The sequence below is a fragment of the Sorghum bicolor genome, chromosome 6 (assembly GCF_000003195.3).
Source record: "Sorghum bicolor cultivar BTx623 chromosome 6, Sorghum_bicolor_NCBIv3, whole genome shotgun sequence".
Classification (NCBI taxonomy): Eukaryota; Viridiplantae; Streptophyta; class Magnoliopsida; order Poales; family Poaceae; genus Sorghum; species Sorghum bicolor.
In genome coordinates this window covers 47,953,509-48,020,629 of record NC_012875.2, presented here as the reverse complement: position 1 = coordinate 48,020,629, position 67,121 = coordinate 47,953,509, and the positions used below count along the sequence as shown (strand labels likewise).

At 42.5% G+C, this 67,121-nt stretch overlaps 11 protein-coding genes and 1 long non-coding RNA gene across 39 annotated transcripts in view; 4 read left to right on the top strand and 8 right to left on the bottom strand.

Annotated features, from left to right (window-relative positions):
- Nucleotides 1–398, top strand: part of LOC8073559 — a 5,385-nt gene extending 4,987 nt beyond the window's left edge. For all 7 annotated transcript variants that reach the window (XM_002447945.2, XM_021463268.1, XM_021463266.1 and 4 more), the window contains one exon: nucleotides 1–398. This exon is cut by the window's left edge and continues 2 nt beyond it. In XM_002447945.2, the coding sequence (XP_002447990.1) occupies nucleotides 1–107 (107 nt within the window). In that variant the 3' untranslated portion in view covers nucleotides 108–398.
- On the bottom strand, nucleotides 512–1,989 carry LOC8057499. Its single transcript, XM_002446594.2, has 3 exons — nucleotides 1,518–1,989; nucleotides 1,378–1,427; nucleotides 512–1,226 (listed from the first exon to the last, which is right to left on the bottom strand). Exons 1-3 carry the CDS (start codon nucleotides 1,621–1,623, stop codon nucleotides 909–911), a joined length of 474 nt encoding a protein of 157 aa, XP_002446639.2. The 5' UTR covers nucleotides 1,624–1,989; the 3' UTR covers nucleotides 512–908.
- LOC110436639 lies at nucleotides 5,855–8,034 on the bottom strand. 2 transcript variants are annotated; one of them, XR_002454452.1, is made up of 5 exons: nucleotides 7,580–8,034; nucleotides 6,695–6,797; nucleotides 6,517–6,573; nucleotides 6,361–6,446; nucleotides 5,855–6,124 (listed from the first exon to the last, which is right to left on the bottom strand). It is a non-coding gene; the product is annotated as an uncharacterized LOC110436639 (long non-coding RNA). The 2 variants fall into 2 exon arrangements; XR_002454451.1 differs by having other exon boundaries at nucleotides 6,695–8,034.
- Nucleotides 10,103–18,612, top strand: LOC8073558. Of its 3 annotated transcripts, XM_002447944.2 has the most exons (21): nucleotides 10,103–10,344; nucleotides 10,427–10,499; nucleotides 10,611–10,733; nucleotides 10,842–11,011; nucleotides 11,363–11,521; nucleotides 11,869–12,015; nucleotides 12,207–12,267; nucleotides 12,844–13,148; nucleotides 13,765–13,893; nucleotides 13,989–14,102; nucleotides 14,183–14,269; nucleotides 14,767–14,889; nucleotides 15,016–15,109; nucleotides 15,194–15,328; nucleotides 15,430–15,564; nucleotides 15,738–15,886; nucleotides 15,968–16,099; nucleotides 16,674–17,003; nucleotides 17,376–17,516; nucleotides 17,595–17,765; nucleotides 18,407–18,612. In XM_002447944.2, exons 1-19 carry the CDS (start codon nucleotides 10,258–10,260, stop codon nucleotides 17,508–17,510), a joined length of 2,688 nt encoding a protein of 895 aa, XP_002447989.1. In that variant the 5' UTR covers nucleotides 10,103–10,257; the 3' UTR covers nucleotides 17,511–17,516; nucleotides 17,595–17,765; nucleotides 18,407–18,612. The 3 variants fall into 3 exon arrangements, with proteins under 3 accessions (XP_002447989.1, XP_021319438.1, XP_021319439.1); XM_021463763.1 differs by having other exon boundaries at nucleotides 17,376–17,765; XM_021463764.1 differs by lacking the exons at nucleotides 17,376–17,516; nucleotides 17,595–17,765; nucleotides 18,407–18,612 and adding an exon at nucleotides 17,109–17,323.
- On the bottom strand, nucleotides 19,505–23,235 carry LOC8073557 (agmatine deiminase). Its single transcript, XM_002446593.2, has 10 exons — nucleotides 23,006–23,235; nucleotides 21,792–21,905; nucleotides 21,585–21,680; nucleotides 21,424–21,502; nucleotides 21,057–21,100; nucleotides 20,881–20,959; nucleotides 20,657–20,791; nucleotides 20,306–20,541; nucleotides 20,037–20,192; nucleotides 19,505–19,900 (listed from the first exon to the last, which is right to left on the bottom strand). The coding sequence occupies exons 1-10, from the start codon at nucleotides 23,099–23,101 to the stop codon at nucleotides 19,808–19,810; spliced, it is 1,128 nt and encodes a 375-aa protein (XP_002446638.1). The 5' UTR covers nucleotides 23,102–23,235; the 3' UTR covers nucleotides 19,505–19,807.
- On the top strand, nucleotides 27,452–37,903 carry LOC110436353 (probable inactive ATP-dependent zinc metalloprotease FTSHI 3, chloroplastic). 4 transcript variants are annotated; one of them, XR_002454240.1, is made up of 6 exons: nucleotides 27,452–28,561; nucleotides 29,571–29,894; nucleotides 29,987–30,287; nucleotides 30,634–30,848; nucleotides 30,970–31,018; nucleotides 37,230–37,903. XR_002454240.1 is itself a non-coding variant. In XM_021463247.1 (5 exons), the coding sequence occupies exons 1-4, from the start codon at nucleotides 27,644–27,646 to the stop codon at nucleotides 30,828–30,830; spliced, it is 1,740 nt and encodes a 579-aa protein (XP_021318922.1). In that variant the 5' UTR covers nucleotides 27,452–27,643; the 3' UTR covers nucleotides 30,831–30,848; nucleotides 37,282–37,903. The 4 variants fall into 4 exon arrangements, 3 of the variants coding, with proteins under 3 accessions (XP_021318922.1, XP_021318921.1, XP_021318923.1); XM_021463247.1 differs by lacking the exon at nucleotides 30,970–31,018 and having other exon boundaries at nucleotides 37,282–37,903; XM_021463246.1 differs by lacking the exon at nucleotides 30,970–31,018.
- LOC110436488 lies at nucleotides 33,253–35,965 on the bottom strand. The gene is made up of 2 exons (XM_021463605.1): nucleotides 34,503–35,965; nucleotides 33,253–33,604 (listed from the first exon to the last, which is right to left on the bottom strand). Exons 1-2 carry the CDS (start codon nucleotides 35,963–35,965, stop codon nucleotides 33,253–33,255), a joined length of 1,815 nt encoding a protein of 604 aa, XP_021319280.1.
- Nucleotides 41,702–42,559, bottom strand: LOC8057498. Its single transcript, XM_021463833.1, has one exon. It carries the CDS (start codon nucleotides 42,354–42,356, stop codon nucleotides 42,123–42,125), a length of 234 nt encoding a protein of 77 aa, XP_021319508.1. The 5' UTR covers nucleotides 42,357–42,559; the 3' UTR covers nucleotides 41,702–42,122.
- LOC8073555 lies at nucleotides 48,914–54,848 on the bottom strand. 16 transcript variants are annotated; one of them, XM_021463013.1, is made up of 11 exons: nucleotides 54,250–54,848; nucleotides 53,924–54,004; nucleotides 53,505–53,644; nucleotides 52,033–52,729; nucleotides 51,478–51,669; nucleotides 50,776–51,342; nucleotides 50,599–50,665; nucleotides 50,326–50,511; nucleotides 50,056–50,180; nucleotides 49,266–49,349; nucleotides 48,914–49,161 (listed from the first exon to the last, which is right to left on the bottom strand). In XM_021463013.1, exons 1-4 carry the CDS (start codon nucleotides 54,568–54,570, stop codon nucleotides 52,471–52,473), a joined length of 801 nt encoding a protein of 266 aa, XP_021318688.1. In that variant the 5' UTR covers nucleotides 54,571–54,848; the 3' UTR covers nucleotides 48,914–49,161; nucleotides 49,266–49,349; nucleotides 50,056–50,180; nucleotides 50,326–50,511; nucleotides 50,599–50,665; nucleotides 50,776–51,342; nucleotides 51,478–51,669; nucleotides 52,033–52,470. The 16 variants fall into 16 exon arrangements, with proteins under 16 accessions (XP_021318688.1, XP_021318686.1, XP_021318693.1 ...); XM_021463011.1 differs by having other exon boundaries at nucleotides 50,326–50,665; nucleotides 50,776–50,829; nucleotides 50,961–51,342; XM_021463018.1 differs by having other exon boundaries at nucleotides 50,326–50,391; nucleotides 50,576–50,665; nucleotides 50,961–51,342.
- LOC8073556 (probable receptor-like protein kinase At5g18500) lies at nucleotides 50,402–51,727 on the top strand. The gene is made up of 5 exons (XM_002447943.1): nucleotides 50,402–50,474; nucleotides 50,630–50,848; nucleotides 50,947–51,062; nucleotides 51,142–51,405; nucleotides 51,491–51,727. Exons 1-5 carry the CDS (start codon nucleotides 50,402–50,404, stop codon nucleotides 51,725–51,727), a joined length of 909 nt encoding a protein of 302 aa, XP_002447988.1.
- Nucleotides 56,003–62,104, bottom strand: LOC8073554 (probable RNA-dependent RNA polymerase 2). Its single transcript, XM_002446590.2, has 4 exons — nucleotides 61,472–62,104; nucleotides 57,982–59,876; nucleotides 57,609–57,759; nucleotides 56,003–57,159 (listed from the first exon to the last, which is right to left on the bottom strand). Exons 1-4 carry the CDS (start codon nucleotides 62,018–62,020, stop codon nucleotides 56,368–56,370), a joined length of 3,387 nt encoding a protein of 1,128 aa, XP_002446635.1. The 5' UTR covers nucleotides 62,021–62,104; the 3' UTR covers nucleotides 56,003–56,367.
- LOC8057497 (MLP-like protein 423) lies at nucleotides 65,931–66,914 on the bottom strand. The gene is made up of 2 exons (XM_002446589.2): nucleotides 66,612–66,914; nucleotides 65,931–66,487 (listed from the first exon to the last, which is right to left on the bottom strand). The coding sequence occupies exons 1-2, from the start codon at nucleotides 66,790–66,792 to the stop codon at nucleotides 66,195–66,197; spliced, it is 474 nt and encodes a 157-aa protein (XP_002446634.1). The 5' UTR covers nucleotides 66,793–66,914; the 3' UTR covers nucleotides 65,931–66,194.

Sequence of the window (67,121 nt, the reverse complement as noted above, 5' to 3'; positions counted from 1 at the left end):
TACAGAACGAGTGGAACAGCAGCCCCGTGAAGATGGCAAAGGCCGACCGCAGGCGTCTGAAGGAAGACCGAGGCTGGGGTTACAGAATCCTCTGCTGTAAATTCTGAATGCGCCTGGCCCTGCATCCTTTTTTGCCTGTTGAGCTGAGCCCTTCGTGTCTGTCACGCTTGAGCCCGTGGAGGTCCATGTTAAATTCATTCAAATGTTTCTCTTCTCTCCTTTTCTTTTCTGCCCCCCCCAATGCCCTGCTGTTCTTATTTATCTCTAGCAGGTTAATGGCTTGTCGGATTCGGTAGTGGCTTGTAATTTACAAAACACTATGATGAGTGAGGAATTAAGGTATAGCTTTGGTATAGGATTTGTGGATACTTTTTGAAGTAATATTCCAGATGAACATCCATGGAGGGTGAAATGTCGGCCTTTTGAGCCGTGATACTCTGCCGCGAGTAGCCGAGAATCACTGAAGTAAATTATGTTAGCTAGTGAAGCGACAGAACAACTTGACAGTAAATTGGTGAAAAATACATGTAAATCACGGAATCTGTTACAAGCATATGAGCACATCTGCGACCTGATACTGGTGCGGATGTACATACTACTACATGGCATCTATCCTCAAGCATGAACACCATCGACAAAATTGCCCAGCTGCACATGAATGATTCATGCTGTTGCAGATTGGGCTAAACAGGTTGTCCAGCTTGAAGGCTAGATTAAGGCTGGCCACAAGACATTATTCCATATGGGCAAGGGGCAATTAAGTGTATATAAACCCTCCTAATCTGCTAGGACTATAACAACTAAAAGCCTGAAGAAGGAAGCAGCTATATGTACCGAACTAGTCACGCCATGCCCGAGACTGAGAGCATGCTTGGGAAGCTAGCTATTACGTACTGTACTAGCTATCTCTAGGGCTTCTTATTCACCTGCAGCGGCGTGGCGCCGTTGTTGATCGGCCGGCGGCGGCTCGCCCTCGACGCGTAGTCCCTCCTGAGCATGTCGTACATCTCGGTGACCGCGTCGCCGTGCCTGGCCGCCGCGCGCATCTTCACCGTCCGCGGCCGTGAGCCTGCTGAAGTCGCCGCCGCCGCCGCCGCCGTCGTCGTCGCTCCCACGGTGGCTTTGGTTCCCTCCTTGTTGTTCGGCGCACCGAGCTTCCGCCCTGAGATTACCTTGTTGGCAGCTAAATCATCGTCATCGGTGACCGCCAACGCCTTGCCGAGGTTCTGCGTACAGTCATCCAAATTAATCCTCTAGTAACTTGAGCAAAATATGCACATCTACTAGAATCCGTCAGTAGATTACTACTAGATTTAACTTGCTCTGTGATCAGAACAACCAACTATATATGAGAGTAGATTGGGCGTTTTCACTAACCTTATTTCCTCTGTTGTTCAGTCCATTGTTGTCTGGGTTTAGCACGACAACTGCAAGAACAGTGAAGATGGGCACGGATCAAGGCAAAATCTCAAGTGCATAGACTGTGTGACTGCACAACAAGATGGACCAGGACTCACCATGGCGAGCACAGGCGGCGGGGAGGTGAATAGTGAGCAAGGAGACGATGAGCAAGATGACTACAACAAGACCCATTGCACTAGTTCTTCTGATGAAGCTCACCATGGTGTGGAGTTTTTCTTGCAAACTATGCACGCATCAGTTCGATTGGTCGATCGCTCGTGTGGTTGTTTGTGTGTGTGTGATACTGATATATGCCCTCAGTTGCAATTGCAAGCTAGGAAGAAGAATTTGCTACCGAAGAGAAGAGAGGAGAGGAAGCGCGGCGTGGGGGTTGTTGGGCTTTTTATAGAGACAAAGGTGGTACAATGCTTGTAGGAGTTTTAGTGTAGGTAGTACATTCAGCTAGGGATGGATGGGCATGGATGGATATGCAGTCAAAGCAAGCTGCAGAGGAGAGCTAGGAATATCTGTTTCAACCGTACTCCTGCGTTAGTTTTCTTTAACAAACCCTAGGAATAGTTTATGGATTGGTCCTGATTGCGCCTGACCAAGGTGTCAACCTAACCCAAGCATCCAAGAGTCTTTGAATTAAGTCTGAACACGATTTGTCCTCTGCATGTATTTCATCGATTCAAATGTGTTAGCAAAAAAACAGAGAGAGAGAGAGAGAGAGAGAGAGAGAGAGAGAGAGAGAGAGAGAGAGAGAGAGAGAGAGAGAGAGAGAGATAAGTTGATAATAGTATGAGTGTATGACATTACAAGAACAAGTACTAATAACTTAGGAGTATTGATTTCCTCTAATGTCAAAACAAACATTTTTGTTCAAAAATAAATGTCAAAACAAACATATGCTGAGATACTATTCTCCAGCTATATAGGGTGCATGGTTTGAGACAGGGTTTACATCCATATACTCTCTCTGTCCTAAAATGATAAAAATACTTTAATCATGAAAAAGTCAGGCAAAATAGATTTTGACTGTTCATTTCTCTTACTATATATTGTCATTTGCAAAAGAATCAATTAATATTATAGCCACTTTGAATATGTTCTAAACTTGTATATAAATTGAACAACTGTTAGTTAATGTTTGTATAAGTTGAGTTTTTCTATTTAAAATATGATTATCATTCCATGATGGAGGGAATATAATTTAGTGGCTATAGCCTCATTTAGCTCCACTAATAACTGTTGGGGGAGGCCCTTCTTTAAATGCTATAACATCTAGGGATTTAGAACAACATATACTGATGTTCGATGCGTTGAGGTGTGCATAAGCTTGAAAGCCTTACTGTGAGACAAGTATGTGTGTTGAGGTCGAAAGCCCTACTGAGGCCAGTGGTGGAGCTAGAACAAATTTAAGAAGGGTGCGCTTATCTTGTGAGTGCAAGACTTTATAATTTATGGGTGCAAATATAGTAAAAAATTAACATTTGTCATTATTTTTTATTTTTTCCATGGGTGTAGTAGTACATATAGCTCCGCCCATGACTAAGGCAAGTACATGTATAGAGTGTAAGTGTGTAACACATACGTTACCACCTTTTTGAGCTAGGTTTGGTAGGAGTACGTATATCATTTTTTTAGCCTACGTAAAAAGTCGATTAGCTTAATTGGTTGGATAAGAGATGTGATCATCCTTCATGCACCCAGCGCTCAGGATAATCCTCCCAAACTTGCATTTAGATTTCCCTCAAAGAAACTTGAATTTAGATGTAGTGTTTCAGACTTCAAAACGTAATGTGTGCCAAAGAAGAAGGCAGAGAGGGCTAGCTCAGTTGTTTACAGGTTTCCACGCATGCGGCCGGCGAGGGCGAATCCAGTTGCATGCGCCGGCCGGCCGGATTCTTCTCGGTTTTTTTGGGTCCACGTGTACATACGCCGCCACTCTGGCATGCGAGCTAGCTAGCTCTTCGAGACTCAAATGTCGGCAGTCGGCACTGGTCGGTACACACTGTCCGTGTAACAAGTTCATGCATCAAAAGCTGCGAGTGTTAGACGACTTGCTTGACGTGTGGACACCATCCGATCCGATCCCCAGCTCCACATTTGAATCCACGAATCCGTGGCCGCGGTTGAGCCCTTGAGAGTTAGTAGTACTACGTCATTATTTGGTGTAGTTAGGCGTGGCACGTAATTACTTAGTTAACAATTAGGGGTGTTTGGAATTGTTTAGCAAATTTTGCTTCATAAACTCTACTATGGAGCAGTCCAAAAAAAATAGAGTTTATAGTACAACTCTTTAGATGTTTTCCTAACTCTACTATTTTTTCTCGGTGCGTGAAGCTGAAACTTTTTGATAAAGAGTAGAGCTAACAAATGTGAAGTATAACAATAGGGGGTGTTTGGACTGCTTTCGTAAATTCTATTCCACAAAATCCACTGTGGAGTAACTCCATAAAAGCGAAGTTTGTAGAGTACTATGGGGGTGTTTGGGACTGCTCCACAATCTCCACCATGGAAGTTTGTGGAGTAACTCTTTAGGTGCTCTCACAACTCCACCATTTTTTCTCGAACTAAGTGCGTGGAGCTGAAATCGTTTGGCTAAAAAAACATGAAGCGGAGCTGAAAAACATAGAGCAAAGCAGTCCCAACATGCGCTAGATCTCTTTAGCAAACAAATGCGTGGAGGTGAAACGGTTTAATAAAGCAGTCTCAAACACTCGGACAGCTCTTACCTTTTAGATTATTTTTTTTTACCAGCTGTAGGGTTGCCGAGTTGGTGAGCTGGCGGCAGCCTCACCCTCAGCCTCTCAGGTTTGGGCAGAGCACGAGATGCAGCACGAGGGCGTTCTGCCCAACAAGCCCGACCTTGTGGCAGCGCAGTGGTGGGTGGCTTTCGGGGCCCGAGCTCGCTGCCTGCTGGTGGTGCTGACCGCACGACGGAGAGAGCAGCCGCGCAGGGCTAGCAAAGGCAGCAAGGCGCTGTGTGCACCGTCGCCGGGCGCCCACGTGCCGCTCGCCTTGCGACGCCGATCCCCTTCCTCGTCGTCATAAAATTACGCTCCGAGCCTCGGCAGTAAACGGATTCCCGTGGTGGTACGCCTTGTTTAGTTCTTCAAAAATTTTGCAAAATTTTCCAGATTCTCTGTCACATTGAATTTTTAGACGTATGCATAGAGTATTAAATATAGATAAAAATAAAAACTAATTACACAGTTTAGTCGGAATTGACGAGACGAATCTTTTGAACATAGTTAGTCCATGATTGAACAATATTTGTCAAATACAAACGAAATTGCTACCGTGCTCATTTTGCCAAAAATTTTGGAACTAAACAAGGCCTAGCAGTATAGCACAACTGCGGAGCTGCCACGCTGCTCCCTCCGTTAGACAAATAAACACACTTTTTTGACTTCTATAATTTATGTTTGACCGTTTGTCTTATTTAAAAAATTTAATAAATATTATTTATTTTTTATAACTTATTTTTATTGTTAGATATATTTTTATAATAATTTATTTATTTTATTATGTATACAAAAAATTTAAATAAAACGAATAAGTGTACCAGTCAAAAAAATACATTTATTTGTGAAACAGAGAGAGTAACATCTCTACTGGTTGTTTTAAGTCATTACTCCCTCCATTCATTTATCTCCTTCGTCTAAATAAAAACTTTTTATTTAAAAATCTTCTTTATATTAACTTGGAATTTGTCTACATTTATTGTCTCTTTGCTATTTATTGGCTACCACTTACTTGTATTTATTGTCTCTTTACTATTGATTGGTTGTTCCTTGCCTCTAATTCCTCATACTCATAAGTACGTACTCAGCCCAAAATGATTACATCCAAATATTACTATTAATCGTTAATGCGGACCAGCAGTGATGTATTAGTCAAACCTGAGAATTATTATTTAGATACAGGGGAATTATTCAAACCCACAACAAAATGTTTGATTGTAATATAGTACACGAGAAGAATACATAACAACTATAAATGTTTGTGTTAATAAAAAACTACTAAAAAGAGCACTGAATATTAGAGAGAAAGGTGATAAAATCAATTAGAAGGTCTCTAACCTTCGCCTGCTCAGTCTAGTTCGTAGACACTACAAGAATCCTGTGATTTTTTGACTTTCTATTTATGTCATTACATATGAAAATAATGTCACAACATAAGAGTTGTGACAATTAGTTGACAAAAAACTATATGTCAAAAAATCACTGTCATAAATGGATCATGTGACATTTGTATATTCTCTGTCATAAGGTATGACATTGGTTATTTGTCATAATATCTGAGACCATGAACCTTTATGAGTGACCCGTTCAGTCTATACGCATCAGTGATGAGCCTTTATGAGTGACCTGTTCAGTCTATACACGTCACTAATGACTCCTTAGCAGTGACGCATACAGGGAAGACGCGTCTCTGATAACAGATATAAAAAAGATAAAACTTAGATCACTGATTTTATATACAACAAAATAGCAAACAAATCCACACTTTTTCAAAGATCCACTCATTTAATACAAGATTCACAATCTCAATTCCATCCAAATAGGTCAATAGGGTTGCGAAAAAAGACTACACTGTGCTAGGGCTATAGAGAAATCTAAGTTTAGAATTTTGCAGACTACTGCCATGCCGCTGTGAAGGTGCCAATGTCCTTGCCGGAGTCCTAGTAGCCCAACATCTCGTAGTAATTTTGGATCTGCAACAATTACAAACTATCAGTAGTTTCCATGCAGATCAATTTTGCTCGATATAACATATTCGCAAATCACTACAGTGTAAAGTTCATAATATGTGTCATCAAGCAGGTCCTAGCCATTAACTCTTCAAAGTTCTATAATAGACATCAATTGAAGTTCTGGCAACCTCTTTCACTATGGCTTGCGAATTGTTCCTAGAGACAACTACAAATAGTAAGTTAAAAATTCCAGCTACCTGGCACAACATCATCTAACTGGACCATTTCTTTCTCTTCCAGCAGCCCAGTCTTTCACAGCACTATATGTAAAATTGTAGTCTACCTGAGATATAGCACGATCTGCATCAGATTAACATTTAAAAAATGACAATACTAGATCACATATTCCATACCTCAAATTTCTCAGCTCTGAAAACACGAGGTCAAGGTGATCTCAAGTTCCTGTGCCACTGATAGCAAAAAATGGTAGAGGAGAACAAAAAAATGAGCTGAGCAACTTGCCTGACTGTTGGGCAGCAAAAGAAAAGGCAAACCAAGAGAAAAGGCACATGCCGCTACTTGCTACACTACCTGTATAAGGGGCGAGAACTTGGCAATGGCACTTCCATCTAGTAGAAGACCATTCTCTTGGCGGTTGTCCTTGCCACCGCCACCACCGATATGTTTTAGGGAACTGCAAGCAGAAGAAATAGTCTTTACCTCTATGGTTAACCAGAGTTAAGTTAGATAAGAAGTCTAGACTTATGCCTTGTTGTACAGTATATGTTTCATGCATGCTTGAAATACACAACATATATATAGAAAATGTAATAGATAAGCAAGTAGGAAATATTGGGACATATGTCACTACAGTGAGTGCTCCCCTCTTACACTGTACAATGTTAGTTTAGCAATAATTTAAAAGGAGAAAGCAGTATCTTGAAATAGATATAGGTATAGAGCAACAAAGTCAAATGCGCTCTTCCTTCAGTATCCTCTCACACATGACACCAAGCATTACATCTAATCTATCTAAGTATAGCATCAGACATTTCCAATGGAAACACAATGAGGATAGACCATACCAAACCATCACAGAAAAAGGCATATTTATTTAGTGACTGGTTTCATAGAGAAAAGGTTCCAGGGAATTTGAAATGCACTGATTCATATCCTCACCACACATGATACATTTATTTAGCAGTTATACATAAGAAAAATTGCAGAAAGAAAAAAAAGGTGGAGAACCTGGGACATTGGTAGAAAAACAAGGCCCTAATTGAGATCTCTAATATCGCCATTTCGCCAGATATAGACAAAAAAGAAATTACAGTTGCAACTACAATCATGGATGTAGAACAGTTAAATATTAGCAGAGAATTTTTTCCTTTTGCCCCTGTTTTGATCTTGGCAAACCTCTCTTTGGTATCCTTTAACTCTAAATTAGTACAAATATGGACAAAGGGGAGCACTCACCGTGAGAGAGGATGCATGGCTTGGCAAGCCTGTCGAGCTTACCGAAGACGAAGAAGGCACGTCATCACCACAAGCGTCTGACACCATGCTGGATCTCTCCGCCTGTACAGGAAGCCGATCCGAGGAGTTGGGGCAAAGAGCGGGGGACACCTTGATGTCGCCCAGATCCACGAAGGCTCCCCAAGCAAGCCATGGCACCCACGATGGGGACACAACTCACTCCCCCCACAGCCTGCACTGCCAGATCCATGACTGGCAGGGAGGTACTCATGCGCAGAAATCTAGGGTAGAAGAACGGAAGTGGCGGAGGAGGAGGAGGAGGGCGGTGGCGGCAACAGCAACGACAATGGTGGAGAAGGGCGACGGCGATGGCGGATGGGTCCGAGAAGAGACGCGAGGGAGAGGAAGGGGTGTCGGGGGCGTGAGGCGAGCAGCGTTGTGCAACTGCTGGTGTGTAGGCGAAGGGGATGAAGGGATAGGGTTTTGGGTTTTGTATGTACGACGGGTGGGCCACGAAAATTGCTTTGCGGCTGAGGCCTTGTTTAGTTCGCAAAATTTTGTGTTTTTGGCTACTGTAGCATTTTCGTTTTTATTTGACAAACATTGTCCAATCACGGAGTAACTAGGCTCAAAAGATTCATCTCACAAATTTCAGTTAAACTGTGTAATTAGTTTTTATTTTCATCTTTATTTAATGCTCCATGCATACGACCAAAGATTCGATGTGACGGAGAATCTTGAAAATTTTTGCGAACTAAACAAGGCCTGAGTGGGCTGGGCCTACCGCACTAAAATGAAATCGGGCTCTAACGACCTATTGTTTGACTAGGCCTTGTTTAGTTTCCAAAAAATTTCAAGATTTTCTCTTACATCGAATTTTGCGGCATATGCATAGAGCATTAAATATAGATGAAAACAAAAACTAATTATACAGTTTATCTGTAAAATCGCGAGATGAATCTTTTGAGCTTAGTTAGTCTATGATTGGATAATATTTGCCAAATAAAATTAAAAGTGCTACAGTACCCAAAACCCCAAAATTTTGGGAACTCAACAAGGCGTAATATATGTTTTTAGCGACCGATGATCTGAGGAAACAACTAAATATATGTGCCGACCTATCCGCAGTTGCTTCAAATAAAAATAGCGATCATGATCAGTTACAACTTTATACCAAACAATAGTTGGACGTTAATATTACGTTTTACCGACCATTGTCCGACGCTAATGGTTGGCTGTGGTATAGTGTTAGCATAGTGGATGACATGGTATAGAATTAGAATAGTTTTATGACATTTATTATGACATCCAACTTTTTTATGTCACTAGGTCAAAATGCCTATTATAAAATGTCATAATATGGATGATATAATGACATCACGGTTTATTGTCATACTAAATATGTCAAAAAATCATACATTTCTTGTAGTGAGACTAGAACAAGAATCACGATAATAATATGAACAAAGAAAATAAAAGAAGATAACAAGACTAATCCTAAATAATGTAGAGTTGGTTGAGGATTGTTTGAAGAAAGAAAATAAGCAAAACATTGTTTTAAGTTATTTAGCTAATTAGAAGATGTATACTGCGCAAATGAACTAGGCATTTAGTAACAAACACATAGCATCATTTTTTTCCATGTAATGCTATGGGAGCTCAGAGGATGCAAGACTCACACCTTAAGTGTTCGTGGTGTGGAGGCGCGCCATAGATTAAGGATAGCTGTGAGCACGACTGCTCGAAGAGATTCTTGAGATGAGCAATGTATATTCCCCTCTCATTGTGTGACATCTTTCTCTCCAAATCCTAGATCTCTAGTTCCAAACGTCTAACCACCCTCTCTCCAATTTGACTTTGTACGCCATTATAGAGGGCATTATATAGTGTCTCTGTTTCTCTTCTTTCTATTGTAGTGTCGTCCCACCCCTTGTATGATTGTTTGTGGAGCATGAAGTGTGCGGCATCATTAACAAATTGTAGTGGACTCAAGTGCTCAACCTCAAACTTCCTAAAGTTCCTAGAGATACAAACCCTAACCTATTTTTTATTCACATATTCAATTTATTGATTTACCTTGAATTAGTTGAATTAATGTAGCAAAAAAGATGCAACCAGTCAGAATTAGGAACTTCCTATAAAATGGATGAATGAAGACAACATATTCAAGACTTTCATGACCATTAGGAAAAGCGTAGGCCCAAGAAGTAGGATTATAATATAATCTTATTTGTTGTATAAGCTTTTGTGCATATTGTAAACCATTATTAGTGTGACGTTTGACAATTTTGTATTGTGATTCATATAAGTTTTCAACTTGATTGTTGGATCTAAGATTTATCGTGTTAATACCTGTGCTAAACGAACTTTACCCAATTAGTATATGTTTTTCGTGCGGGGTACTGAAAAAAATTGCTAAACTCTTCTCACTCTCGTCCCGGATCGAATTGTTTTTTCATTCCAGGCCGCATGTTAGGCCTAATGGGCCTGTGTGTGGGCCGTTACATATCTCAACCCTCTCTCTCTCTCTCTCTTGGTCTGGCTGTCCATCCCGGCAAAGGCCACCTCCTCCGCCGCCGCCTCGCCGCCGCTTCCGCCTGTTCTCACCTCCCTCCGGCCTAGACCCCTCCAAGCGCCAGCGCACAGCGCAGTGAACACCGCTCTCCCGTACCAGCGCCATGGGGCGCCCAAAGGGCGGCGCCGCGTCCTCCTCCTCGAAGAAGCCGAAGGCGAAGCAGAAACAGCGAGGCGGCGTCGACTTCAAGGTACCACTAGCCCACCGGTTCTGCGCTCTCTCCGAGACCTGACTCTAAGTCGCCGTGTTAAGCCTTTTCCTGGCGGTTGCAGAAGTACAAGCACAAGGTCGGGCGCAAGCTTCCGCCGCCGAAGAATGCTACCAACACGGAGATCAAGTCCAAAGGTACGCCAGCAAAGCAACCTTTTTTTTTCCCTAGTTGCCCTGCAATTTTGAGGTGTAAAATTGCTCAGTTTAGGGCTCTGTATTGTGAATTCGTGTTGTGTGTGCGTCCAGCGATCGTGCTGCCGGAGCAGACCATGGCCTCGGAGAGGACGGGCATGGCAGTGAACAAGCGTGGGCTCACGCTGCGGGAGCTCCTGCAGCAGACGGGGCACTACAATGCCAATGTGCGGCGAGGTGAGTTTTTTTCCCTAGTCTGTACGGTGACACAATGGATAAACTATCATGATGTCGCAATGCATTCTTAGCAGCTGACTGTGTATATGTTTTGTCTTAATGTTGAAGCTGCACTGAATGGAATAAAGGACATTGTTGTCAAGCACCCAACAGAGCTTAAACTGCACAAGGTTGCTATAATTGAGAAGCTGCAGGAAAGGATATGCGATACTGATAAGGTGGTCCGTGAATCGTTATACAATATACTGCAGTCTCTGATCTTCCCATCTTTGAAAGAAGTACATCTCTTTCTCCCCCTTTTATCTACTTTATCTGGATTAGAAATAGATCTTTTAATTGAAATGGTTACTCATGATGTTCTTACATGTTGCATTGCATCTTGACATTCCAGTTTTCTGTAAATATACGCTAGTAACAGTTAATATTGCTTGTGTGATATCATGCTCTCTGCTAACCACAGTATGACGCCTGCATATTTTTTGCATTCACAAATACACTGTATAAGTTTCTCTTTTTATTTTTGGCTACTTAAAGCACATCGTTCTTTATTTGCATAGCTTTATTATGCATTGTCCAGTTCAATTTTCTAGCTTTTGGCTTCAGATGTGAGATTGCAATTCTGCTTACAGGATAATGTTATATCTATGAGGAGCACACTGTTTTTGCTGATGGCTAATATTCTGAACGGAACGACCCATCTATCTGTGGATATCCAGTTAATGGCTTTCAGATTTTTGGAGCTTGTGGTTCTTAATTTCCCATCATCCTTTTCTAGTTATGCTGAACAGGTAAGTGGGCTGCTTTCACAGTTGTATTGAATGATGAGACACTTCTATTGCTCTGTTCCTTGCTTCTATTGCTTAATTAGTTGTACTATCTCCATCCATTAATATCTGACATTAATTGAACTAACCAGCATCAAATGTTTAATTTATGGAGAGAGTATTTTTTTTTTCTAAAACATGCATCTGTTAACTACCACAACTTGTTTCATAGTCCAACTTTAATCAAGTAACTATACCTACTAAGGAATATATGTTTTATTTGAGTTGATTCTCACTCCTAGACATTGTATATTTGCTGACCATATCCATTACCAACTTATAGTTTCATTTGTATTATCTTTTTCTGACAGACCTTCAACAACTTTGTTGCGGTACTGAGCAATGACAGAATCAACCTACATGATAGGAATAAACTTAACAGTGTCCTTAGTGGGCTTGGGCACTGCCTTTCCTTGGTTGCTAAAGCGATAGAAAATGATGATACATCAAATCGACAGGTTTGTACCCTGACTTCAGTAAATAATCTTTTGTATTTTTAATAAAATATAAAATGTACATTCCTCACACGTTTGTAGCTTCAGTGAGGAACTTGATAAAATAGAAAAATCTATGTGTTCTGGAATGTGTATGTGTGAAAAAGCATTATAGCTATACTCCATTGATGAAAGCCTTTCCTCATCGCTTACAGACTCATAACCTCTCTGCAAGGGAACTTTGGAAATTTACCACTGCTGAAGACAGTGCAGGAGGTAGTTATGTCTTCCCAACCCTCTCCTTGTCTTTTCGTTTATAGAATCTGCTATGCAATTTATGTTGTTGCGCCATCTTTTAATATGACAAATTAGCACTTGAATGTGAATTGAATGTTGCCTGCCAATATCCTCAGAGATTGCCCGAGATTACACAAATCACTCACAGTTTGCTACATTTATTCTTGTTTTCATGGTACTTCTAGTTTGCTGGCCTTCCTGAAATGAGTGACAGAATGTTAAAAGTCATAAATATTGCATAATATTAGATGGCTCTGTCAGAGTACCACTTCTGTTTTCTTTCTTATCATTGGATTGGAGCATTCTGGTTACTTAATCGAGAGTTTATGGAAATTCGGGTACTTTTAATTCATATACCAAGAGTGGAGACGATATTTTTAAAGAAATGACTCTCTTAAGGATCATTAATTCATCATAATATAAACAGCTGTTTCAACCCTTCCATACCTTTTTCCTTTTTGAATCACTGTACTTACTACCTGATTTGATGTTATTTCTTTATGTCCTGTTCATTCAACTTTGTTACTGTTATCTTATACTTCTTCTGTACTGCAGGGGCATTTTCAATGTCCAATTTATCAGGGAAGCTTCAGAACCTTGTCCAAATCCTCATTAATTCTGTAGAGGTTTCAGCTTCAGATCTCTGTGCAAAGTCAGCTCTTGATGCTCAGTCAAGTGAAGCATTGCTATCAGCTCTTCATTGTCTGGATCTAATATGTAGGATATTTGTTCATGAGGTGAAGAAACCTCAGTTGAAATTCCCCATATCCGAAACTCAATGTGGGCCTGACTGGTTGAGAAGTTCGTTACTGGTACATCTAAAGAATTTATGGGGAGTGAAGCGTTTGTTTCATGGAAAGGTACGGAAGTTGTTCCCTTGATGTTACCACCACCAACTGGTTTTAAAATAACTTCTTGATCAACCCAAAAGAGAGTAACATAAGTATTCTTTTCCTTGCAAAGAAAAAGAAGAAACATGAACAGTTTTGATTTGCTAGACTTTGGTAGAGTTATAGGAACTGAGTACCTTTTGATGGAACTCAGGAACTACAATATACCATGCTACTGTTGTGTTGTATTTATGTATAATTGCATATGCTTAAGCCCAATCAAGCTATGCTTGAGTGAGCTCAGCACAGCTGAGTCCAAGGCATGGGCTCAGATAGCTTGTTGAGCTTGAAAAATTTTGGCAGCGCTACATGCATCACATGTTTTGATGGCTCAGTTCATGTTTGAGCATTTTTTTGCTGCCCTATGAATACAGACTTCACGCACTGATGTTTGCTTTGTTTCTAGACTTAGTTCTGGGACAACACTTGGATCATGACTAAACAACCATTCTACTGGACTTTTTCGCGGATCATGTGTTCCTATCTAGAGCTAATTTTCTGATTTAGATATCTGTGTATGCTTTAGAATAAAATTATGGTTGTATCTTTTGCACCTTACTTATTGTGAACTTCTTTCTCATGGCAGGGAGACGACAAATTTTTCATTTTCAATTTAAGGATTGCTGAAATATTTTTGCGCTCGAATGTATGGATAGATAACACTGTGTTTTCAGCTGAAGAATTTTGCCTTTTTGTGTCTTCTCTGTTCGCAAAGGTTGTTCCTTGCTCACCAATTTTCACTTCATGGATACTGCTTTCTCATTATCTTATGGATTTGCATCATCTATTAACATCTTTTGTTTTTATCAGGCAAAAACGCTTCGCAATAAGGATCTCATCGAGATGTATTTGAGCCCACTTATAACTTGCATTCCAGGTCTTATATCCAATGCCCCAGATGACTCAAAAGGATATGTGTTGGAGGTATTGATTGATTTGCTTTCTAGTCTGTAATATTTTTATATATTGCATTTGCCAAAATAAAATGCTTTGTTCAAGTGCAGGCATTTACAGACTCATTTAGAGATTGCAAGGTGGATTGCAAGCTAATGTTGCCATATTTGGATGCAGTTGGAGAAATGCTGCTTCCTGTAGGTTCTTTATCTGACACTATGCTAAACATACCATTTACATGCTTAAGTATTAATTATTCTGTATGTAAATGTATGGCATCTTGAACAAGATTCAATCAAACCTTTAAAAATTGACTAATATTATGATGAGAAAATATATCCAGATTATAGATTGACTTGTTGCCTGACTGGTAAAGATATGTTCTTTGTAAAAGATGCCTTCATCACACTATGTTTTTGAAAGTTTCACTAGCACATTGCAATTAAAGCAAAGTTGGCTCTTTGAAACCATTGGAGGTCTAAAATGCCTCACATTTTTATACATACAACAGTAAGTAGGGCTTGACGGAGGGCATGTGGCGTGCCTGATGAAAACCACCAAATCATTGATGATACACAAAAAAAGAAAAGAAAAGATAATTACACCTAGAACTTCTTGGTAACAGTTACACAAAAAAAGATGTTTGTGGATCCTGACATATGATGCATAACATCTTCCCCTTGTCTATGGTTAGGAGAAAACAGGCATATGGCTTGCTGAAAATGATTCAGGTGTGTTGGGCTATCATGACACATGGATACATGAGCTACCAGGAATTTTGCTACAATCAATTGATAAAGCCCCCTTAGTTACAAAGGTCTGCTGTAGGTTTTATTTATCCACTAGGAATTGTTATACTTGATATGTGATCTGGAGTTTGTATACTTTGAGCATACTAAAGCTTTGTCGCTTGTCTACTTCATGGCTGTCTGGATTATTTTAGGTTGCTTTGGAGCTTCTTCTAAGAATTGGGCAATACTTCCCCACAGTGGACTGTGGAAGCCTACGCCCCTTCACAAAGTTATTTGGTGTTGAATGTAATTACTACTCAGTGATCATCTTATCCATTTATTTATATTTATCATTCTTTTTTGTTTTGAACTGATATCTTTTACTGACAGCATTACCAGGAACTATGGATGTTGGTCCTTTTGTTAAACTTCCTCGCGATTGCCAAGAACTTGCCATTTCATGCCTTTATTATTTCCCCAGTCTGCTCCCCGACATCGTTGGGCCATTGGGCTCAGCTTGCTTAAGTAAGCTATTTTGCTTAAGTAGTCACCACTTGATTTTGTAGCACTATAGTTGATTTTCATGTTATAAATTCTGGTTACTCCATATAACCTATGAAATCCAGGTGATGTGCTGGAACCCCTCATACTGTTCAGGGCCATTGAGGTCCTACAGTCAACATACAAGGCTGGTAGTTTACATATAACAGAGCAACTCAGTTTCTTGTTGCTGCTAATGGCAAGATTCAGAGTTCATCCTGGTGATTACTGAACATTCTTTCCATTTACTACCGTCTGCTAGTAAAATTCAGATATTGCTCTTAATGGATTGATTATTTTATCTGAATATGTGTCTTCAATAATTCTGGTGTTTCATTACTTGGGCCTTTTCCCCCCTCTGACAAGTATATTTTACATTGTTAAATTAATCTAGGGGACTTAGTTACTCTGGAGGGTTCTAGCAAGGTCTCAAATTGGGATACTTTCAAGTCATTGAATCGCCTAATTTTGACTTCCCTATCTGAAATGGGCGATGGCTCTCTGGTCCTTGAATTGATATGGAATAACTTATCTAATGCAATTGTGAGTTTTTCTAAACTTTGCTTCCGTTTCATGTTTTATCGCAACAACCATTAAACTCACCTGTCATTTGCTTTATTGCAGGCACAAAAACCATCGTTGCATAACATGAATGGCTTGTTTAGAATTATCGTTACACTTGATGCCGGAACTACTAAGCTCATGAATGGAGATGTTGTAAAGCTTATAGCTGGTTACTTGGTTGATGCATCTTTGGTGCGTACTTTTTTTCCAATTTTAGAGCTATGACACTCATACTTGGGTGATTTGATACATTTTTTTTTTCAAAATTTTGCTCTAACTAATCTTCAGGAGAACAGGGAGGCATAGTATTTATTGAAAATTCAAAAGGGTGGTTAAGTTGGCATGGGAGCAATATCATTTTACTTGAAATTCTGAACGGATTTGATAAAATTTTCCCCATTATTTTGCTCTAACTAACTAATCTTCAAGAGAACAGGGACGCATATTATTTTATTCAAAGTTCAAAAGGGTAGTTAACTTGGCACGGGAGGAATAGTATTGGCACCTCCCAAATATAAATCACAGTTTCAATGATAGTGCATACTTTGTAGTAAGATTGAAAAAATCACATTGAATCGTATAATGGCTAATACTTGCATTATCTAGCAAGTCCAAGGATATGGCACATTGGATACGAAGCACCACTCTTTTATTTAGCTGAACTGGCTGCAGATGTTCCCAGTTCCCTGTGATTGTTTTCTTACTGTACATGTCTGGTTCTGAATAGGAATATATCTCACCCCCACTGAATATGTTTTATCTGCAGGATCTGTCTAAAACCATTGAATTTGGTTTTCAACCCGATAAGACAAGACTATTTCAGTACTTTATCAAGCCATGCACCATCATGTTTGACAAGAATGACAAGGTTCTTTGCAGCACATTGGAGATACTCAAATCTTTTGTAACAGGAGATGATCATCTACTTTCATCTCTCTCCAACTTAACATACCCAGGACCAGGAGAGCTGTCATGTCGAGTTTGTGTTGTCACAACCATACTCATTTTCTTATGCAATGACCAGAAACTCCATAGGAATCTTTCTCTTGGCAAATCGGTTATTAAAGGCATCCTGGAATATATAAAGCATCAGCTGGTAAGTGATGGTTAGCAATAACAGAAATGGTTTTGTTTAATTGTCATATGTTGATTAATAAATTTAAATTTCCTAGTCATAAAATTGTTTTTTATTTAATGTCAGTTTGTGGATGAGTGTATCCCAAGAAGAAAAGAAAAGAAGTAATGGAACTCCCAACAGAAATTGTTTTGTTTGTTGATGTCCAATTAATGACGGATTTCCTAGCTTAAAAAAGAACTAGTTGACTTGTGCTAAGCTCAATCAGTTGCTTGATTTATATTTTATCATGATCAAATTGTAGCTGTGGGAGTTTGGGATATATACTACTGTTCAAAGTTCATGCAGACTTGTTCTTCTAGTTGTTTCACTTTATGTCGGTTCCTGCTGCAGGATTCTAGTGTGCCTGATGTAACACATGTAGAAAAACAAAAGTTAAAGTCTGCTTTTGAGCAACTCAAGACCAAAGCATTGCAGTTGAATTGCTGGGCTAGAAGTGAGCTGGAGGGGCTTTCAAGTGCTACATGATGTAGAGTTTTTTTTTTTGTTACTATTACTATATGATGCTACTAGTTTTGTTGAATGCAAATGAGCATTTCAATTGTATTCCAGGATATGCGCAACACCATATTGTTGTTTCTTCTGCATGATTGACAGAGATGGATAGAGTTTCACAAGAGAGGATCAGGGTCTCTGTCTCTGGTCACAGTCAGGGTGCATGCCATTTTCAACTTGATACATCTGTGCACCCCAGGTTCCGGCTGTTACGGATAGGGTACAAAGGTCAGCATTTAGAATTTCAGATACAGATGGTAACTCTTAACTTCATCTGGCTATGCCCGTAAGTCATCATGAATGTTCACGTAAAAAACTAGGCTCTAAGGTTAGGATAAGAGCACTCTAATCTAGGAACCCTAGACGCTGTCGCAGTAAAGAATCATCAACAAGGGTGTTCTAGTGCGTTGTAGATTCTTATCCAAGACTTGTATCATTTGATGATGCCACGTGAATCGCTCGAAACATGTGAAGTGTATGGCTAACTCAATAACGAAAGTTTCGTAAGGGGACTGGAGCAGGCTACCATGAGACAAAAGACCTTCTTTCTAAAGAGATTCGATTTGGAATAACCTTATAGAAGACTCGGGGTGGGGTGGGGGTCGAATTGTAGACATGGGTTTCATCAACCCCCCAGACTTCAATAGTCTAACCAGTAAAGCATGGGAAGAAATGGTTCTTGTTTATCGATGTACCCATATATAATATTTTTCTTATTTTTTCCATATATACTTGTAACGCCTAACGAACCTGTTACCACTCATCAGTTAACTGAAGCACAAACCTTCCAGTAGATCTATAGTAATGATCCTGCCTGTAGTTGCTTACTTATACTACCTGTTAATCCAATGTCAGTCGTGTTACTGCAGGTGTGACCTGGAGATGTGGTATACAGATTGCCTAACGCCACTGACCAAAGTGTTGAACAATCGTTCGTATCGGTGTTGTTTGTGTCAACCAAATGTGTACCTGAAACTGATCACTTACTGCATGTAGACTGCGGCCGGATCGCCTTATAGGTGGACTTACCAAACTTTGTACCGCCATGTAAATGCAAAAATTTTGATGACATTTATTTCCGGTCTCCAGTCTCATTGGTTTTCCTAGTTCATTTTATTTTCTTCGTGGAAGTTTTGTTGACCTATCGGTCAATCGTAGATCATTTGACCTGATTGCTTGCCACAACATTAATTTAGGCCATGTTTAGTTCCCAAAAAATTTTGCAAAATTTTTCAGATTTCCCGTCACATCGAATCTTTAGACGCATGCATGGAGTATTAAATATAGACGAAAATAAAAACTAATTGCATAGTTTGGTCGGAATTGATGGGACAGATCTTTTAAGCCTAGTTAATATTTTTCATAAACAAACGAAAGTGCTACAGTACCTGTTTTGCAAAAAAATTTTGAACTAAACAAGGCCTTACAACATGAATTCCGTACAGGTTACGCTTGATGCATCTTATCCTACCTGCGGCTAAACACTAATTTAATGCCAAGTGGCTAGAATCCGAAGGAGTGCACACTAAACAAGGCCTTACAACATGAATTCCGTACAGGTTACACTTGATGCATCTTATCCTACCTGCGGCTAAACACTAATTTAATGCCAAGTGGCTAGAATCCGAAGGAGTGCACAGGTTACACTCGATGCATCCGAACGTTTGCTAATCTACATGTGACTACTGGGAGCTAATAATACTTTCAGCCATGAGCCTATTCGGTAGTGTTTTTCTCTCATAACAAATCAACAAATAGTACTTTCAGTCATGACATTTCTAACACCAGATTTGACTTTCGTGAGCTAATTATGGATGGACAGTTCCATGTGAACTCAACGGCTGCGTTCAAAAGAGTGAATCATAGACACACGGGTTGTGGATGGTTAGGAGGCGCCCAAGGGTCGTGAGGAGCAATCTCCTTCCTCTTTATGTATTTCTCTATAACTTTAGTTAAAATTGAGATGCTTTAACTCTTCAAGAAAGTTAGAATGACTTATAATTCAGAATGGAGTGGGTAATTTGCTTATTTTTTTTTTCAGCCAAGCTACACGAAGAAATTGTTTGATTACCCCACTCACGCGCTCGTCCTACATCGCCGTTTTCTCTCCTAGCGCAGCCAGGACGCTTCTGCGTCACATGGGCCTGGAGGAAACGGGAATTATTTTTGTATCTCTAGAGCGAGATCAATTCACCTACTAAATACTAGTAGTATACAAAATGACGCTACCAGCATGCTCTTCATCGCCTTCGCGTCGACGTCGGTTGCACCTAGGACGACGGGCGCACGGGCTGCTGCTGCGTGATGCAGTGAATGTTTCCACCTCCCAGCACGATCTCTCGAGCGCCTTCAACCATCACCACCTGCGTGCCAAACCACACCAGCCCTTTCACCACACAATGCTTCTAACCTCAATGAAGTTCCACAGCGCACAATAATGCGAGCCAACCTTAAGCCCTTAAACGTTTGGGGGTAGAATGCACAGTCAAGATATACTACCTCGTGATCAGGAAACGCCTTCTGGAGAACCGCATATGCCTCCTTGTCCCACTTGTTGTCGCCGAAAGAAGGTGCTACAATCCCGCCATTGGCGATGTAGAAGTTCACATACGAGGCGGCCAATCTCGTGCCTGGTTCCCTCGGCACAGCATGCCCCTGAAACCCCGTCCAGACATTCTTCGCTGTTAGCAACGCCTGGGATCGATACTTTCATGCAAAGGGCAGATATATATACTAGCACTAGTAACCAGTGTAGCTGTGATACTGACCGTTGAAACAACACCCTCTGCCTCTTCTTTTGTCATGTACAGAGGCCCAGGGACGTGGATCTTCACCACTTCGAGCTGCCGTCCTTTCGCGTCAATGGACTGAGAGAGAACAGACAGTGCCTCGACTGACCGTTCATACTGAGGGTCCTTCTCATCATCGGTCCACGACAGTAGGATCACACCGGGTTTAATGAAACAGCACATATTGTCAACGTGGCCATTCGTATCCTCATCACCTGGGGAATGGTCAAAGGCTTATTTATCAAGTAATAAAGCGAGGACCCACATGTGGGAGACAGAAATGTTTTATGTACAGTATAGTACATCTTTAAGAGCCAATTTAGTGTTTACCGTAAAGTCCACGAGGTATCCAGATGACCTTTGAGACTCCAAGAAAATCCTTTAGCTCATTCTCTATCTCCAGTTTGGTCATGTTGGGGTTTCTGTTAGGATTCAACAAGCACTCTTCTGTTGTTATGCATGTACCTGATGAAATGCGACCATTAATCATGAAGAAAACAGCAGAGAAGACAGAAACTATCTATACATTGACAAATATATGACATATCCCCAACCTTCTCCATCTACATGAATGCTACCACCCTCAAGGATCATTTTATGCAGAAACCTAGGAATCCTCTCAATCTCGACTATCTGGAATCCATGACCGAAACAGTAAAGAGAGCAATCAGTACGGAAAATAGTCTGGCACAAACATCAGTTTGTTCTTGAACAGGGCTCAGTTGCTTACTTTCTTGGCAACATCGCTGTCAAGACTCCAATCATCATAGATTCCTGTAGTGCAGAAGTATCAAAACTTGCTTATTTTCATGAAAAGAAAGTAATTGATATGGAATCATCGATTTTAGTGTTAAGAAATTCTTATTCAGAAAACAAATAAGTGCTTCTATACATGATCCATCTATTACCTTTGGAAATCACTTGCTAGTTGCTACTAAAAATAGTTATTTTGTTAAGTATGGATTAACAATTGGAAATTTGGAACCTTTGACTAGATATTTTGTGAGAAAAAGAACATGTCATCACAAAGACATCATAACTGAAATAAGCAGTATGAAAAAATGCAGAACAAACATGCATAGTCCAATTAAACATACCTCCCCAGGCATTAAATTGCCAATCAATTCCTGCAATTGTTTTTTCTGCGTTTCCTGAATCACCTTTACGAGTGATAAACTGAAAACCAGGAAAACTGTTAGCAAGTAAAAACACCAGACTAAAATGAGAATAAAAGAAGACAAAGATTTAAGTGACGCACAGTGGGTCCCATATCACGGAACCAGGAATCATTCATGCTCATCTCAACCACCCTGATGTTGGTCTGATGTTCCATGAGCTCGTGGACTTTGGGATACTAGCAGAAACAAAAATGTGAAACTGAATATGACATGTATGTTGTATGGTAATGAAGTAGCCCACAACATAGTTGAAATTGAAATGAGGCAGAGATGAGACTATCTGATACCTGCTTGGCACTTGCACATAACGTGACGTTTTCAAACTTTGAAATGGCAATTGCAGTTCTAGCAAATACCTCTTGAGCTGGACCAGCATTCTCCCTCCAGTTATCTGGACGCTCCTGGCATTCAAAAGAAATTTGAAAATGTTTATTATGATAATGAACTTGGAAATGTTCGCGTCTTATGAACACATTCATATACATGTTTAGTAGTGGACAACAAAATGGAGCAGGAATTATTAGGACCATCTTATACTATGCTCGCACGTCCTCTTTGGTACAATGAACATCATGTTCAATTTAGTATATATATTGGCAAAGTTGCAGGATCAGGTTACTATTTATGTATCCTCATAGGCCATCATTCCAGTTTATCCGCCGCTGGCAACCATTCCTTCAAATTCAGGATATTAAAATTTGGATACTGCGGTAATTCATTTATGGGACTGAGTCTAATTACGGCTCAAGGTTCCAAGAACAAAGTATTCAGTTTCCAACTTCACACAGCAATAGTAATTGACCAGTGGAACCGTCTCTGAGACGCTAACTGCTCCCAGCAACATGCGAATTGGAATGTACGGATGCCAATTCTATTTACAACAGAAAAACCGACTGATCCGTTTCGGAGTTCAGAAGAGAAGCCTATAAGACCAGGTGTCAAGGTAGCCTAGGACCAGACAATTCGCAGAGCACTGCGGCCGCACATAATTGATCCAGACTATCCAGTTCATCCGGACTGAACCTCTGCTCTGAACTGATAGACGGCAAGCCAAGAGACTGTCAGACAAGTCTTGGTGGCGCAAAAGCAGTTGGAAAGAACCATCCTACTTTTGTTTTCTTTTCCTAGAAGCACCGTCTCATGTTCCAGAAAAGGCGAGAGAAATTCCTCGCAAAAAGATGCGAGAAATCGCACGCGCAGCACTGAGTTTCTTGACCCTGAACCACGATTCCAGGAGCACGAGCAAACCATTTCCCAACCAAACATTTGAACCAGACATTTCCGAACCAAACATTTGAGGCACTGTCGAGATCAGAATCAACCATTTCTATAGCCAATTTCTCCACAGAGCGTCACAAGCACAAGACACGGATGGCTGCCAACTGCAACCCCGTAGCACGGAGCCCCAAAATGAAAGCACGAAGAACATGGAAGGCGTAACATGAATATGAGAGGCGAATCGGAGAGGGAGAAGCAGGGAGGGAGGGGGGAGATTACGTACGGGCCATCCCATCCAGCACTGCTCGTGCGGCTCCCACTCCGCCGGCATCCTGAACCCCATCTTGGCCTGGCGCCGCCCCTCGAGGACCTTCAACATCTCCGCTCCTCTCTCCTCTAAACCCTGGAATCGGCCGCCTCAACTGATCTGCCGCTGGGCTGGTGCTCGCCTGCTCCGTGCTCCCGCGGGCCACTTTTATATATCGCGACCTGAGTGCCTTGCCCCGCGGCGATGCCGATGCGCCTGGGCCGGCTGGGCGTTTTCTGCTGCGCCGCAGCCTCAGGCCTTGTTTAGTTTCGGAAATCGACGTTGTAGCACTTTTGTTTGTTTGTGGTAAATATTGTTCAATCATAGACTAACTAGGTTTAAAAGATTCGTCTCGTCAATTCCGACTAAACTGTGCAATTAGTTTTTATTTTCGTCTATATTTAATACTCCATGCATGCGTCTAAAGATTCGATGTGATAGAAAATCTAAAAAAATTACAAAATTTTTTGGGAACTAAACAAGGCCTCAGTAGCCTCGCTACTTTCGTTTGCCTGCTAAGCTATGTCTGATTTATTGTTGACAAAAAAAATACTGTTAAATAGCTTGAACAGGTCTGGTCATTCGGAGATTTGTCATTGAATAACAGATGAACCCTATTTGTCATCCTTTTGAGTGGCACCATAATAATAGAGTCAATCTTAAGTTCTAATTTTCTCCCTTTTGTCAGGCCGCAAGCCCTAATGGTGCAAGAAATCCGACGAAGGACTCAAGGGAGAGCCATAGAGATGGACAGGTGAATCTCACACCGGCCCATGGGACCAATGGTGCGAAGATATGCCTATAGAGGAGGATGAATCCAACTAGAGCCCAACTGCAAAGGCACAAGCCAACATAGAGGACATGTTTGGAAATAAGGAACCCTGCTAGCCATTCGCCTAGCCTTGCTGGGCAAGGAAAGCTAATTGGTTGTTCCTCGTCCCACCTATTTGCCCAGCAAGCTTCCTCACCTAGGCAAAGAAATGCTTGCCAACGAAGACAAGCCAAATCGGCTCTCCGCCTAGGCAAGGTTGAAAGGTCCAAATGGCTAGAGGGGGTGAATAGCCTATTTAAAAATCTACAAACTTTACTAAACAAGTGAGTTAGTAAAATAAGTGGCGAAGCTATTCTAGCACTAGCACAACTAAGCTATGCAAGCCACCTATACAAGTCTAGCAAGAGGGCTAAAACACTAAACCGCAACAACTAGAGAAGGCTACACAACAACTCTATACTAACAAGAACTAAGCTACACAAGCTAAACTAACAAGGTAGGCAAGTATGTAAAGAGAGGAGAGTGATTGTTATACCGACGTTGTAGAGATGAGATATATCCAATCAATCTCGTACACAATCACAAGAGAGACCTCGACAAGAGATGACACAAGATTTTTTTACCGAGGTTCACTTGCTTCCCGGCAAGCTACTCCTCGTTGTGGCGATACACCCACTTGATGGATCACGAGCTAATTGGCAATCCAAAGCCAAACCCTCAGCGGGTGCCGCACATCCACTCATAAGATGGGGATCCTCCAAGCCACTTGCAATCCACTAGAGTAGCCAATTGCGATCTCCCGCGGGGAAGGCTCAAGAACCCCTCACAAATCACTTGGTGAGGCTCGAAACAATCTCCAATCACGAGCTCAACACCACCGCTGCTCCAAGCCGTCTAGGGCGTCGGAAAACACCCAAGAGTAACAAGAAATTCGCAGCAAACTCAAGAATCAAGTGCCACTAAATGCAACTCTCAAAGCAATGCACTTGAATCTCACTCAATCTCACTAGGATTAGCAATCAAGCAAGGAGATGAGTGGAGGGAGTGTTCTCTAGCTCAATGTAAGTCTCAAGTAATCAAATGTGCAAGAGTTAACCTCCCAAAGCTGACCACCTCCTATTTAAAAGTCCCCTCAAAGAACTAGCCGTTGGCCACTTTTACTGGGCAGAAAACGAGGGCACCGGACGCTACCAAGTGAGCACCGAACGCTCGACTCCTAGCGTCTGGTGCTCAGGGGCTGGCCACGTGTCCTTCTTGGATCTCGCGTGTCAGATTCTAACGGCTACCTGCAACACACCGGACGCTCTACAAGTCCACACCGGACGCGTCCGGTGCACAACGGACTCATGCGCAGAGAGTTCCGCAAACCTGCAGGGTCACCGGACGTGAGCCACCGGACGCACCTCAGAGCGTCCGGTGCTTACCGGACTTAAACACAGAGAGAGTTGCAAAACGCCCTCACACCGGACGCTAACCACCGGACGCTCTCAGAGTGCGTCCGGTGCTCAACCCTAGCAGGGTCAAGCACACCGGACTCTGAGGCCAGCGTCCGGTGAGTGTTTCTCAATGAGAAAACACTCCCGCGACTTCTCCAAATTTCCCATCGGCGTAATAGAAAAAATACACTTATTTTTTCTCAAAAGCGCCGAATCCCGCCTCGCAAGCTCGGCGGGAGGGAGAGAGGAACCCAAACCCCTCTCAACCCTAGGAACTCCACCTCCTTTGCAAATGTGCTAACACCAACAAGTGTCCACCACCAAAGTGCACGTGTGTTAGCTTTTCACAAACATTTTCACCAAAGGAGTTAAGTTAGCACTTTACTAGATCTTAATGCATATGCTCAAGATATGGACCTAGTAGCACTTGATTCGAGAGATGACCGTGATTTCCCCTCTTGATAGTCGGCTATCTATCCTAAACCCGGTCAAACACTTCTCTACTTAACTTAGACCGGCAAAAGTAAAACCCTATATTTATACCTTTGCCTTGTTTACTTTCTCCCTTGTTTATCATCATGATCTCCACATCATGCTTCATCTCTTTGTAATCATGTGGCCACCTTTCCATGCCACCATGCACCTTCATCACATGTGTTGCTATGCCTAACTCAAATCACTTAAACACAAGGCATTAGCAACTTGGTGTCATTAATTACCAAAACCAAACTTGGGCTTTCAAAGGCCACCATTGAATCGAAGTCCTTAGCCACCCAAATCAGCCTCTATTACCACCAAATCGGTTTGTGTAGCCATCGGATCAGGCTCTACCCTGCAGAGTCGATCTCTTATCCTTTGTTGCTGAATCAGAGTCCGGCTTTCAAAATGACATCGACATTACCGCTGAGGGCTAACAATGTTAAACATAGGCCTTGTTTAGTTCTGAAAACATTTTGGTTCTCGGTACAGTAGAACTTCCGTTTTTATTTGACAAACATTGTCCAATCATGAAGTAACTAGGCTTAAAAGATTCGTCATGTGATTTACAGATAAACTGTGCAATTAATTTTTGTTTTCGTCTATATTTAGTGCTTCATGCATGTGCCGCAAGATTTGATGTGATGGGGAATCTTGAATTTTTTTTGGATTTCAGGGTGAACTAAACAAGGCCATAAGCTGAAAAGACCATATTACTTCTCTATAGGTATGGCTGGACATATGTACAGTAAGTATGACTAAATATATATATGCACCGCTAGACAACATTTTTTATAACAAAAAGCAATGGACAATCATAACAAATATACACAAGAGCTTTAAGATAGCATTTAAGATCAACAATTCACACAAGCTTAGAATTAGAACAAGTGCATACACATAGCATGTTCGGTTGAGCTAGTAAGACATGGCTGAAAGTACTATTCGCTGATTTGTTGTGACCGAAAAAAATACTATTAAATGACTGGTAGATTCGGCAGATAAACTCATGCGAATAAGCTTTGCTACAAACTAGGTTTTCCATACATAAATAAGTTTGGACAAAAATTTTAAAGTTCACACATACACAACGTTTTAAACTCATGGCACAACATCATACATAAACAGTGTTAGGATATTCATATTGAGATCACAGGCTAAACTTCTTGTGGCCATTGCAGGGCTGTCAAGGGCTATTGTTTTACTTCTTGTGGCCATTGCAGGGCTGTCAAGGGCTATTGTTTTACTTCTTGTGGCCATTCCTGGACTATCAAATGGCACAAATATCAATCTTTGCACCTCCCCTATCAACACCTTTGCTGTTTGGTCTTCATATTCTTTTTTGGCATTGCCTTCACTACCTTTTTGGCATTGACCTTCGCAGGAAACTCAACGGGAAATGGTTAGGGCTGATTTTAACCACTTCTAGACCTTCAATTTTATTTTTTTAGAAACACCTACAAATATGTATGTTTTTTTAAATCCCTACAAATATGTATTATCAAAGATTATCCCGTGCGAAATGCAGGATACTTTGAGCTGATCGGAAGTTGGCCCAAATTCAAACACGTCTCATCCATACTGGGCTGGTCGTCTGGCCCAAGCTAGACGCCTGGACCTTCACCCGTAACCACACAGCCCATGGATCAGCCGAACCAAGAATAGCCCACGGCGACCAATTTCTTCTTCCCGACAAAAAAAAAAATCTCCTCGGCCATATCCGTCGATCAATCACCAAGCAGAGCAATCTCAGAGAATTCGGACATCACACGAGCACACGCTGCAGAAGCAGAACCCAATCGAGAGTCACCGCACGCTTTGCTCCGCCGTCTCCTCCTCCGCGGAGTAATTCCGTCGTGCGCGCTCTCGCACCGCCCTCGTCCTTTGTCCGATCGAATGCCGTAACGCCGCGGAAGGGCGCGCGCGGCGATGCTTGCCATGGCTTCGCTCTGCCCCTTGTCCGCCGCGCCCACTGTCCCGCGCGCTCGCCGTGCCGCAAGCTTCAGGAGCCCCGCTCCCTGGACCGGCCTCGCCGCGACCGCGAGCAATGCCAGTCCCTGCGGCTGTGGGCTTCTGCCCGCTGGAGGCTACGCGAGGCTGCGGTCGCGTTTGAGGAGCCCCGTGCGCGCCAAGATCGACGAGGCCGGCAAGGACACGGGCGCCGGTCTGGGTTTCCCCCCGCCCCGCCGCCGGAAGCTGCGCCTGCGCCTGCGGCCGCGGCTGCGCCTCCTGTGGTGGCGGCTCCGGCGGCTGTCGCCGCGGGAGCTCGCGGCCGACGCCGGGGCAGCGCTGCGGCGCGCCGTCCGACGCGTGCCCCCCGCGGCCGCCGCGCCGGTCGTCCTGGCGCTGCTCCTCGCCGTCGCGCGGCTCGCGCTGCCCAAGAACGTGGCCCGGGAGGTGGCCTACTCGGACCTCGTCGCGGGGCTCCGCGAGGGCGCCGTGGCCGCCGTCGCGTTCGAGGAGGACTCGCGCCGTATCTACTTCAGCAAGAAAGATGGGGACGACGGCGGCTCCGACACGAGCGAGGCCGGTGAGAGCGCTGCTGTGGCGGCGCCGAAGTGGCCGTACTACGCGCGGAGGGTGTCGCACGATGAGGGCTTCCTGCTCGGGCTAATGCGGGAGGGCGGGGTGGACTACCGATCGGCGCCGCGGCCTGCTGGGAGGCTGCTCGTCGACATGCTGAGCACGCTGCTCACGCTCTGGGTCTCGCTGGTGCCCATGATGTGGTTCATACAGCGGCAGATGTCTGGTGGTGGCAGTGCTGACAAGCGACGCAAACCGAGGAAGCAGATGGTGGGCTTTGACGATGTTCAGGGTGTAGATGAAGCGAAGGAGGAGCTTGTTGAGGTAGGTGTGGTTTTCGCATTGCTTACTCATTGAATGTTCTTTGTGATGCTTGATGAATGTGGGAAGACAAAAACGATTAGGCAAGAGACATTTCATCTTAAATGAAAGGCATTTAGACATAGGTTTCAATAGGAACAGAGATGGTATATGCACATTTGATATAGCAGTTTAGAAAGTGTGAATCAATCATACTGTATTGCCGTGGGCTTTCTTTCGTTTTTTCTTTTCACAATTACTAGGAATGTATCTAATGACGCTCACCTTTACCATTTAGTCATGTGCGTACACCACAATTCACAGCAGAACTATGATCCATTTATAATTGAAAACGGAAATGTCAAGTTTTGATGTTGCCTTCACTCGCTCTTGTGTTCTGCATTAATCAGATAGCATATGACTAACTTCAACAATGTCTGTTTCACATTTGTTAAACTCCTATAAGAGCCTAATTTGTCCATTATGACACAAATTTGAAGGCTTCATGCACCATTTGGATCAGTGAGCACTTTGAAGTAATTTTTGTCACATCAGAAGAAGAAGCAAAACTTTGTAATACGAATGTTACAATAGGATGTTTTAAGTTTTATTGAGGGGAATGAAGCCTGTTTGCCCCGTAGTTTCTTACTTTTACGATGTGCTGCTTGTAGTAAATCATGCCTTTGTACTATTTTGGTTACATATTCATTAATGAAAATTGTAGATGCTGGAAGCACTCTGAAAATGAACAGAAATGTGATTGCTCCTGGAAGTCTGGGACTGCAGTACAGATATAAACTGTTGGATGATTAATACGAACTTCTATCCTGCATTTATATTGGCCTAAAAAAAATATCCTTTAGTGACTATGTGTTGAATGCTGTTTTTTTTTCAGTAACTAGGAATTACGTGTTTGCGTTGGTCTGAAGTTATTTCTTTTTCCATTGGAAGAATTAGTTTTGTATTAGTGTTTACTCAATCTGGATGATGATCATTAACAACCTTAGTAAAACATGGCAATTTTTCAATGTAGATAGTGAGCTGTCTGCATGGTTCACTAAACTACAAGAAGCTTGGAGCAAAATTGCCCAGGGGTGTTCTGCTTGTTGGCCCTCCTGGAACTGGGAAGACTCTGTTAGCAAGGGCAGTTGCAGGAGAGGCTGGAATTCCATTTTTCTCTGTTTCTGCTAGTGAGTTTGTTGAAGTTTTCGTTGGACGAGGTGCAGCCCGAGTCAGGGATTTGTTCAAGGAGGCCAAAGAAGCTGCCCCGTCAATCATTTTTATTGATGAACTTGATGCTGTGGGTGGAAGTCGAGGTAGAAGTTTTAATGATGAGAGGGACCAAACTCTAAACCAGGTGTGGTTTTTGGCACTCTGATGATCTTTCATATCCTGTGTCTGATGATATCACTAAAAGGATATTTTCTTGATTTTCTCTATGATGAATAGCTGCTTACTGAAATGGATGGTTTTGACTCGGACATGAAAGTTATTGTCATGGCTGCTACTAACAGGCCAAAAGCACTGGATGCTGCTCTTTGTCGACCTGGCCGCTTCTCCAGAAAGGTTGTTGTTGGTAGGCCTGATGTGGAGGGCCGTAAAAAGATTCTGGCTGTTCATCTAAGGGATATTCCTTTGGAAGAGAATCCCGAAATAATTAGTGATCTGGTTGCTAGAGTAACTCCAGGATTGGTCGGTGCAGATCTAGCAAACATTGTTAATGAGGCTGCTCTATTAGCTGCACGAAGAGGTAAGTAGATCACTTATCTAAGGTACTGAAAGGTACATTACATATCATTTGTTTCTCATGCATCAGATATTTGTTGATACCAATGAAATTATTTCTAGATTCAGTGCTGCTTTGAATTACATGGTTTAAAACTTAACAATTTTTTTGTCCATGTTTGAAACCTGTTACTGGCATATTTTCCTACTATGCTAATGGAAATTATTACTGGAGTAGTCATAATTCCACGTACTGTTTCGTGTTCTACTTTTGTACTTCAAAATGTGGATTGGTTAATCTCTAATGAATGGGTTTTAAGGCAATTGTAGAATATATATTAATATGGAACTTATTGGTGCTGATCTTCCAGGTCGGAATACTGTGTCCCGGGAGGATATTATGGATGCAATTGAGAGGGAGAAATACGGGGTCAACGGGAGACAAGAAACTGATGATTCTGAAAGGCAAGGCCTCACCAAGTTATTTCCATGGTTACCTAAATCTGGAAATAAACCATCAAGCCCTGATGATTTCCGAGGACTGATGGGTTATCATACATTAAGCTAACTTAGCAGCTCTTGCAAGGTATGTTCAAATTTGAGCACAGCCTCACTTGTTTCTATCCTTCAGAATAACACTGCCTCATATTCTTGATGTTCATGAAAATGTTCCTTCCAAACTCATTTAATTGGATTTACTTGATCAGTTGGATGAACACTATTCCCTCTTTAAAAGTACTCCCTCCATTCCAAATTGTAAGTCATTTTGGCCTTTTTAGATACATAGCTTTTGCAATGTACCCAGATATACACTATGTCTAGATATACAGTAAAAATTATGTATGTAGAAAGCCAAAACGACTTACAATTTGGAATGGTGTACTTAAAAGATGTCGGTGGTGTTACTTAACAGCATTACTTTGGAGAAAAAATGCATTTGAGAAATTGGTGTAAACTGTACTAATATTCTGCTTTACAAAATGTACATATAGTCTGAATTTTTACTTACCTTGCCTGGTATGACTATGCCATTTGTTCAGATTTTCCCTGTGTTTGATGCTGATTATCCAAACCTAGCTAGAGCTCTGTTGCTTGCTAGTGAGGAGCTTATATTTTGGGGTTTGGTAGGGACACGAGGTATGGTATCAATTATGTAGAAAGGTATTGTAGGGCAAATACACCGCACACCCAAAGGGGGGGGTGGCCTCTCATTATATAGCCTGAACGGCTTGGGGTACAAGCCAGCCTGACGGCTGGTTACAAGCCTGGACGGCTTTACAAGTCGTGTACAACACGTACTCTATGAGTTAGCTATACATATCTAATATATATCTATGTATATCTCTAATACCAGCCCTTAGTCATAGCGGGAGAATCTCGGACGCAAAGACTAGACCTAAAATCAGTAAACAACTGTACAGGCAAGCCTTTGGTCATGATGTCCGCAAACTGGTGCGACGAGGGAACATGGAGCACTCGGACCTGACCCAGAGCAACCTTGTCACGGACAAAGTGGATGTCAATCTCAATATGCTTCGTGCGCCGATGATGAACAGGATTCCCAGTCATGTATACTGCACTGACATTGTCACAGTAAACAATCGTCGCCGAAGGTAGCGGAGTGTGTAGCTCCTGGAGTAGCTGACGAAGCCAACATGTTTCTGCAACAGCGTGTGCTACAGCCCTGTATTCTGCCTCAGCGCTGGAGTGAGAGACGGTGGTCTGCCGCTTAGAGGACCAAGACACCAAGTTATCACCAAGATAGACACAGTATCCAGAAGTCGAACGGCGAGAATCCGGACAACCAGCCCAGTCAGCATCCGAATAAGCAGTGAGGCTATCAATCGGTCCAGCACTGATAGAAAGACCAGCAGACTGTGTCCCCTTGACATAACGAAGAATCCTCTTAAGGAATGCAAGATGAGGTTCCCGTGGATCATGCATAAATAGACAGACTTGCTGAACAGCATATGCAAGGTCAGGACGAGTCAGTGTCAAATACTGGAGAGCACCAGCGAGGCTGCGATATTGTGTCAGATCAGCAACAGGAGAGCTGTCTGTGGCAGAAAGCTTCATACGGGCATCAACAGGAGTAGCTGTGGGATGGCATTCAGACATTCCAGCACGCTGCAGAAGATCAGCTGCATACTGCCTTTGAGACAGAAAGAGACCGCTGGCAGATCTAGTAACAGAAATCCCAAGAAAATGATGAAGTTCTCCTAAATCCGTCATAGCAAACTCAGAATGAAGTCGCTCCATGATACGACGAAGAAGAGCGGGCGATGAGGCAGTCAGAACGATGTCATCAACATACAGTAACAAGTAAGCAGTGTTGGAGCCATCTTTGTACACAAACAGCGATGAATCAGATACTGAAGTGACAAAACCCAGAGTCTGAATGAAGGATGCAAAACGCTGGTGCCAAGCTCGAGGTGCTTGCTTGAGGCCATATAGAGATTTCTGAAGGAGACAAACACGATCTGGGGCAGTAGGATCAACAAAACCAGGGGGCTGCTGACAGTAAACAGTTTCTTTGAGATGACCATGAAGAAACACGTTCTTAACATCCAGTTGATGAATAGGCCAAGAACGAGATGCTGCAATACTGAGAACAACCCGAATCGTGGCAGGTTTCACAACTGGACTGAAAGTTTCGTCGTAGTCAATGCCATACCTCTGAGAAAAGCCACGGACAACCCAACGAGCTTTGTGTCGAGCAAGAGATCCATCTGAGTGGTGTTTATGCTTGAAAATCCACTTGCCTGAGACGATGTTGGCACCGGGTGGTCGAGGAACTAGACGCCAAGTGCTATTATCAATCAGAGCTTTGTATTCGTCAACCATCGCTGCTCGCCAGTTCGGATCAGCAAGAGCACTGCGATAATTTGCAGGAAGTGGTGAAGCGATCGTGGCTGAGAAACCCAAGCGCTGAACTGGCGGAGGAAGAGTCCCAGTCTGCTGGCGAGTGACTGGGCGCGAGATGACAGGTTCTAGAGGTGAGACTGGTGCAGAAACTTCAGCAGAGGAAGACCTGGTCGGCTCTGGAGCTGCATCCGAAGCATTGGAGGGCAATGGAGCAGGACGGCGCCGGCTGTAAACCTGCGTGATCGGCGGTCGAGCGCCGAGAACTCCAGCTGGTCCTCCAGCTGGGCGCAGGAGATGTCCGGCAGCAGCAGGGGGCTGCCGCTGAGCAGCAGCAGCCGTGGAAGCACCGGGGGTCGGGAGCACTGGACCGAGCCAAAGAATAGCCGAATCCTGCTCCAGACTGTCATCGTGCACCACGCGTGGAGAAGGATGGCTGGCGGGCACCAGGGGTGCTGGTGGAGGCGCCGGTAGTCGATCCTGCAACAGAAAATCAAGCGACTCCGTAGGCGGTTTTGCAGCCGCAAACGGAAAATAAGACTCATCAAAGACTACATGCCGAGAAATGATCACTTTGCGAGTGGAGAGATCGAGGCATCGGTAACCCTTCTGGGAAGAGGGATAGCCGATGAAGACACATGCAGAGGAGCGAGGGGCGAGCTTATGAGGTGTCGTGGCACTGAGATTGGGGTAGCAAAGACAGCCAAAAACTCGAAGAGAGGAGAAATCTGGCATCTTGTGATAAAGTAGATGATGAGGAATATCATTAAGGATGGAGGAGGATGGGCGCCGGTTTAGCAGATAAACTGCAGTGGCCAGAGCCTCAGCCCAATACTGTGGTGGCATAGCAGCGTGCAGCAAAAGGGTGCGAGCAATATTGTTAAGGGTGCGCAACATCCGTTCAGCTTTGCCGTTTTGGGCTGACGTGTAGGGGCAAGAGGTTCGAAGTAGGATACCGCGACTACTAAGGAAGGTAGAGGTGGTGTTATTAATGAACTCTGTGCCGTTATCTGCCTGAAAGCACTTGACTGACAAATTGAACTGGGTGTGAGCATAGGAAACAAAATTGACAAGCTGAGTGTGCACGTCTGATTTATGCCGAAGAGGAAACGACCAGCAATAATGACTGTAATCATCCACAAGCACAAGATAGTATTTGAAACCAGACACACTAAGAACTGGAGAAGTCCACACATCACAGTGAACAAGAGCAAAGGGAATAGACGAACGTGATGAAGAACTAGTAAACGGCAACCGAGCATGTTTACCAAGTTGACAGGCATGGCAAACAGCGCGATCTAAATTATTACATGAAATAGCTGAAATTTTATTGAGACGAGCTAGGGCAGCGGGTGCAGGATGACCGAGACGAGAGTGCCACAAGGATGATGGAACAACAACATGACAGGTGGCAGCTGGTGGACTGGATGATGAAAGGGTGTAGAGGTCCCCTCCATTATTGCAGCGTAGAATCACGTTCCCGGTCTGGAGATCCTTGACACAAAAACCATAGGCGTCAAACTCAATAGAGCAGTTATTGTCACGAGTAAATTGACGAACTGAAAGGAGGTTGCGAACAAGATGTGGAGCAACAAGAACATTATTGAGTTTGAAGAGATGATCAGCTATAGGAATAATAGAAGTGCCACGACTAGAGACTGGAATAGATGCCCCATTGCCGACTGTTATGAAGGACGGCGAGTGAGGGAGACGGGAAAGAAGTATACCGTCGCTGGCGGCCATGTGAGAGGTCGCGCCAGTGTCGAGGACCCAGGGACTTGGTCCTGCGCCGCCTTGGAGTGCCATCTGGTTCAGCGAAGCGATGAGGGCACTCTGATCCCAGCCGCCTGTCATGGAAGGGGGGGCGAACGCCGTGTGCGCCTGCGGCAGAGGCGCAAGGGGGGGACGCCACTGTGGCTGATGTTGCCACTGCGGCTGCTGCGAGGGCATACCAGCCCATGGGTTCATGCAGAACCAAGGACCGGCTGGAGGGACGCCGGGACGCCCGCCTGACGAAGTCTGAGACGGGGCGGACTGCTGCTGGAAGCGGCCACCACCGCCGTTACCCTTGCCTTTGCCCTTGCCCTTACCCTTGCCACCACCACCGTTACTGCCACCACGGTTGGGCTGGGCAGGGGTGGAGCGACAGGAAGGGGATGAACAGGGGCTGGGCACAGGGACGGAGGTGTCAACTGCAGTAAGGGCAGTGTCGGAGGAGACCTTGGCGTCAGAGGCGAGGCGAATTTCCTTGAGCCGGAGGGTATTGTGCGCTGAGGTGAAGGACGGAAGCACCGCCGAGTTGGCGATGATGTCCGCAGAATTTGCGAATCGCGGGTTGAGACAACGAAGCAAATTCAGCACAAGCTGAGGCTCGGAGACGGCTTGGCCAACGTCGCGGAGGGCGTCGGCAGTCTGCTTCATCTTCTGGGCGTAAGCGTCGATGGTGAGATCTCCCTGCACCATGGTGTGGAACTCCTGGCCCAGGACAACCGCGCGGGTGGCCTGGTTTGCCTGGAACAGAGCCGTAATGGCGACGTAGAGAGCACGTGCCGTCTGATCTGGCTCCATGGCGAGGTCAAGAACGCTATCGTCGACGCAGCCATATATCCAGCTCCGGACGCAGGCGTAGGGTAGCGACCAATTGCGATCAGTGGGCCGGGGTGGGATGGAGCCGTCGATTTGACCTAGCAGGCCAAACTTGCCGCACATGGCAGTGAAGAAGGCGGACCACTTGGTGAAGTTTGGCAGCTTGAGGTCGAGGATGAGCGGGACGTGAGACTTCACGTTGATGGTGGCGTAGGAGAAGATCGCTGGTGCAGGAGCATCCCCCAAGGCCGGCATGGAAGGGGAGCCGGCCATACTGGAGGTGGAGGACGCACTGGATGAATCAGAGCTCATGGCGACGGATGGTGCGGTGGCGAACAGGTGCAGATGCAGCCTGAACGGGCAGGGAGGGCGCGCCGGGCGAGGTCGGCGGCACCGTGGAGGAGAGGGCAGCGGAAGACAGGAACCCTAACCCTAAACTGTCCCGGACGCAGATACCATGTAGAAAGGTATTGTAGGGCAAATACACCGCACACCCAAAGGGGGGGGGTGGCCTCTCATTATATAGCCTGAACGGCTTGGGGTACAAGCCAGCCTGACGGCTGGTTACAAGCCTGGACGGCTTTACAAGTCGTGTACAACACGTACTCTATGAGTTAGCTATACATATCTAATATATATCTATGTATATCTCTAATAAATTACCTCCTTGCCCTAGGGCCGAATGGGAGTTAATTTTGGGCCAAGGTCGCCTGCTTTGTGTGATAAGGGTCTGTCTGTTTAATTTGAACACATTGGTGTGAGTGGGTGTCTTGTATGGGTACCTTCCCCCATTTTTTCTTATTAATACAATGATGAGCAGTTCTCCTGCGTGTTCGAGAAAAAAAGGTTTTCCCTAATTCCTTTCGTTGGATCAACAGAGCTTCTATATATTTCACCACCTTTCCCCATCAGCTTCAGAGATCAGCGTGTTGGTCACCTGATTGGCACATGAAATCACCTAAAAATATGTAGCATGGAAGCCTAAGCACATGTAAGATCAAGAACTCAATATCTATCATGCACCTTTGAAAGGAAAAGAATGTAGCAGGCAAACTCAATGAAGTCTGAAACCAGGATGTTTTTTTTCCTCGAAAACGCAGGAGAGCTACGCTTCACACATTCCAGGTCTAACCAGATCCCGACCAGTTTTGGGTCCACACTGTGTAGGTTTGGGACTAGCTACCTAGATGATGGGGTACTGAAAAATATCACCCACATTCCCCCCAAAAAACTACAGTGGAGGCTATTGATTGTTAGAACAACCCGATGACACATCCACTTTTTCATCATGTCTTGATTTTCTTATCCTTGGATGTGCCATGTTGCTATGTTATCCCTTACAAGATGTTACCTTTTTAATTCTTAAGTTTTAGGGCGATTACATCATTTGAATCGGTTGCGTGCCTTTTTGTACATGCTTCCTTTTTCTACCTGCGATTTCAGTATGCCATACAGCTTATAGAAATCGATGACCTTTGTCTGCCTGAAGTCTTATTTGACTTTTGCTTGTGTTGTGCAGAACTGAGAAAGAATATAAACTGAAACTAAATCTGGGAAACTGTTTCCTGTAGTTTTATGTATATCAGCAAATATACATCTTGTATGTACGAAGGATGTTGCAAATTGCAGTCAGTGGCTATTGGTACTTTCAGAAGAAAGCTGTTACAAGCTACATGAGGACAGTTTGTGAATACAGAATTCCAGGATTTTTCCTAGGGCCTGTTTGGATATCAAGGGGGCTAATCAGTTTCATGCTTTGTATTTTTGTTAGAAACATCGCCAAGTTTCGTCACATAGCCTACAGTGTTGATAGAATAGGCTAAATAGCTAGCAAGCTAGTGGCGCTCCTGCTGCTGTACACAGAACAGTCATTCATCTGATTCTTCCCAAGTCTGGAAGTTTTGCGAGTTGGATGTGCAAGTTTACAAATGCAATGTCAAGTGCACATGGGAACTGAATTTGCAGCGATGTGCAAGAAATACACGGCATCATATTTGACAGTTCACACTGAGCAACAATTAATTTCTTTCCTGTTAATTTACACTATCTCTATCCTGTATATTCATTGAATTACTATCAAGAACAAACTCCAACTCTAGCAGTTTGAGATGTGAAATCACTCAATCTGTCAACATGTATGCACTCCCTCTGGTTAAAAATATATGCACTGCCCATGGTTGAAAGTACTTGTCACATTTAACTCTGCAGTCTTTGATGCACATCTTTGACCACTAGTATCTTCTAGCTTGTCTTGTTCACTTGAACTTATTAGCTGTACCGTTTTAGTGAAATAACAGTGTTTTTTTTCTCAAAACAAATCAGCATCTGCATCATTCATTTTTCCAGCTAGTCCTTCAAGTTTGAGTTTTGCAAGTATTGTTCAATACAAATCTACATGTGTATCTTACTTGTTTCTGAACTAAATAATGTAGTCTTTCAGCTTTAATAAAATTATATCTAAACGGTATGTTTTTTTTCACCAGAGAGACCCTATAAATTAAATAATTTCTTCGATGCACATGTTTTTAAAAATCAAATCATGGTACTAATCTTTACTCTGCTCATTTATGTGCCATTTTCTCTGGAGTCTGCTTGTTCGTTGGCCCTTCAATAGTGATATTTCGGCCATAGGGACCCTCTTGCATGACTGAATGGATTCCTTAGCTTGACAGTTAGTCGGAGATCGACGCGACCTGATTGACCTCGAAAAGCGCCTTCTGCTGTCAGAGAAACGCATATCCTGCGGGATGTCGACATGACCTTAATAATTGGGAAGCCATGCAAGGGCTGCAGAATCAGGACATGTACCCCTGGCAAAAAGGAAGCTTCTCCTGCTCTTCCTCAGCAAGGAAAAGGGGATGAAAGGTGGCAGAACTTTGGCATAGCAGATTCTGAATGTCATGAACAGGAATCAACTATGTTAACTTTTTCTGGGCTCTGTGTGCTTGCTGCTGAGACCATGTTCTTGAGGATCAAATCACAAGCTCAGAAGAGGAAAAAAATTGGGAACTGATTTGTAGCTTTCACTCTTTTATTCCCAGTGCATGCATCTATCTATGACTGCTAGATGAAGCTTACTTATCCTTCAAGACAGAATTCAATGTGCTGCAATTTGGTATGACACTATTCTGCAGTAGTTTTCAGATATGATGTAGATCAATAGATGACACATGACCACCAAGATTGCTTGAAGCAATCGCCTGCAAATTGTGAGCTACTGTCAAAGAGTCATCTGGCAACAGTTGGTGAACTATATAAATGTTGTGACTTGTACGCTTCCTGTTAATATATTTGAATAACTAGTACTCCATCCATTCCAAATTATAAGTCCTAGTGTAATTATAAATACATAACTTTGCTATAGATCTAGATATACATTATGTAAGACTTATTTATGTAGAAAAGTCCAAACGAATTATAATTTGGAACAAAAGGGAGTGGCGGGTACCTTCGGTCTGTGACCAAGATTTGGGAATTGTTGGAGGAATATTGTTCAGAGGCTTATGCAAAATACGTGTACAAATGACAGCTACTCGTCATACATATAGGGAGGGCCAATTGAGGACAGATGTAAAGGTAAACCCTTAGCCGTATTCTGCTACGAAATTGGGAATGCAGGATGCTATATGATGATATGACATTGACATGATGCTGACACCAGAGATAAGCACACCTGCATTTTTTTTTTGCAGTTTTCTCATGGATTCAGAAAAAAAAAACAGCTGGGCAGAACCTAGAGATGACCATACAACATTGTTATGGCACAATGCTGAAGGTGAAGGCCTTTGGTTGTTGGCACTGATTGGAAGCCCAGATGCCAACTTATTACTAGAACCAAGTGTTTAACAACTCAAGTTATTATTTTTCAAGACAGATAAAAGTTACATGCTGTCACGAGGAGTTATAGGCAAACAATTTTTTTCCCATATATAATTGGATCTATATATCCCCCAGAGCCAAAGGGGGAAGAGATGAGATCGATGATAAGGAACAAGAGGATTAAGGAAGAAGACAAGTGAGATGACGGAGAATATTGTAAGAGACAAGAAGCGAAAGCAAGAACAAAGCGGTGCACACTGATGAGTGACTTTCAGCTGCGAAAGACCTAGAGCTCTGAGCCGAATACTTTACTCGTAGGCTTCTGGTTGAGTTGCTTTCCCGACAAAAAGCTCATTCCCACTCGTCCCCTGTATAACGCCATTTCAGATGCTTTTACAATGACCGTCGATCACCTACGTCCTGCATGACACTGCCGATTGCTTTGGTAATTAACTAAAAATTAAGTTCATGCATGAACTAACAACACTTTACTTGCGTTTAGTAAAAGCATCTATGACTTTTGTCTTTTTCATTTTTTTTTTCATACTGCCTTTGCATATATGGTAATTAGCTCATGGCGTATATTTTATTTTTGCAAGCTGTTATACTTTTTCAACTGGGGTGTATATACTCCCTCAGGTCACAAATATTTCATCCTTTTGAATTGCAACATGTTTAACTCTGAACATCAATATCCCTTTTGAAAATTCAAATCAACTTCAATTTTTGAAAAAAAAATAGTATGGTTCAGTTTCCCTTCATCAATAGTAGTTCAAGAAATTATAATTGCATATGTTCTATACTATTCCCTTCATTCCAAATTACAATCGCTTTAGCTTTTCTAATTAAGTATATAGTTTTTACTATGTACCTAGATATATGCTATATATATCTACATACATAGCAAAAGCTATGTGCCTAAAAAAGCTAAAATGACTTATAATTTGGACCAGATAAAGTATTAACAAATGTCAAACTAGTTTCTGCAGGTGACTGACGCGTTGTCATAAACGACAGTTAGATGACTTAGGGCACTCACAATGCAGACTCTTCATAGATTCTAAAGTTATTTATTACCTCGAACAATGTGGACTTAGAGTCTAAATAAGACTTGAAGTCTTATTTTTTCTACCTCTTTCTTCAATAAATATGCTGCCACATCAGTAAAATACCATAAATAATATATAATTAATTGTTTTGGACTCTGTGATAGAGTCTTGCATTGTGAGTGCCCTGCATCCAACAGAATTAAACGTAATTAAATTCAGTATATATACACGTAATTAAATTCTTACTGCCGTAACAAGACGTTGTCATGAATGCTCACTCTTCAATTCAGCGTACATGTAAATTCAATATCTATATTTATTTGTGTGCATCATAATAGAAAATGTAATGTTATATATTTGTGAATAAGGCATGAAACATTCATTGTCCACCTCTCTTCCCTTGACCACTCATATGTATGGTTCCAGAAGTTTGAGTAGGTATCTTCATATCCTTTCAAAAAAAAAAGAAGGTATCTTCATATATCCACTGCGGAAGAAGAAATGCCTCTCCGTACGTTCACATGCACATATGTATTGTCCGAGAAATGATAGACAAATTAAAAATTCGTACTAGTAATAAGATTTTTTTGCAGGTGCCAGCAGTGATTTTAATATCTTTTACTAATACGACACATCCAGTTATGCAGAAAAGATTGGTATCATGATGCATAGTGTGACAGCTTCTGAAAATTTTAAATATAAATGAGAAATGCATGATGTATATAGACAATGTTGAGAGCATTGTCTTGATTCATAAGAAAGTATGTTGCTATTGGTAAAATTACACGCATGGATGACTATATAAGTGTTGTTTGCACACGGTATATCCTTGTATACATTTTGTAATTTTTTTCTTTGTGAATAACAATATAGACACATACACTCATATATGTACGGACACTCACCCTACCGCTATGAGCACCTCTAAAAGATAGAGACTGAGTCGGTTGATCATGAGAGTAATGAAGTCAATACAGTCGTTTCAGTTATCGATAAAAATGTCACTCTGAGCACTCGTGTATAGGTTTCACCACAAGCAACCAACTAAGTTACGCTCAGTTCATATACATTTCTTGTATTTGGCTTACCAGAAGCAATTAATATTTGAAAATTATAAAACACATAACTTCATAATACATCGATTATTACTGAGAGAGAGATCAGTTCAAATAATAGCACCCATATATTACATACCACCATCATCAACTTATTGTTCACCCAATCATACATGCATGCATGCACAGATCTCTTACACACACCCCTATATGGCTACATTACATTATTCCTGTTCAGTCGATCACCGAGAGCATCGATCTATATATGACTAAGTACACACGTAGGTGACTACCATATATGTATATATATGCTGAGATATGCTCGAAGAAGATCAGCCGTCGATCTATATATAGCTATAGCTAATTCTTGTAGTAGTAGACGACGATGGTGGTCGACCTCGACGACGACGTCGAAGTTATATATTAACGCCAGCACGCATGCATAGATATGCGGCAGCAGCAGCCGCAGCATCAGCATCGTCTAGCTAGCTAGACGACGAGGCGGCGCCTCTGGTGGAAGGTGGCGATGAAGTCGGCGGCCTTCTGGTCGACGTCGCGCTCGCCGACCCACCACCCGTTGTCCTCGTCGCTGGACCGCACCTTGCGCAGCCTCGCCGGCGGGACCTCCGGCCAGCTTTCGATCGCCTCGTCCTCGTCGACGGTGTAACGCCTCGACTTGCGTGAGAAGCTGAAGATGCAGAAGAACGACCTCCGTCCTCCCATATACTACTAGCCCCTGCAGCTAGCCTAGCTCTCCTCTTCTTCCTCTTCCTCTTCTACCTCGAGCTCGAGTACTCAGAAGCTAGCTCTGCTTGTAGTTTAGAGAGAGAAAGAGACGGAGATATTAGCAGATAGCTACGCGCTGTGCCTACTACTAGCGCCCTAGCTATAGGCTAGGCAGTGGTTGGAGCGTTGCTGTCTAGCTTGTTGGGAAGCTGAGAAGAGGCCGGACCTCAATTTATAGTAGAGTGTGGTCGTGGCCGGATCGGAAGAGGGGGCCTGTATGTGTGCATGGAATGCGAGAGCTAGCTAGCTCAATGCATGGAGCGGATTAGGGTTCATCTCGATCCGGTCTAGCTAGCTAGCTAGCTTAGCTAGGCCAGCAGAAGCAAAGGCGCCTGATCGAGGAAATCGAGCATGGACGGCCTGGATCGTATGGTCTGGTAAAGGGACGAGATCCAACGGTGGGGATTGCTGCTTGAAACGATAAGATGCTAAAGTGCCCCTGTGGATGTTCTGTAGCGCATGATAAGCCATCTTTATTATTGAACGAAAAAGCAAAGCGAGGTTTCGTTGCCGAGCCTCAGCTTTGCATTATACTGAGGACGTACGGATTTGAGAGAGCTAGCTAGCGCGGTGGTCACCTGGTGCTCAAGTTTTAATTACCTCGTCATTTGCCTCCCCTGCAATACTCTAGCTAGCAGACTAGAATAATATAGCTATATATATATGTTTAGCCTCTCTTAGACAGATTAAGGAGAATGTCTTTTATGAATATGACCTTCATCAAACTATGTCCCTGAATGTTTGTTTGGTCGATCTCCATATATATGTCAAGTATTGCCTGCCTTGCATGTCTCCACATACGTATATACGCTGGTTATATGGAAATAAATGAATGTGCATGCGTGCTGCCATTTGCCCATTATTTCCGCAGCATATATAGTATTGTCCAGTTGCATAGCCAAAATCCCATATATATATTTTAGAACAGAAGTCGTAGGCTCGTAGCTAATGCCTATTCTGCACAGTTCCTCTCTTGCTTTTTTGTGTCTTTGGGATTGCGGCGGTAAATCCTCGGATTACTTGCGGGTCCTTGTATTGTTTTTGACAGTGTTTGTCTACTCCTTTTAATGAAATACGTGCTAAAGTATATTCGCAAAAAAAATTGTATATGCTCCCTATACCCTGAAATATGTATTGTATTTTGAGTTGTCCTACGTCAGACTAATCTAAGTTAATTGACCAAGTTCTTAGAAAGAGTGGATAATATTTACGATGTCAAATGACCATTATTAGATACCTTATAAAATGTATTTTTTATAGTTTACCTATTTCAGGTTGTAGATGTTAATATTTTTCTACATAAATTTAGTAAAATTTAAGGTAGTTTGACTCGGGATAAGCTCATTATATTTCAAGAAAAAGAGAGTATGAAGAGGTGAGTTAAAAAAAGAGCTAGGCTTAGGCTGGTAGGTCATAAGAAAAAAACATAGTCGCTTTGCTTATGCTATATATGATCAACACCTTTGTTTTCTCCTTTAGTTTTGGTGTGACTCCTATTTTTTGTTCTCGATGGAATATGAGATCCATGTAGAGAAGGATGATGAGTATTCACACAAGTGCCCTCTTGGAGGTATTTTGGAGTTATCACTGTATTCAAGAAATTTCAAGCCACTATGCTATATCATTTCATCTCAATTCTTCTAGTGTAACACCACTCCACGAGAAGTTTTGTGATTGTTTCTGGTCCACACACTTAGCGGTAGATCTAGGAAAACAAGTTAGGAGGGAATTCTCCCATTATCTTTACCTCTAGCCCCCTTTTCTAAGCTTTCATATGTATCAATTTGTATCAGGGGAGCTTCGTGCTTCGAGTAGTGGTAGCGGAGGCTCAAGCCCAACCCAACTCAACCCGGTATGGTGCTAGATCCGCCCCTAGTTAGGGGTATATATAGTGTCATCAAGACCCTTCTTTTATACTTTTGTTTACAATCGTTTTTGAACTACGAGTACTTGACGAACTTTCATTTTGGCGGTGCCAATGCTAAGACATAGCTATATATAGGGAATACTTTTTGCTCAACTTTTTCATTGGTTGTGTGCCTTTTGTCGTCTAGAGGCCCGGAGACCTATTTGAAGCCTTTGTGTATCATCTTGACGTATTTCTCTTAAGATTTTCATAAAAAATTCTTTATTCAAAAAACTATAGGAAATATATAGTGGAGGTTATTAATTAAGTCGCATTGCATAACTATGGTAATTAAGGCTATTGCGCTCCAAGGTAATATATGGAGGTCGATCAAAAGCTTTTTCTGCCTTTTTTGATTCTTTGTGGGTATTGATGATGATTCTCTGTGTGGGAGTGAATAATCCTATAGCTAGCTTGTTTTTTTCCCTCCTCCTTTAATTTGAAAATAGTATGGTGCTGTTAGTTTTTCATAGTTTGGTTGCATCGAGCCCCAAGGCAATCGTCATATGACATCCAACACTACAATATTCAAATTTGCTAGTTGCTACACAACTTTAATTACTCCTACATTCAGAGCCGTGCATGGCTAATTGGCATGCCACTATTAATATATATAAGCTGAATGATCGATCAAGATGTGGGATAATACGTCGTACTTTCCATTATAGCATCTCTGCCGACTGTTGTGTTTACCCACCAGTATAAAACATTTTATATGGCTGTCATCGCATTATTAGTCTCAAAAGCTAAGGCAGCAAAAGCACAATCATGAGAGATACTAGCTGCCCCCAGGCCATTCCTTAGTTCCAGACCTTTTCGTTTTGAAAGGAACCACACGTTATTTAGATTCGTACGTCGTTCAAGGCACATATGCATGTACATATATAGGTACATCCGTACGCGTACACGCCCAGTGGACAGAAATATCAAATATATGAAGAGAATTATGATTTTGTATGTATGGTGAAATTGTTGCAAACTAGATGGCAGTCGGGACTTGATGTGCAAGGATCGATTCGTCCCCAAAAACAATGAATTATAAGATTTGTGTAAGTAAGGTTTTGTTTGGTTCTCATTGCTAAATTTTAGTTATTTTAGTAGCTAAATTTCAGTTTAGTCTCATTAATTATTCAAGAGTAGTTAAAATAATTTTAGCTGGCTAAAATTTAGCAAGAAAAAAACCAAATAGGTCCTAAAATTAGCTTAATTTTGATTAAATTATAGTGGATAATATTAATATTTGTCTTAAATAGATTTGCTATGGAAATATATTTATAGTTAACTTAACACTACTAATTTTATATTATTGAAAATGTTGGTACTTTTTCTAACTTTAATCAAATTATAATGTTAATCGTTTGTTTCATCTTGAAAAGTAAAAATTGTATTTTTTTTTTTGGTGCACGCAGACGCAGGTACTATATATAGCTAGCTAGCTGAAGTGTAGGAACCAAATCAAATTCCCAGGTCACGTCAATTAATTTTCTTGTTTATTTAGGCTTGCATTTTTTTTTCTGCCTCAAAAGTAACTGACAAGCGACAAGATGTACATGCGAGAGTTATAAAAATAATAATAAAGAAAGCTAATGGTCCGTCGCTTTTGTTGCCTTGAGGCTTACAAATAAGTGGCTCGAAGATGGACAAACCTGTACATCAATGCTCCCTAAGTTCCAAAAATGCAGGTTGTCATAAACTGTATAACGACCCACCATTTTAGCTAGTAGCTACTCATAGCTAAATGCACAATAAATCAATTACCAAAAGCTGGACACAGTTTGCCACACTTTGATATTTAAAAAGCATAAGTCAATTATTAATCCTTGGACCTTATTCTTCACACGACTCAGGCCAATTTAGCTTCACAAAATTATCACACGCACACACACCAACCTAGTACATAGATCACTATGGCTACAATTTCACCCACTTGGTACTAGTTTATACACATGAGGTGTAGCCTTACCCTTATAGAATGAGGTAGGTAATCCAATCTAGTAGCAACAGCTGGACACAACACACCTTAAAGACAAGGGTACGTAAATATTGGTGAAGAGCTCAAGGTTGAATACAAAGGTATAAAATGACACAGCCTCTCTGGAAAAATGATAAATGAATAAAATAATTGATGCTGTGTGTTACGGCCAATGTTTCCTAAACGCTAAAAGGTAAACAGTCGGTCACTTACCGTTTAGCTATTATTCGAGCTAAATAGTCTATTAAACAGGCTAAACGGTCAATTAAACGGGGCTAAACGGATAATTAAACGGAAACGGTGTACCACTGTGTAGCGTTTACACGGCGTTTAAACGGTCTAAACGGCCGTTTAGGCAAACAGTGGTTACAACAAATATATAAGGTTTTGTAGTGGTATTAAGCATATTTTGGTTTTGGCAGTGTACAACAGCATATTACACATTTGAATAGTGTTCTACAACAAAATTTCCCTAAAAATGGTTTGACATGTTCAATAATGCTTATATGATGATGGTTCTCTAAAAACATGACCAAAGGGTGAACCGTACCCCTAGCATTAGAGATCACTAGGCAACAATAACAAACTACCCCTAACAAATATTCCCCAAGTTTCAAATCATAGTTCACTTTAGTTTTATCTTAAATCAAACTTTGCTAACTTTCTAGAAAAATATATTAGCATCTATAAGTTTCAAATAAGTGTACAATAAAAACAAATTTCATAGAGAATTTTGTTAAATTAGTTTGATGTTGTGGATATTGTGAAATTAGAGAAGTTTTACTTAGAACAAAGCAAAGTGACATATAGTTTGGAATGGGTGGAGTATATCTCACGGCCCAAGATTGTTTTAGCTCGACCACCTTTATCCATAGGAACAAATGTGCATCATATGTAGCAGTAATCCATACATCCTTAAGCCCTAAGCGCAGTGAATCAGAAGATGAGATATGCTGCAATCTAGTCTTCAACGTTCTATATATATCGTGTGTAATGTGTACACACAACTGGCAGATGCGCTGTTGCAATCACAAAAGGGCAGAGGCTGTTGTATTGTCTCTGTCGAGCCCTGCACCTTGTAGCCTGCGGTGAACACCTGCCTCTCACTTGATCTGAGGCTTGATGCGCAATCTGAATTTGCATCTCCCAGTTGGTCAAGGGTGTCTGCTCATCGATTTTTTTTGTTTGGAGCCTCCAGACTTAACCAGTTGATCAAGAGGGCCATATGTGGGATCCAACTAAGGCCTTGTTTAGGTCCAAAAAATTTTTGGATTTCGTTACTTAAGCACTTTCGTTTTTATTTGACAAACATTGTCCAATCATAGAGTGACTAGGCTTAAAAGATTCGTCTCGCGATTTACAGACAAACTGCGCAATTAGTTTTTGTTTTTATCTATATTTAATGCTACATGCATGTGCCGCAAGATTCGATGTGACGAGGAATCTTAAAAAGTTTTTGGTGGAACTAAACAAGGCCTAAGAAGAAAGGGTTAATGTCAGCATGACACGACATGTGAAATAGCGTGACATCATGACTGAAGTAATAATATATGATCAATTTAATTTCACAAGCACAAGAAAAGCGATGGCAAAGAAGTAATTTAAAATACCAGTCCTCTATAGTTTTTCATCTATTTACTAGTAGTCTTTTTACCCAAGTCATTAGTTTATAACCTAACATGAATTGCATATCGAAAAGGAATTCGTTGCATTCGCATTTTACTAAATTACAGGCTTCAGATGGCACCTTATGAATTTTCATTCTCAAATATAGTTAGTTGCGTTGGTTATTGAAGGGTTGATAAATCAGTCCAAGAAGTTGACTATCAACAAATACAATAGCAATACGCCAACAAGCAACAAGGTTCAAGGTTGTGAGACTGAAAATTTCTCTTGGTTTTCCCTAACATAGTAACCTGAACTTAAACAAATCAATCTACAACATTTTATTCTTCGAATCAGAGTATCAGACACAGAGATCACCAGAAGACGACTTATAAACAGAAAAAAAAAAAAAAGCCTTTGTGGATGTCAACAAAGATACTGTCTAGATTCTCACATGAAGCAAAAAAAAAAAAAGACAAGAAAAAGATGATACATTCATTTTTAGGAAGAGGCGTAGCAGCCATTTGTTTCTCTCAAAACCGCGTGTTCTTTTATAAGATTATAAATGATTGACCTAGCTACCCCCTCCATCCCAAATTATAAATCATTTCAAGAATTTTAGAGAGTCAAACTATCTCAAATTTGACCAAATTCATATGATAACATAATAACATTTATGATACCATCTAAGTGTTATTAGGTTCTTCGTTAATTATATTTTCATAGCATATCTATGGTGTCATATTTTTCTATAATTTTGGTCAAACTTGAGAAATTAACTCTCCAAGATTCTTGGAATGACTTATAGTTTGAGATGCAGGGAGTATTATCAAAAAAAAAATGGTTGTAGTATTGTTTCATGGTAACTGTGGACCCACGAAAGCGATGCTCTGGCTCATTTTTTTAGACCCCTTCTCAAGGCCGTTTCAAGCCGGCTTTTGCTGTAGAGAAAATAGTTTGCCTGAGAATCAGATGCATCCGAACAGGAATTTTCTGGAGAAAGAATCTATCTCAAGAAGCACTCGAAGGTATTATATATACTGTTGAAAGCTGAAACAACACAGTATCAAATCCTAAAGGTACTGTTCAAATTGAAATGTGAAATGACACGGTATCAAATCTCAAGGCATATAAATACAGTTGAAGCAATATGGTATCAAATTCTCCCACCAATAGTAATTTACTAAGGAGCCTACATTTGATGGCGTCATGCAATTTAGTCTTCATCTTTTTGAAATGAAATAGGACAGGATCACTCCCTATAAATTATCACTGGGTGTTCAGTTCACAGATCCAAACAAGAAATTGTGAAGTAGTACATCGTAGTACATCTGGCGAGTTCGAGACGATTATAACAACTTACCATCCACATATCCAACAAATCAATCAACATCAAGCTGAACAGCAGTAAAAAAACCAACAGACAGTTGAAGAAGACAAAGTGTGCCTGGAAAAAGCAGGGAGGATACATTAGTGTACAAAATACTTATTGGTGGTTAGATGATCAGTTAATGTTTAAAGAACAAAGATCTTTGTTGTTTCTAACTCCTGATTTGGCGCATTTGAAGTCGTCAAAATAGAGGAGTGTTCCAGTAATCTACTTTATATTTTACATTATTATTAAACTATGCATATAGAGTTGCCACGTTTGACATTTGTCCATCTATCCTCTGCTTTATTGCAAATGCACAGATTAATAGAAAGGGTGAAAACTAATGGATCTCCACTAACCCAAACCCAACAACACACCAATCCAAGTCCATCTGTACACCAATCCAAGTCATAGTTGACACATTGATGTTGGAACCCGAATTTCTGATCCAGACCCAAAACAAATTATGGTATATAATATTATTTTTTTTTGTGCTTTTGGCTTCTTCCGTGCCTATGCCTTGGCCGGCGATGGTCAGTCATTAACACTTCAATTTTGGGATATAATATTTTGTGTGCTTTTGGCTTCTTCCATGCCTATGCCATTGGCCGCCGGCAATAATCATAACACTTCATTGGTAATAACGGCTGCTTATAGGTTGCCCATGAGACAAACTTGTTTTGATTATTAGAACAACCACAAGGTGAGGGAGAAGCAATCTTGTGTTCTCTTCATACGCCCCGTAAGCTGAAGAGAATGCATAGAGGTTGGTTTCTTTTACCTCTCTCTCCCATGCCTTTCTACTTGATCTTTCAAGATTTGAGCTCCTCAAAATTTATCAGCAGGATATGAAGCGTTGCTAGGATGCCTCATTGCTGGGGTGATAATTGGGGCCATTGCTATTTTCTGCCATGTCAGGAGAAGAGCCAGGAAGTTTCAACCATCAAGAAACGATATCGGTAATTTCACTAATTAATTAATTGCACATCCATATGCATATCGAAGTTACTGAGATGAGTTTTTTTACTCACTAATAGTAATATGAACTTACAAAGTCGCACATGTTATTTTTTCTTGCAGAGGTTGCGGTGACATCCCTTGAGTATGAGGAGACTACCTGCAAGCCGATGTCGATCAAAGAAATATACACAGCAACTGAAAGCTTGAGTCCATCAAACATCATTGGACAGGGTATTGCAGGTACGCGTCCATAATAGCTGATTCACGGTTATGGTATCTGTACCATAAAGCAAGCAGAAAGTATATTTTTCATCCAAGAACATGAGACTTAGAAACCATACTATTAAAGTATGTTGTTCTTTACGGTGTGCAACTTGTTCCTCTTGTGGTTCCAGGGAAGGTATACAGAGGAGTGCTTGCAAATGGCTGGCCTGTTGCAGTGAAGCACATCGTTAAGAATGAGCATGCAGAAACCTTCCTAAGGGAAGTTAAAAGCCTGTCACATGTCAGGCACCCAAATCTTGTGTCATTAAGAGGTTACTGTGACGGGCAAGAGGAGTGTTTTCTTGTGTATGAGCTGTGCGTCAACGGTAATCTATCAGAATGGTTATTTGGTGAGTAACAACATAGCTAAACATTTAAAGTGATGAGCAGAACTCTAGAAGTCTATACATTAATTGCATAACTGAAGAAAAGAGTAATTTGATTGTAGGAAAAGATAAGAACCTTTCATGGATTCAGAGGCTTCAGATAGCACTTGGAAGTGCTTGTGGCCTTTGGTTCCTGCACATATATCCTGAAGGCTGCATTGTTCACCGTGACATCAAGGTTTGTTGCATGATCTGAAAGGCTTCAGTGCATCTATAGATTCATGTTTAGTCAAACTCATACTTTCTATATATGATAGCCAACCAATATACTTCTTGGGGTTGACATGGAACCCAAGCTGTCGGATTTTGGACTCTCAAGAGTCATGGACTTAGGTGTGTCACATGTAAGCTCGGAAGTCAGAGGAACGTTTGGCTATGTTGATCCAGAATACCGCCACAACCACAGGGTGAATGCTGCAGGGGATGTGTATAGCTACGGCATGGTGCTCCTGCAACTCCTGTCAGGAAGACGAGCAATCAACATCATGAATACTGCTATGCCAATGTCACTGGACAAAATGGTAAGATCATAAATAGTTAAAGTAAGATATTACATTCTGAGATCAATAATTGATTGAGCTGAATATGTGTACCTGTCGTTCCCAGGCCTCTACACTTATCCAAGATGGCAATGTATCGGAGTTTGCTGATCCTAGGTTGAATGGAGATTATTCAACGGAGGCATTTGATCTCAGTTTGAAGCTTGCTCTGTTATGCACTGGCCACAAGAAGCAACGGCCATCCATGAAGCAAGTTGTATCAAGGCTTGAGAAGGCTCTTGAGATCTCCATGAGAGATGATGCAAAGCGCAACAACATTAGCATTGTTGAATCCCTTGCATAGCTACTATGTGTAATCCTTATAAGCCCCTTGATGTTTACATGACCATGCATAAACATTTTCGTGCACTAAGTGAACAAAAAACCAATTGAGACATTGAGTGGCGAGAAATTTACATTAGTTACTTCATGCACATAACTAGAGACAGTTAAAGACCAAATCTAGAGACAGTATACAGAGAAGTATAACTACAATCCAGACATCTATTATAACACAGGCTTGGATATTTCAGCACCTTTTCTGTCACAGTATACAGAGAAGTATAACTACAGCATAGGAAAACCAATAAAAAGAGTCAAGCATGATACCTCTTAGAAAAGACAATGATCCAGATAATGATAATGAGTTTAATGCAGCACTTGAATTCACTACGATGATCCAAGTGAATATGCTCCCTCTCAACTTACTACAAAAGGAAACACCGGTAAGTGCACAACATGGATAATTAGCTTGGCAGACATATGCCAAATGAAAAATATGGTCATGGGTGCCTTGACTACCAATCATATGATCCACCTCCATATGCCCAATGAAAAACATGAAATTCTTTTTCAACAGAAGTCAATGCCATCCATATAACTTTATTCCATAACAATATATGTTTCAAGAATTACAGGGCTATACGTAGGTGCACTAGCAATCATCCAGGTAGAATTAAATCTAATTACAACATAATGCAGAAACCAGACTGTTAGTAAACTGATATTCTGCACAGATTGGAAGAAAATGCACAATAACGACACAAATTATTGAAGTGGCAGTTCATTCAGTGCGTCTGTATAATCCTTTTGATTCATCGAAAGGACGCACAAGCCATGCGGGAGAAAAAGATAAATGGCAAGAAATATTATCACTCCGAGATCAGCTTCTTCGCCAATAGCAGGTTGAGGGGGTTGCCGCAAGTATATCTGACTGGCACACCACATACAGTACAGGGTGGCTATCATCAGGATGAGAAAGAAAGACTGGTTTGATTTTTCTGCTGCAGACCTTCCATGCTTCACTCTGCCAAAACAAGGAACTTGTGTTTACAGAACTGCAATAAGGATTTGTAATGTTTTTCAGAAGGGAAAAGGTTTTGTAACGAATGGAGTGATGGGAACATTAAAAATTCAAGTGAGCATATGTAAGATAGGTCTGTATTTCTTTTTCTAGAATGCACAGGAGAACATACTATCTTTGCATAAAAAGAAAGAAAGACAGGTTCGATACAACACTAGGCTGCTGTCTTGCAGTCTGCTGGTCAGAACACTTGAAACTATTATACAAAAATAGAACGGAAACAACCTAAATAAAACAGACAAGTTATACAACAGTCAAACTAAACAAACAAACAGAATTTCGAATGATCTGGTGCCAACACTTTACACCTCTGGGGTGATAAGGATTACCTATTTCTATCCATTACAAATGTGGGGGAAAAAAAGGTGATACAACTGAACATACCCAGGCCTAATAATGGACCAAACAGCATAATCAGCTCCATACCAAACAGGGTAATGAAAACCACAGACACCAAAAGTAGATGTTCTAAATTCTAGAGTTGTACATAAAAAGTTTTTCCTTTTCTATTTAATGTACTGAGGAAAACCATAACTTCTACAGAGAATCAATTAGAATTACTTGTTCTGTATACAAGGAATCAAGAATTTAAATTGTATTTGTAGTGGCATAGCGGCTAGGTGCCAAAATACGCTGCACTACTTGCAAGTAACCTAATCTAGTTTCTGTGTAACATTTTTTAGTTTGTACTAGTTATCCTGCATAAAAAAACTATCACCTGTTGATGTACACAAACCCCCCCATGAGGCAAGTACAAAGAAGTCCTACGACGAGCACTGCATCTGGATTGATAGGAGCACGACCTTTCCACCAACCAGTGCTCAGGATCCAAGTGTACATTGTAGAATGTCCATTCTCCTGCAGCAGTATAACATGAACTCACTTGGGGAAAATAGCACATTCAATTCCAAAGTATCAAAGGGAAAGGTTTATTTGTGATCTGAACAAATTTTAATTCACATGCAGAAACATCATGTCAGTTGGATTAGGTGGATATCTCTAGAACAACTTTTTTCCAAGCTGTTAAGCACACACTGTTAAAGTTGGGACATCAATTCTGAGCTATGCCTCCCCCATGCACGAGACATCCGTTGCCGACTTTCAGTTGACAAAAATTCCAAACTACTGTATGCTCACCTCAAACAAGTGATCCAAGAAAAAGTGAGAGAGCGAGCCGGCAGAGATCAGCAAGAAACACTGCCTCGTTCTTAATGGCACCTGCAACAACACCAAGATTAAACAAATCAGGCACGCAACACTAGATTGATACAGAGGCTTCTGAACTCTGAAGCTACTCAACACTATTCTGCAACAGAAGATTAAGATAATGCGGCATTTGGAATGGCATTGACACCAAGTTGCTAGACTCTAGACGCAGCCGTACTGAATAGTAGATTTAAAAAGGGCCAAATCCAAGGCGGCGAAAGAAAGATTCATGAGGAATTGAAAATTCCAGCACCCACCCCGGAGGGGGAGTCGAGGACGCCGGCGCGAAGCAGCCGGCGGGAGAGCCAGGCGTAGGCCCAGGCGAGCGGGAGGCCGAGGAGGAGCGGGTAGTAGAAGGGGTGGTGCACGGCGGCCATGGCGAGGTCCCCCGCTGCGGAGGCCGACGGGAGGAAAGAGCAGAGCCACTCCGCGAAGGAGCCGAGGTCCGGGCCGAGGAACGCGTTCGCTGCGTAGACGGCGCAGTGGTGCGGCCCGAAGCGGCGGTCCGGGCCGGCGACCCGAGACAGCGCCGCGCCGCCCGACAGAGCGTACAGCAGGTGCGCCCCTGGCCCCGGCATCCCGCTCTTTATTTGGCCGCTGCGCTGATAAGCTGGCTCGGTCGCCGCCGGACGCCGGCCGATGGTGGCGTGGAGCGCGGTGGTGTTTGTTGGTGGGAAGAGCAGAGCGGAGTCGGGAGGCGAGCTTCCCTGGAGTCGACGACGACGATAGGTTCTGGTTTGGTTTTAGGTGGGAGCTTTTGCTTTGCGTAGTCGTCTCGCTCTCGCCTTGCGCGGTTTCCGATTCTGCTGCTGTCTCCGGCTCACCGCGACTCCGCGAGACGCCAGTGTAACGGTTAACGGTCACGTGTTTTGACCTGGACTCGACCCTGGTCAGCATGTGTTGCAGGTTATAGAGCTGCTCTTAAATAGTCCTTGCTGTAACTTGGACAACTATTTTTAGCTAAAATATAGCTCTAATTCTAATGTGATGACTTCTAAGGCCTTGTTTACTTACCAAAAAATTTTGCAAAATTTTTTAGATTCCCCGTCACATCGAATCTTTAGACGCATGCATGAAGTATTAAATATAGACGAAAATAAAAACTAATTGCATAGTTTGGTCGGAATTGATGAGATGAATCTTTTGAGCCCAGTTAGTCCATGATTGGACAATATTTGTCACAAACAAACGAAAGTACTACAGTACCTGTTTTGCAAAAAATTTTGGAACTAAACAAGGCCTAACTTTCTATAAGAGCTTATGTACTAGGAACCACTGTATGAGTCAAAGCTAGTACGTATTTGACGCGTACCTTAAATAATTGTCACTTTTGATTTCCGTGTCATAAGTTTCACAGAATTCGTAGAAAAAACATGTAACATTTATATCTCTAAATAAATTTATTATGAAAATATATTCAACAATCTAACGATGTTAATTTTATATCATAAATATTAATATTTTTCTATATATATTTAGTCAAAATTGGTTCTCGAAATGAAAACGATATATTTAGGGACAGAGGAAGTATGTTTCTAAATTTAATACTTTTGATAACTGCTAACTGCTAAGTTTCAAAACTTTGTTAATCAAAACGTCAAGTACTATTTGTGGGGAGTCAAAACTCAAATGGAGGTTTGCTAGACGATCCTAGGTGGCCAGAACATGTCACTAGCCGACTAGCGGGTCAAGCAGCCGTCCCAACGAACCACCAAAGTCAGCATGGTCATAAATATAGCACCCCATCCAAGTCGTTCTAGCTTTCAGCTGTAACTTGGACCACTATTTTTAGCAAAAAATATAGCTCTAATACTAATGATGATTTATGTATGTAATTACTTTATGAGATATAAAGCTATACATATTTGACGTTTATACTTCTAAATTTAACACTTTTGGTAACTGCTAAATTATGCTTCTATAAATTTAATACTTTTGATATCTGCTGACTGCTAAAGTTTCAAAAGCTCGATCAGACTTTAATCAGAACGTATTTGTGGCTGTGGGAAGTCAACAAAATCAAGAGAGTAGCACTCGAAGTTTGCTAGTAGACGATCTCAGGACCAGCCGACCAGCAGGCCAGAGAACATCTCAGAGCAGCCGTCCGTCCCAAGTACCAACAAACCACCAAACGGGGCCAGCGGTAATCCGGCTTAGCTAATCATACATGCTCGGATGCTCCGCATATTCTAGTCATCAAGAACGGCAAATCATGATTCCACGGTTCCACCAGTACGATAGTGTACGCCTTTTAGGAGGACCTCAAGACAAACCGCACTAATTCTTTTTACAGCGAGCAGTGGTGCGTCTTATTACTGTTACTACTACGGTTTTCCACTTGCATCACAAGCTCACTTTGACAGTGGCACCTCCGTCTAGGAGGCGTCGCAGTCCATGGGCGCAGCGGCGTCTTCCACCCGCTTCCGGCACCTACGCGCCGCCTTGATCGCCAGCAGGGTGTCGCAGGCGACCCACGGGAAGCTCCAGAACCGCTTCTCGCCGCGGCGGTCCGGGTGGTACGTCACGTGGTACCACGCCGACGCCAACTTGGACGCGTCATCCTCCTTGCGAGCCCTGAGCCACCCCCTCACCTCAGCGTGCAGGGCGTCGACGGCGGCGATGATCCGGTCCTTCATCTCGAAGTAGCGCTTGTTGTCCCGCCGCAGATACACCAGCTTGTTCCGGATGTTGCCCGTCAGGATCTCGTCCTCGTGCTCCGCGGAGTAGTATGTCATCAGGGTGCCCAGCTTCTCGGCGTACACCTCGTACTGCTCCTCCGCGGTGTCCAGGAACTTGTCGAAACCAGCGACCTCGAGGTCCGGGTCGTACACGCAGCGCGGTGGGCCCGCAGGCAGGAGCGCTTCTGCGTTCTCCTCATGGCGCAGGGCTGCGCGGTAGAGCTTGCCGAGGACGCTGGTGGAGACGTACATTGGCCTCTCCCACCGTTCCATGAAGTCCGGGAACTCCCGGGGCCTCAGCGCCACGGGCATCTCGGCTGGAGCTCCCGTCTTGGCAAAGTCGACCGCCATGGAGTGCAGAGCGGCCAGCTGGAGGCACTCGGGGCTGCGAGCTTTCAGCGGATTACGGTCTGCGTGGATCAAGTGGGCGGTGGAGATAACACCGAGGGCGTCATTTATCATGTAATTGACGAAGTGCTTCTGAATTTCCTGCAAGCATTTGCATGCAGATGTTCATTTGTAACATTTTGCTCAAGCGAGAATAACCACGCAAGATGGCGAAATATGCAGGCATTTGCTGAATGTTCACGGCGAGCATAATTCACATACCATCTTAATACCATGCTGACTGGACTAAAATGTGGTCTTAACAGCGAGTTCTATATGCTCATTATTGCCCTATCAGCACCTGTTTCATGAAGTTAATCCTAAATGCATACACACATTTTAGAAACATGCAAGGATCCTTAGCTCCAAAATCATTATCATTAAAATGCCTGAATCAATAGTCTCAGGGGAAAGATCGCTTATAAACTGATATGTTGAGACTATAGAAATCCTATTAACCGAATAAGAACAACAGCAAATCAACCATAGTATATACATATATAATCCAGAAAAATGAGCGAATGAAAGACACTCACGAGTATGGAGTGTACCTCGAGTGTAACAGCATGGTCCATTATGCGTGGCCTCGTTGCAGTGTAGTCCATAGGTGCATCAACCTTCTCCGGAATCAGTTTGTCATCCCAAGTAATAAAGAAGAGGTCGCCATCCAAATCGCCACCCGAGCATTCATTTGGATGAGGCCTAATTAATTTGAAGATTTCAAGGATAGAGCAAGCATTGACAACATTAATCCAAATGGTTAGTTGTAAACTACAAGATCAACATAACATGGATAACATTGCTAGCAGAGACAGATACAGTGTCTTAGTTCAGTAGACAGGCTGCTTCACAGCCATGGACAGAGAAATTGAACTCCACATTCTAAAGATAAGTCATTTTTCAGATTCAGAATAGCAAACATACCTTTCCCCTCTCTGAGGAAATACAACACAATCAATAAGACCCCTAGCATCCAATGCAGGGTCATATACAGCTTCAAGTACTCTGACATCACCAGGATGGAGACATGGGTTTTTTGTGACTGCAACTTTTCCAACAATTACAGCTGTTTTGCCATCATCATTGCAAAAGAATGGCTGTTCACTGTACTTCTGCTCCTTGCGATTCTTTGTAATTCTGATGTAAACTTGGCCATAGTCTAATGTGCAGGTTTCATCCAAACAACCAATAAGAACACGGCCTTTCTGGACATGAATCTTACACCTAGTTCTTATGTCGGTCAGCCTATTAGCCCGATGGGCTTTAAGAATCATTAACAGGTAAGGCTCTGAACTTGGTTCATAGCCTTGCAGCACCATCTCAGAAGCTGTCTTGGTATCAGCACCACCAATTTTCCCTAGGACAGACAAAGCGGCTTCTTTATTTGTTAGCATTCCGTCTGATTCGTGCATGTCATCTTGTTGCATCGATTCAAATACTTCATCCTTTATCCCCAATGTCGAAAGAAGAGAAATAATTTCACGGTTCACGTAACATGGCTGAGACTTGCTCCAATTTGTAATGTTCAGCATAGTGCTCTTCGACTCAAACTTCTTCATACTAGGTCGTAGAGAAAGGTTGAAAAAGGAAGTAGGGTCAATAGTGATGACTCCTTTATAGCCCCCATACCTTATTTGAAAAGCAGAAGGAGGGTGAGCAGGGTCTAATCCAAATAACTTGGCAATCTGTCTGGCAAATCTAGTAGAAATCTTCCCGATACCATCTGAAAATATATATTTAGTGCCATCACTTGTGACTTCAATATCTGGAATTACTTCTACATCATATGATGAGATTTCAAATGTTTGCCTGGAGGAGCTAAACAGTTGGCCCATTCTAGCTGCACACTTGGAGACTGAACGGATATCTTCGAAGTGGCCCATCCACCTCCTTATACTCTCAGCAGTCAAAGAATTATTTGAAGCAAACATCCAAACAGAATTACCACGAAGTTGACTTGCTGAAAAGGCCAAAAATTCATATTTTTTTGGGCCAATGCAAAATCCTTCCTTTAGAATGGAGAGAATACGATGATACAGGCCAGTTTTCAAAGGTGTAGAAAAGAAACCTTGTTCAGTTCTAGCTGATAATGCATTGGGAGAAAGCTTGCTCCAGTCTTCATCAACAAAAGTAACTCGAGCAAAGTCAGAAGCATACTCAGAGTGGTACTTAACCACGTAATTTGAAACTTCTTCCTCAGGTCCCAAGCAGTATATTTTTGATGGTGTGATGTGAATTCTGTAACACCTCATCAATTTTCCACCGTCCTTCTTGTTGGACAAAAAGGCTTTCTTGCTCTTACTCATGCTATGAGCCTCATGTCTGATGAATTGCAAAGGTTCATAGCAGGTAGATTTTAATTTGCTCATTTTCTCAAATATTCTCCTTAAAGTATCAATTGACAGCTCTTCAAGGACTTTAAACAGATCAGCATTAACATGCCTGGCAACTAGCTTCCCCATGTGAACAAGAGAGTTCAGACGGAAAAGAACTTCATAAGGCACGGAAAAGCCATTCGGGCAGTCAACAAGAGGAACCACATTGGAGGAGGAGCCAAATGCAAGCATCGAAGAAATGGCCAATTCCTCTAATTCTCCTGAGAAGGGTAAACTTTCAAGAATATCTGATACTGGTACACCTTTGCTCAGTTTCAGGACAAGAGTGGAACACTCGCCGAAAGAGTTATTAGGTGTAAAATCTAGTGCTCTGACCCATGCAAATTTGGCATCCTCCTTGCATGCATGAAAGCGGTCATCTGTAAACCTCGATTTAACTGTTGACCCAGAAATTGCAGTGTATATTCTTGGTGCATAAGTCAGCTGAAGCAAGGATAATATTAATTTTATCAGAAGAGTAGCTTCAGATTCATTAAAAAAGATGCCCTAAGAACATTGCAGCTGAAACAAATTGATAGTCGAAGAAATATGACAAGCATTAAATCTATATCATTGCAGCTATAACTATGTATTCAACAGGGCAGCTTAATATTAACAGGAGAATTGATAGAATAGCATTTGTAAAATCTACCTCAATGTATTAAGTTAATAAATCTTAAACAGCTTACACTCTCAATATATGATGAAAAAGACATGCTTCAAATAACATGCAGAGGAAACTCGAGTATGCTTGCATAAATATGAAGTTAATTGATCAGTTTCATGGAGACCCTGATGGGCAAGGCAATGCTCCGGCTTAAGGACAGGCTGTGAATCTCAAAAGGCTATCACACTGAAGGAGAAACCGTCTTTTTTGGTTTCTGTAATTGATATATTTCTATCCTGCTGCTGATACTCCTGTTATGTCCTTTCTGCTGAAACTTTCTGAGAGATGGAGAAGGTTGGTAGGTTAAATCTCTGTAGTCGGTGCTCTTAGTCAGAGCTTTTGGCTTTAGTTTTTGTAGCTTTGGCTGCAGGCTCTAAGGCCTTTAAACTCTTCTTCTTTCCTTATTTCTGTCTTTTATCTCACAAACTATTTATTTCCTTTAATATTTTAATGGAAATGGGAATTTCTCAGGTGGAAAAAAAATTGATCAGTTTCAAACTTCAAAGTAAAAGATCTTATTCTTATCCCTTATGAGGATTACATTTATTGTGCATATCTCAAGTCGTTGAGTAATTACTCAAAATGGAAAATGGCTAGATTATGCAGTAAATGAATCATATGAAAACCTATAGTGTGATTGATTTGAATGCTGCTACACAACATATGCGATAGCAGACATAGAGGACTCTAGCAGGCCATAGAAGAATGCAAAAATATCCTTCTGTGCAGCACTAGAGGAAGAAGAAAGCTCTATCTGCAGGCTGCAACGCACTTGGGTATGCTCCCATTCTGCTGGGCTGTTAGGCCAGAATAGAAATTCAATTATATGTTGATGTGGAGATGATCGCTCAACTGTCAAAAGAACTCTTCTGCAAGGCTGCCTTTTGCTGGACATTTGGTGTAGTTCTTTTCATTTCCTGAGTTCTGAGGACAGTAGTTGAGGTTCTTTCACTGATAGTTGCTTAAGAAGGTTTGTTCAGAGGTGTTCCGTCCAGAGAGAAGTCAAAGTCGAGTAGAGTTATCAAAGGCTTGTCTTTTGTAATAAACTGGTAATTGGTAACACCAGTAAAACTCCTCTTAGGCTTTCAATAAAGCTGGGCCAATTGCCTTTGGTCTGAAAGTATCTGTAGATTTACTTGTTGACTTGCAACTCTACCCATAATAAGCTACTCTATCACAATCACTGGGTGAATCTCTTGGGCCCTGGCTACTGACCGAAAATGAGGGTTGATGAGTGATGACAGTGTATATCAATCAGATATCTGCGTGTCAACTATTAATTCGAAACAGGCACACTTTAATTCATATAAGGGCGCATCAAGGTTTTGGAACTTTGTGCATCGAAGCGAATAGCACGGTCTAAGCTGCTCACCTGCAGCAAGATGGCGCCCGTCCCATCAAGGTGGCACCCAAAGCACTCCCTGATGTCCTCAAAGAGAACCTCAAGCTTGTAGCTCCGGGAATCCTGCTTCAGGTAGAGGTCCACACGCCGCTTCCTCGGGATGACCTCGGCCCGCACGCCGTCCCAGGAGTAGGCCGCCTCCAGCTCTCGCTCGGCGACGCGGTTGCCTAGAATGAGGCCCGCGTCGGCGGCGCGGAGGGAGAGGTCAGGCGCGCGGGGCAGGAGGTCGGCGTGGGCGGGGGAGACGGAGAGGCAGGAGCCGAGGAAAGGGGGCAGGCGGCCCGAGGAGGCGAGGTCGATGGCATGGATGGCGGCGGCGGAGGAGTCAAACTGGACGGAGCCGTGGCCGCGGCTGAGCCAGCCGCGGTGGGCGGCGGCGATCTCGCAAGCGAAGGCCGCGCCGGTGGTGGTGACGGCGGAGTCAAAGAAGGCGAGCAGCTCGGCGGCGATGGCCGAGGCCGGGATGTTGGCTACCCGCACCGTGGCCGTGGCGCCCGGCGCGGGAGCCGCCATCGACATAGTGGCGGGCGGGCGTGGAGCTGGAGGACCGGGATCCCTGTCAGGCTGTCACGGCCGGGGGTTTTGTGCCCCCAAAAGAGGGTTTCTTCTTTCTTTTTCGTTTTTTTTTCTTTATAGGAATTCAGAATTTCATTGCTCAACCGACTCCGCTAGTGCCTTATTTAGATGCCTTTAAAATTTTAAAAGATTACACAATTCTTCGTCCCATTGAATCTTTGAACGCATACATAAAACATTAAATATAGACATAAAAATGTTGCAGTGTATAACTTTAAAAACTTTTAGTATTTAAGAGCATCTTCAAGAGTCTTAGCAAATCTCGCTCTCTAAATCATCATTTAGAGAATCATTTTTATAAAAATCGTTTTCTATATTCTTCACTGTCCAATAGCTTTTTTATCTCTCATGGCGCACTCTAGAGAGTCATTCTCGTCTTTTATTTATAGCTAGCGAAAAATACGGAATAGAAGATGACTATATTTGCATAATCATTTAGACAAACTGTTGGAGAATAGTTTTTCACTAAAATCTCTATTCTTCATATTTAGAGAATGATTTAGAGAGTATCTTGGAGTTGCTCTAAACAATACCTAATTTGTTGGATACTATCGACGTCCCAACAAGACGATTGTGCTAGCTATTTGAGTACCGTGCCCTTGTTTAGTTCCACCAAAAACCTAAAAATTTTCAAAATTCTCTGTCACATCGAATGTTTGCACACATACATGAAGCATTAAATATAAACGAAAACAAAAACTAATTACACAGTTTGCCTGTAATTTAGGAGACGAATCTTTTGAGCCTAGTTAGTCCATAATTAGATAATGTTTGTCAAATACAAACGAAAATGCTATAGTAGCGAAAACTAAAAAAAATTTAAACTAAATAAGGCCTGTGTTGAGAATTCAACGTGAAGAAGAGTGAGAGCTGGAAAGAGAACTCGCTAGCGCTTCTGCACGTGGGCTTTGTTTACTTCCACCTAAAACTCCAAAAAAATTTAATATTTCTCATCATATCAAATCTTTAGACGCATACATAAAGTATTAAATATAGATAAAAATAAAAACTAATTGCACAATTAGGTCAAAATTTATGAGATGAATCTTTTGAGCCTAGTTAGTCCATGGTTGGACAATAATTATAAAAAACAAACAAAAGTGTTACGGTGTTCCGAAATTTTTTGGTTCATGAACTAAACACGGCCTAGGCCTTGTTTAGATACGAAAAGTTTTTGAATTTTGACACTGTAGTATTTTTGTTTTTATTTGACAAATATTATCCAATCATGGAGTAACAAGGTTTAAAAGATTCGTCTCATGATTTACGGATAAACTGTGTAATTAGTTTTCTATTTTTGTCTATATTTAATACTCCATATGCCGCAAGATTTGATGTGACATGAAATCTTGAAAAGTTTTTAGTTTTTGAGTGAAAACAAGAGCTAGTCTCGCACCTTGCCCAAAAACCGCCCGGGCCTTGTTTAGATGCGAAATTTTTTTGGATTTCGCTACTGTAGCATTTTTGTTTGTTTGTGATAAATATTGTTCAATTATGGACTAACTAGTATCAAAAGATTCGTCTCACGATTTACAGATAAACTATGTAATTGGTTTTTATTTTCATCTATATTTAATGCTTTATGCATATGCCAAAAAATTCGATATGATGGAGAATCTTAAAATTTTTTTGGTTTTCTAGGTGAAGTAAACAAGGCCCCAGTCTCTATCCACTCATGTTTTTCCTATTTTACATGTCAGAGCTTTCTAACATTTCTGTTTTCTATTCACTTTTACCTCCAGGTCAGCCGACGAAATTGTCAACTCTATTGCGGACATCCTAAGAGCGCGTTTGCTGTCAACTGCACACACCACAGCTGCGGGAGCCCCGTGAGTTTGGTGGCCGATTCATCCTCTAGTTGGCGAGAAGTGGCACAAAAATGAACTAACGCTATGTTGTGGCTGACAAACATGTGGCGAACAACGGGGCGGGTGTTTGGATGATGCGGCATGCCACACTTGCAGCACGATGACATACAGGATGAGTTAGACGCTAATCAAACACGTCCTAAGTACAATATACAATCCGACACTCAGGCCTCACTACCAAAATGGTGGAGTTCTCCTAGTGTTTTTAGTTAGTAATAAAACACTACCACTAGTCAAAACACTAGTAAATCCTTACTAGGAGACATTTACTAGGGAAAGTTTATACTAAATTTTGAATGCTAAAATACTAGGAGAACCCCACATCACTAGGAGAAATTGAAAAATCTGGTTGTGCCTTAACAACCGAGTCCAACTCAACACTTCTACTCCATATAAAAACTAGTTCATGAGCAATATGGTCAAATTGGCGTGGTACATACCTAACATGAAATTTTACAAAAAAAAAATGCTATAATTTCCTTCAGGTTAAGCACCAGGCCACCAACCAGAGACAATCTAAATTCATCACCTTGCACCACCCAAACCACTTGCTGCGCATTGGTTTCCAAGCACACATCACCAAAGCCCAAAGACACAGCTGCTTTCACCCCTTCCAAACACGTCAGGACTTCCATCTGCAAAGGGCTATTTGTAAAACGTAGCCACCCTGAAGAAGCATGCCACCATTATCATCACGAATAACACATATCCCCCATCCACCATTCTTGTCATTGTTTCTGAACGCTCAAAGTCCCAGCTCTACCCTGCTGCATCGGCGCTGCCTATACAACTAACAACTGATCCTCCATTCCCTAACTGGCGACTTTCCTTGAGAAAATTATTGCTGTACCACCATAGGCAATTCTCGTACGGACTAGGCTACCGCCACAACCAACCCCTCTCGTCACTACTGTTGCTACCCCAGCAGCACCAATGCCCGCTAGGCCCCACCATGATCAGGGCATGGCAATTTTAGGCCCTCTCCACCTAAATTTTTTTCGTTCATCCTATCTAATCTTTAGACACATGCATGAAACATTAAATTTACATAAAAAAATAAACTAATTACACAGTTTGATTGAAAAACGTGAGACGAATCTTTTAAGCCTAGTTACTCCATGATTAGCCTTAAGTGCTACAGTAACTTACATGTGCTAATGATAGATTAATTATGTTTAATAGATTTGTCTTGTAGTTTCCTGATGAGCTATGTAATTTGTTTTTTTATTAGTTTCTAAAAACCCCTCCTGACATACTTCCGACACATCCGATGTGACACCTAAAAAATTTTCATCTCCAATCTAAACAGGGCCTTAATATATTCCAATTTTCTTTATGTACAATTCATGTGCCAATCGGAAACAGAAGGGCTGCCGGTTTTAATATAGTTCAATTTACCCAAACACCTATCACCTGCAACACATGCAGGCAGCCTGAGATACCTGTAAAAAAAAACATGTCTAGAGGGATACTGAAAGCTGTGCAGGCGGTGTAATGTATGGATGGAATTCTTGATCTGGCAAATTGCCTGCTGGTTTCAGTGATTGATTGGTTCGCCACTTATCGTTGAGCAACGTGTCAGGAGCAGCGTCAAGAGAAAAGGCACTAGCACCCTGATCTTTACCTGCCGGCCGGGGTGTACATGCCTCCTCGGAGTGGCTCATCGGCCACCTGCGTGCATGTGCGCGCGTGTTGGCACGCATGGTGTGCTGTTAGGTCGTTCGCGCTCGCTCGCTCTGTGCGTCGCGGGCGGCATGGTGGCTCGGCTGGGGCGCGTTGGTGTTTGTGTGATGCGCGCGCCCCAGTTGGTGGGCGCGGTGGCCGTGCTCTGCCTCTGCGCGCTCTTTCCTAGCTAGCGTTCTGCGTTCGGCGCTCGGCGCTCGGCAGTGGTGTCCTCTTCCTCCCATCCCATCGAGTATAGCAATCAGTTCTTCAACAATCCAGAGTGCCTAGAGAGTCCCAAGGTCCGAACTCTGAAGAGCGGCGGGCGTGAACACGGATAGCTTTATTGACGCGGGAGGAGGACCAGTGTGCAACGACACGTCGTCAGATGCACGACGACGCGGCGCCGCAGCAACATGAACCTCAGACGTACGAGGACACGGACCTTGGTAGCTACGTAGCTAGGTAGCAAATAGACCAGCATGGACACGATCGAACCAACCAACACCACACCAGCGACGTGCACTAGCAGCAGAGCACTAGTAGTAGTAGTAGCAGTAAACTGGACACTGGACCGTCTCCATCTGCTAGTTCTTGAGGAGGTAGTCGTCGAGGTCGTGGAACGTCTTGGTGGCGGTCTCCTTGATGACGTCCGGGTCGGGCACCTGGTCGTTGGCCTTGTCGAACTCCATGGACCAGTTGACGACGGCGCCGGCCTCACCCTCGCCCTCCGCCGCCGCCGCCTTGGCCACCTTCAGCGTGATCTTGAAGTTCTTGTAGAAGTCAACCAGCTCGCCGTCCACCACGCTGTACGACACCACCTTGTTCTCGTCGTCCGCCACCTCCAGCTTCTCCTTGGCGAACGTCAGCATCGGCACCGCTGCAACACATCCGATCCGAGAGATATAGATACTCAGATACGGCGATGGCACCGACATGCATGCATGGTCTCTTTCCCATCGGCGGCCGGCGAGAGCGCAGAGCTAGGTTAGGTACGTACGTACCCTCGGTGTACTTGAGGAGGCGGACGGTGCCGGCGGACTTGCCGTCGCCCTCGACGGTCTCGATGCTCTTGTACTGCTCGGGGAAGATCTTGGGGAACAGCTCCGTGGAGTCGCGCAGCGCCGCCCACAGCTTGTCCGCCGGGGACTTGACCTCCACCACCAGCTCAACCTTGGACGCCATTGCCGGCCGGCCTCTACCAACCTAGCTTCGTAGTGTAGGTGACTAGGCAGTGATGTGCCTGTGGTGGTGATCTGGCGATGGTGAGACCAATGCCCAGACCTCGTGTATATATACGTACAGAGCCAGGGACCAGCTCAGATCGGGACTGACCTTCGTCTTCAGAGGAGCCCGCTGCCCGCCGCTGCTACTGATGCCGGCCATTCAAGGTTCTCCTGCACGATCCAACCACCTCGATCAGGCTCGAATTCAATTGCCTCCGTCGGTGCAGATCCGTGCCGTTTCAGGCCGATTGATGACGGACTGACGGTAACGTGCCTGCACCGTGTGCC

Coding starts and splice junctions, on each gene's coding strand:
- LOC8057499 (XM_002446594.2), bottom strand. CDS start 1,623: ATGGTGAGCTTCATCAGAAGAACTAGTGCAATGGGTCTTGTTGTAGTC. Junction 1,428..1,517: donor CGCCGCCTGTGCTCGCCATG/GTGAGTCCTGGT, acceptor CTGTTCTTGCAG/TTGTCGTGCTAAACCCAGAC. Junction 1,227..1,377: donor TGAACAACAGAGGAAATAAG/GTTAGTGAAAAC, acceptor GACTGTACGCAG/AACCTCGGCAAGGCGTTGGC.
- LOC8073558 (XM_002447944.2), top strand. CDS start 10,258: ATGGGGCGCCCAAAGGGCGGCGCCGCGTCCTCCTCCTCGAAGAAGCCG. Junction 10,345..10,426: donor GAGGCGGCGTCGACTTCAAG/GTACCACTAGCC, acceptor TGGCGGTTGCAG/AAGTACAAGCACAAGGTCGG. Junction 10,500..10,610: donor CACGGAGATCAAGTCCAAAG/GTACGCCAGCAA, acceptor GTGTGCGTCCAG/CGATCGTGCTGCCGGAGCAG.
- LOC8073557 (XM_002446593.2), bottom strand. CDS start 23,101: ATGTTGAAGGTCCTCGAGGGGCGGCGCCAGGCCAAGATGGGGTTCAGG. Junction 21,906..23,005: donor AGTGCTGGATGGGATGGCCC/GTACGTAATCTC, acceptor TTTGAATGCCAG/GAGCGTCCAGATAACTGGAG. Junction 21,101..21,423: donor GCAATTTAATGCCTGGGGAG/GTATGTTTAATT, acceptor TCTGCACTACAG/GAATCTATGATGATTGGAGT.
- LOC110436353 (XM_021463247.1), top strand. CDS start 27,644: ATGCTTGCCATGGCTTCGCTCTGCCCCTTGTCCGCCGCGCCCACTGTC. Junction 28,562..29,570: donor CGAAGGAGGAGCTTGTTGAG/GTAGGTGTGGTT, acceptor TTTTCAATGTAG/ATAGTGAGCTGTCTGCATGG. Junction 29,895..29,986: donor GGGACCAAACTCTAAACCAG/GTGTGGTTTTTG, acceptor TATGATGAATAG/CTGCTTACTGAAATGGATGG.
- LOC110436488 (XM_021463605.1), bottom strand. CDS start 35,965: ATGCCGGCCTTGGGGGATGCTCCTGCACCAGCGATCTTCTCCTACGCC. Junction 33,605..34,502: donor GTTGTTCCATCATCCTTGTG/GCACTCTCGTCT, acceptor TTTCTGTTGCAG/GATCGACTACCGGCGCCTCC.
- LOC8057498 (XM_021463833.1), bottom strand. CDS start 42,356: ATGGGAGGACGGAGGTCGTTCTTCTGCATCTTCAGCTTCTCACGCAAG.
- LOC8073556 (XM_002447943.1), top strand. CDS start 50,402: ATGTCGATCAAAGAAATATACACAGCAACTGAAAGCTTGAGTCCATCA. Junction 50,849..50,946: donor TCTATCAGAATGGTTATTTG/GTGAGTAACAAC, acceptor ATTTGATTGTAG/GAAAAGATAAGAACCTTTCA. Junction 51,406..51,490: donor CAATGTCACTGGACAAAATG/GTAAGATCATAA, acceptor TGTCGTTCCCAG/GCCTCTACACTTATCCAAGA.
- LOC8073555 (XM_021463004.1), bottom strand. CDS start 54,570: ATGCCGGGGCCAGGGGCGCACCTGCTGTACGCTCTGTCGGGCGGCGCG. Junction 54,005..54,249: donor TCCTCGACTCCCCCTCCGGG/GTGGGTGCTGGA, acceptor GTGTTGTTGCAG/GTGCCATTAAGAACGAGGCA. Junction 53,645..53,923: donor TCTTGGATCACTTGTTTGAG/GTGAGCATACAG, acceptor ATACTGCTGCAG/GAGAATGGACATTCTACAAT.
- LOC8073554 (XM_002446590.2), bottom strand. CDS start 62,020: ATGTCGATGGCGGCTCCCGCGCCGGGCGCCACGGCCACGGTGCGGGTA. Junction 59,877..61,471: donor CGGGCGCCATCTTGCTGCAG/GTGAGCAGCTTA, acceptor TCCTTGCTTCAG/CTGACTTATGCACCAAGAAT. Junction 57,760..57,981: donor TTTCCTCAGAGAGGGGAAAG/GTATGTTTGCTA, acceptor CAAATTAATTAG/GCCTCATCCAAATGAATGCT.
- LOC8057497 (XM_002446589.2), bottom strand. CDS start 66,792: ATGGCGTCCAAGGTTGAGCTGGTGGTGGAGGTCAAGTCCCCGGCGGAC. Junction 66,488..66,611: donor CCTCCTCAAGTACACCGAGG/GTACGTACGTAC, acceptor GATGTGTTGCAG/CGGTGCCGATGCTGACGTTC.